Source organism: Fringilla coelebs, assembly GCF_963513975.1.
Source record: "Fringilla coelebs genome assembly, chromosome: 13".
Classification (NCBI taxonomy): Eukaryota; Metazoa; Chordata; class Aves; order Passeriformes; family Fringillidae; genus Fringilla; species Fringilla coelebs.
Window position 1 is genome coordinate 12,043,321 of NC_140039.1, and position 72,089 is coordinate 12,115,409.

Sequence of the window (72,089 nt, forward strand, 5' to 3'; positions counted from 1 at the left end):
CATCAGTGTTTGGCTGTGCTGAGCTACTCTCCAGGTGCTGTCCTTGGGGTTGGTCTGTCTTGTTTGGACATCCTTTCACCTCACCCATCCCTCTGATGCTCTTTGAAGACAGCCACCACCTCTGGCTATGGCCCAGGCATCAGAGCAGCAGAGCAGGGCTGGCTGTAGACATCAAAAGGAATGGCTCCTTCATCCTCTCCCGGGCACCTGCAGAGCCTTTCTGGATCCATGGCTGCTCCCTGGGTGACATTCCAAGCAGTCCTTACTGAGCAAATGTAGTGTGTGCACATAACCAGTATTACACACACAGGCAAGTACACACCTCACAAATCCTCTCCCTGCAGGAGTTTTGTGGAGTGAAAAGTTTCAGTGAACTTCAGGAGGAATTTCTATTGAACACTGAGTTTCTCCAGCAGGTATTTCAAGGAAAATTGATGGGAGTTTTGCCTTTATAGCCACTGGCCTTTCTTGGAGGTGCCTGTGAGTTTATTACTAATTTAAATGTTGGTCTCCCAGCTTGCAAGAGAGTTAAATATTGAACAACTCTCCCATGCTTTCCAATGCTCCACCTATGGCTTCAGGTCATCAAAGATTTACCTTCATAAGGGACTGTAATTACACATTTTTCAGGTATTTACAACAGATTTAAAATTATTTCAAGGCTTGATCCAAGATAGGCATAAACACAATGGGCTTTGAATTAATGCCCTTCTGATGGAGGTGCAGAAATTGGCTGCTCCTGTTCTTTGTAAGCAGAAGGAGCAATTAGGAATGCTTCGGTTGCACTACATCTTCCCTTACTGCTGGCTGCCTGCTTGTAGCCATTACCCAGAGGAAAGCAAAGAGGGAAACAGCTAAATAAAAACCTTCTTTAACTTTATTTTTTATCTTGATTCATCATAGCCTTTATAAATTTCCCAAGTGCTTTTTATTAAAATAAGAAGGCTAATGAAAGATGTCTGAGTGGGTCAATTAACCCGAGCCTGAGCAGGTCATTAGAAACAATGGAAGATTATACAGGCAGTCACACCTGACAAGCATGGACACTGGCCAAACAAATCAGATAAGGAGATTGATGATTTTAAAACAAATATAATTTGCCTGATTTGTTTTCTTCTCCCTCTCTAATAGCAAAATTGCTTTGAAGACAAATAGCGGACCCTGTTCATGATCTTACATTTACAATAGTCATTGTCTTATAATCCTTAGGCTGCACTGTGTGCTATCAGTGTGTGCTCAAATAGCATGAGACAACTACATTAGTCTGGGCTGATATTTTGGGGGAAACTCTGCTCACGTCGAGTGCAGTTAGAGGTATCAATTGTGCCTTGCACCTCTGAGCTATTAATTTGACTGGCTATGTTCCTCTTCTAATTTAGACCACCAGGCTGCCTGCTCTAGGCTGCAAGGTCTTCCCTATGGGTCCTCACAGTACCCAGAGACTCAGCAGGATTACAGACTCCTTTCTCTACACCTGTCCTTTTTGATCTCTTTAACCACAGGAGGAAGCTGCTCTGTATTAGAGTTCAGTTTGCAGCTGCCAGCAAATCCCACAGCAATTAAGCCCACTGCAAAGCTTGCTGAGTCCCTCTCCAAGTGCCAGATGGGTCCCTTCTACCCACTTCCTGCCCTATTACCATGAAGGCACTCGAGCACTAAAAAAGGACTCCCTAATAGAAGTGCTGGCTCTACAGGGGTTTCTCTCCTTGGAGAGAGGAACCTGTGGCAGATGCCAGTGCTGGCATGGAAGGTGCAGGTGGAAGAAGGTGAGGAGGACAGCGGGGTGGTGCAGAGTTTTTCTTGGGCTATTCTGAAGACAGGTGTGCTCACCTATACCCCTGTGAGCCTGTGGGCACCCCAGGCCTGTCCAGAGCCCTTCTCAAATCACCCTGGTTTATATCAGCATGCCCTGGGGCACATTCAGATCTGCTGCCAGCAACGGGGCTCTGCAAACAGGATGCTGGCAGGAGGCAAGATGCTCTCAGCCTTTGTAAAGGCTGCTCCTTCAGAGGGCAACAGACAGCCCACAGGAGCCCTTGGAGAACAGAGTAGAACAGATATGACAACGGAAAAATTTGGGGATGCGAGTCTGAAACAACAGTTTCTTTTTTTAATCTACCTCTCATGGCTTACCAAGGGAAAGCAAAGAGCCTATCAAGGACATACAGCCAGCCACTCTCTCTCTCTTTCACTGTCAAATTTGTTGCCTCATTTGGGGTTTAGAAACAAATGATTTTTTTTTTCCCCTTCTAAATGAATTAAGCTATCTGGGGACGGATGATGGATTCAGGAGATGCAGGGTAGGTTACGAGCATGCTCTGTTGCTTCCCTGTGGGACACCTGTACTCATGAATCTGCAGACATTGACCCAATTACTGAGCTAGCACCTGGATGCAAACTCCCTGTGACCACGTCTCCAACTTGCTGTAGTCACTGTATTTTGTTCAGGGGCTTTTGCATTTCAGTGCCTTTTTATGCTAAGCTGGCATTTGTAAGTGAACTCCATTTTCTGAGCAATTCACTTCATCCTTTGAGATGTCCTTGTTTTTCTTTTAGTCATTTGAAGCAGGTCCCCTCCTCTCCCTCCTCCTCTTCCCCACATCTCCCAGGATGACCTGCTAATTTAAATGAAAAGAGATTGCAGCAACATTCCCTTTGTCACTGTAAACTCGGGAAGGCTTTGTCCCTTCACTGAGGACAAAAATTCAGGGCAAAAAGCTTTATTTACTCTTTCTGTCCTTCTCCCTCACCATAGGCTTCTCCCTCGGTGCCATGATGTTTTCTCCAGCCTAGGTTTAAATTTCCTTTCTCCTGCTTTCTGTGGAGAAGCATCTCCAGTCTCACAGAATTGTTACATAGTATTTTCAGATAGTCAGGCTAAATTTTCTTCTGAGTTGGTGTCCATAGTCTTAAATCAGACTTCTCATTCATTTTCTCTGTGAAATTATACTCACTGTTTAAATTTGATGAAGCTTTTTCACATTTGACCCACTTGACGAGATAAACGTGGAGCACAGGGTAACAATCATTTATGGTAGGAGCAAAAGGATTTAGCCCAAGCTCTACAAAGGTATTTATGGTGCTATCTTCTATTTAGATGGCTAATTTGCTATAGATTTTTACTTCTTAATTAGAAATTGAGAGTGCTAATAGCTTTCTGCCTCTAATCTTGTAAGTCTGTCCTAGCCACTAGGTACATTTTCAGAAATACAAGCTTGTGGCACGGGAAAAGGACAATACACAGTCAGGAACTCTTCAGGTTTCTGAGTAATTTCTGGGTAAAATTTGCATTGGAGGTATTCTCAAGAGGGGGTGACTTTAATGAAAGTAGCTGGGATTACCTTTTTGGAGCAGCCTAAGTCCTGAATTCCACTGGCTGCGCTGGAAGCTAAGGTTTTCAGAGCCTGAGCCTTCCTGTCTTTTTGAGAAAACCCTCTTGACTCAAACATGGTCCCAGCAGATTTGATGGAGACTCAGTAGCTGCAGGTGAGCACTAACAAACAGTTGTGCTTCTCTGCAGCCTGGAAGGAAAGAGAAGGAAAATACACAGACTGTGGGCTCTCTTTCTCTGCATGAGAGATCCCCAGATCAGTAATCACATTAGGAAGGACAAAAATTCCTCTAGGAATTGAAACACTTTCAGTATAGGACACAAGGGCAAAAGGTCTTTATTGGAGAAGAAAATACCTCATGCACTTGGGCTGCTGGTTTTATGTGATGTCTAGAAAAGACGACAGTAAAATTGGCACCTCCTTGCTCAAGAGGTCCCCCGTGAACATTCAAGACATATCTTGTTTGCAAACACAAATGGATTTTTACTCCTGTTTTCCCTGAGGAGATTGCAGAGCCATGGCAGAGTGAGCTGTGTTCTCTTCTGGCTCGTGCATCATCATCAAATCTGTCGGCTAATTTCCATTTGAAGAATCGTTATTGCCAGTGAGGAGGCAAGAGCCAGACTGAATTCTCCTCCGATCAAGGCAGAGTTGGATGAGCTGGCATTTAGAAAGATCATCATTCTGAGTGCTGAGCAGAGACCCGTGGAAGTGGAAAAAATATTGGATCCATTGGAGGTCACCAGTAGAAAGCTGCCTTCCTGACTGCTGCTGGGCTTTAATCTCTTGTGGGGAGGGACTGCTTCATGTTTCTTTTTTTAGTATGTGTGCTGGTTTGCTTCCATCTTGTCAGCCAAAAACATGGAAGCTCTCAAATCTCATTAGTATGTGGCACCTGAGAGTCAATTTGTATAATTTCTTCAGCTCTTCTAAAAGAAGCAGCAAAACAGGAGAAAAAGAGGACTTTCTCCTTTAGGTCTGCCTCTGAATCTTTGGAAGAGGTTTTATTTCCAAGGGCTGCCAGGCAGCCTTTCTACCTGAGGAACACCACCAATGAATTCCTGGAAAGTGGAGTAGGATAAGAAATCAGAAGCTATTTGTCCTGTGAGAACAGACCCAAAATTTGCCTTCAAAATTTTCCTTGACCCAAAGGAAAGCAACATTCTCACCCATACTTACCTGGATGATGATGATGATGATGCTGATGAAGATTTTTAAAATTTTGTTCCTCAGTCTTGTCTTGCCTTCCTGTGCAGTGCAGGATTTCTCTTAATCTTCCTTGTTTTCATCCTATTAATTTCTTTTTCTCTACTGACCTTACATCCTCCAAAGAGGAAGAGAATAATGAAGCAAGGTCAGCTCAACAAAAGCTTTTGAAACACTTTCTTTCAAGGAGAGCAACAGAAGTAATTTTTAAGGCTATTATAGAGATAGGATTTTTTACAACATGGTCTGTTCTATTCCCATTTTCCACTTTTTATTCTTAAGTTTGTAGTGAGAGCAAAGCTGATACCAAATGTTAATGCCTGAGATGGGGAATTGATCTCATACTGGCCACTCAGAGGGACCTTTCATGCATCTTTAAAATGGCTTGGAGCTCAGATTTCAGGGGCTTAAAGAGACATTCTGCTACCTGAAGTTACTCCCTCCCTGCTTTGGGTCACATTATACCAGTTTCTGAATGTCTGAGGGTCTAATGCCGGTTGCCTTGACAGAGTTCAGATATTCCCTTGTTGTGCAGGTCCTGCCTGCATGCACCTGCAGGACCTGCCACTCTGCTCTGCATGGGAGGTGCACCACATTGACAACTTCTCCATGGGTGGAGGATCTGTTTTTGGCTGGCCTTGCTCACCCTTGGCTCTGTTGTGAAGCTCAGGAATAGGTAGATCATGCCTGAACCCACCCTCTTGGCTGTAGAGGAGACCCAGGGCTCAACCCTGTGGCAAAATGAGCGCCAGAGCTGCGAGAAAAGACTCCTCTGCAAGCGTTTCTTCTAAGATCAAGCACAGTTTATCTGTTCAGGATTAGAATCCTTCTCTCCCAGGAGGGCTATGCCCTTCCTCAGCACTGAAAGGGCAACCCCCTATCATCTAACAGGCCATTTTCATCACTGTGTGTGCATTTGACAGATCTGGTTGAATTACCAAGCCCTTTCTTTGTGAGAAAGAGTATAACAATCACAGATAATGGGAATTGTGCACACTTAAATCCCTGCTTATGCTAAAGGATTGCCCCAGGAAGGGAAAACGTCTGACCCACTTTCATTACAGCCCTTTGAAAGATGCTGCTGTGCCTCCTGCAGCCAGGAACTCTGCAGTGCCAATAATGGGCAGTTTGTGCACAGTACGTGTGAGTAAACAGAGCGACATCTCATCTGCTGTGTGTGTGCTCCAGCACAGCCTTGCCCTGCTCTCCGAGCTTTTGGCCACTGGTGCTGCTGCCAAAAAACGTCACTGGCCTGTGGGGCACCGACCTGCCTGCCTGGGAACCTCCCCAGACACAGCCAGGCTCCAGATGAAGGAGCTCTCAGCTCCTGTGCACCCACTTGCATCTCAAGAACCGCATCAGAACAGTAGCTCTGAAGGTTTTATTTAGCAGTAACTCCAATTTCCTCCTGCGAAAGGAGTGGGGTGAAAAAACCCAAAGATGCCCCTTGCAGGCATTGAGTGCTGCTTAGCAGCATGCAGAAGAGATGCAACTCTTCTGACTGCACTCAGCTTGAGCTGGTTGCCACTGGTTCTGAATCTAGTCCTTGTATTTTGGTTATTTCTAGTAGTTGCAAGGAGGTAGCCAAATCTGCATGGAGGCTATTTAGCTGTGTGAGCAGAGGAAATACCACAGTGCTCGTGGAAAATGGGCCAATTCCGTGGTATTTTGTCTTTGAGCAGAGCAAGATGGCTCAGGGGAAGGTGTTAGTCAATTAAAGATAACCTAATTAAAAACATAACACAAAATCCAACCCAGCATTTGCTCCTGCCTGCTCTTCCCCCAGAAAAAGGAGGCACTGTAAGAAGCAAGGATGCTTTTCCTGCTGTCACAGTGGATAGGGACAGAGGGGGACACTTAAATGAGTATTTCCTCAGTCCCCATCGCTACCAGAGTCCTTTCTGTTCATTTTGGAGTATGAAAAGCCCAGGTTAAAAAGAAATCTCCTCCTCTGCAACCTGCTTGCCACTGGTAATATCCCCCAGATTCCCTCTGCTCCTCGCCGAGGCTTTTAGTACCTCTTGTTACCAGATGGCAGCAGGCTGGCATTTGTCTAGTTAAAATGGATGCTGGAAGCAGCATGGAAAAGCACATTGTTTGAGACTGTCATTATTTGCATTTCTGGCTTGGCAGGTACCCAGCTGGACCAATCCAGAACCTTGCACTGAGGTACCCACAGGGAGGGACCAGTCTTCGAATAAGAGATGAAGAGGAGGTGGCTGATTTTCCAGAACCCCTCTAGATCATGGCAAAATGCACTCTGCTTCCCTCTTCCAGGCTGACCTGGTTCCCAAGACCCCTGGAATGGGAGAGCATCCCCCAAAGGGAACAGCTGGGGGTGGTGCTGGGGAGGGGATGCTCCCTGAATGCCTGGGCTGGAGCTTGTGAGGCTGTCGGGTCTCAGGGCACTGACACTGTGAGGTGTCACTGAGCAGGAGAATGCCCTGGATGTAGGGGGGAGATGCAAAGCTAAAGCTGGGGTGGTGGTGGGGAATAAATGATAACTTAATATTTGAGAGGTAAGTGTTGGTAATTAGTCTGCAACACTTTGATCATTAATGCATGCAATCAAATTATCATCAAGAACGCTTTCCCAACAGCCACCCCTCCCTTTCCCCCGCTTCTCTCTCTCTTTATTTTAAGGGCTGGCACACGGCAAAAGTTGACAGCACCAGCCCCATCGTGCAGCCAGGATGTTTTCAAAGGAAGCTGCTGCTCCCTAGTGTTTGCAGGATTCAGAGCTGGAGCCAAAAACTCAGGAAAGAAAGGGCAAATTCCCAAAGAAAGGCTGGGCAATAAACTAATGGGCCCAGGCAGTTTTCTATCCTGAGCAGCGGTTCTTTGTTATCTGCTTGACTATTGATTGCAATCCCCATGGATACAGCTCAGGTTTTCCTGCTTTGAGTTCTTAAGTGAAATTAAAAGCATGTGGTTCATTACTCAGTGCTCTCCTCTCTTCCTCTGATCTTCTGGCTCCCATCCAGGCACTGCTGGCCAATTACACCGCCGGGAATAACCTGCCTTTTTTTTTCCCTTCACATTTCTACATACTCTGCATCTTCAGGAAATGGGGGAAGAGATCACACCAGGCACTCTGTGAACTCTACCTTTCAACAATGCTGTGAATAGGAATTGATCAGTGTTCCTGCTCTGCAGCCATGGCTGGAGATTAAAACCAGCTTTTTGTGACTCTTGCACGGGTATCTACCCATCTGTGTCCACTGCATGCATGTGTGAGCATGTGTGTGCCTGTGGGGCAGCTCTGCAGGGGCTCAGAGTTTGGCAGAAATGCTTGGAGGACATTTTTCTGGGTAAATTTCAGCAAAATTACCTTTTTCCCCTCTCTATTTTTATGGAAGTTCACCAGCTTTGGTACTGTAAGATGGGGAAAGAGGAAGAGCTGTTGAGAGGTGGTAAGGCTTTTAAAGGGAAATGTGTTTTCAGTCCAATATTGGGTGCTTTAGCTAAACCAGAAAGTGCCAATGCCCAGTAAATTGAGCAGTGGCTGGTACCCCAAACTTCTCCTTGGGTTGCCACGGGGAAGTGTGAGAAGCAAGAGGTCAGTAGCACAATGCACTTTCCCAAAGTCAGAGGAAATCTTCCTCTGGACTGTGACACCTAAAACATCCCAGGTCAAGCTGAATCTCTCCAGCACTGTTGGTGATACAATCTCCTTTGACAGCCATGTCTTAAAGGAAGGGCAAATGAATGCATTAAGATCTCCCTGGATATTTTATCCAGCCATCTATCAGGATCTCCTGAATAGTATTTTGTCTGCAGAGTTTAACATCAAAGACATGGAAAGTCAATGGGTGGACTTCCTTTTTATTCCCAGAATTAGAGGTCAAATCATGCTTGATAACAATATAAATTTATACATACACTGTTGATAGGCATAATAATAGCTGATAGGTGACATGAAAGGCTGGTGAAGGGTGCACTGAAATTCAGGCCACTTATCTGGGCTTTCAGCATGGCCTGAAGCAGGACCTACATTTAAGATTTTTGGCAAGCCCAAAATACTTCTTTTCATTACGTAATTGGCCTGTAACTCTAATGATGATTGTGGAGCTGCTCCAGATTTATACTGATGTAACTGACAGCAGATTTTTGGCTCTGAGTCTGTAAGAAAAAGCTTGCCATAAATTCAGTATTCAGACTGTCCTTTGTAGTTTCTCCCTTTTCTCAGGGAGGAAGCAAGTGATTCTCACTTTTCAAATTTAGCTCCTTTCTGTAATATTTTACTATGGGTACTGGGGGGTTGGTGTCGTTCAGCTGACCTATTTAAGGTAGGTGAGGATGAGTGGAGACCGCATTCATCCCCCACATAACAATGGAGATGTTCCACATGCCCTGCTCCCAGAATAGCTCCCCCCAAAAATTACTACTCTCAGCTTGTTTTATGGGCTATGCTACAGAGGCTAAAATTGACTCAAGTTTGAAGAATGTCTATTTAAGTATCTTTAAATTGTGAATGTTTAAAAGAGGGGATTTTTGAGCGCCAGCCTGGGGATTTTTTATTTTAACATTACATTTAATGGTGTCTTTGGCATTTAATGTGAGGGGGTGTACATGGTATATCTGTGTGTGTATGTTTATATCTAGAGAGTGATAACTCATGTGGAATGAAAATCCATTTAGCAGAAAAATGAGATCTCTTGAGTGTTTGTGTTTTCTGCTGCAACTAGAAAACACTAGTACTATAAAAAAATAAAACACAGAATGATCTAAACCAATAAGATATGATTTTATGCCAAGATGTGAGAATGGATCTATATCTTTATCAGGTTCCTCTCACTCGAGAGATTAAAATCACATGGAAGCTTGTTAGAAATTCACTCTGTACAGTATATCTTTCAGAAATACATTGTAATGATGTCTGACAGCTTCAAAAGTGAATTACAGACTCAGGGGTAGCTTCTACCTCCTGCCATGTACAAATCCCACAGCCCAGCCAGGTCCACCCACATGTGTGCACAGGCATGCACAGGGCATCCCAGCAGGATGCCTCTGGTTTTCTGGGCAAACATAAGATACCGGATCAGGGGCACTCAAGCTTTTCCCTAATCCAGAGCAGATTGGTGGGAGGCTGTGGTAGCTCAGCCTAGTATTGGGCTGTTTTCACTGAACCCTAGACCAGCCTGGGTTGGAAGGAACCTTACAGATTACCCAGTTCCAACCCCCTGCTCAGGGCAGGGACATCTTCCTCTAGACCAGGTTGCTCAGAGCTCCATCCAGCCTGGCCTGGTTTTTCATCTTTTAAACTGAGGCTTGAAAATGCACTGAAGTGACTGCTGAAGGGGAGCCCTACAGAGGGGCTGAGGTCCTGTGCAGACCTGTTCTTGTCCAAGTGGTGTCTGTGCTGCTGGCTGCTTGTCCCATGGACAAATGCACATTAGCTCATCCTCCTCTGGATGCCTGCACTCAGCAGGGAGGAAAAAACCCAGAGCACCTTCAGCTGGTAACATTTATTCCTCCTGTAGTCCATGCCAGGAAAGCTGCCACCTCTGTTTCCTGATTTTCCTTCTCCTTTTTTTCCTTCTCACTCACTGTGTCTTGGGTGGATGTGTTTGCTATTATAAAGTCTATTGAAACATAAACATATACTTTTAAAATAGCATTTCACTGTGACAATGCTCCTGGAGAGAGCTGAGAATATTATGGTGGAGATAATGTACTCCAGACAATAAGAGAAGACAGGAGCAGGAAGCTTATCTGCTAGAACCCCTATTGCCTGTTTCAACAATAATCCCCTTCAAAATGATGTTTTTCTGTGTACGCTTAAAATGCATGATATTCAGCCTGTTCGTGTGGCTTTTAATAGCCTGGATAATTTTCCATACAATTAATTCCCTGAATATATTGTCTTTTGCTGCTGCCATTTTTAACATGGGTTGTTCCTCTCTGGGTGCAGGATAACCCCTCTTGGAGCAGCACTCCACATCCAGGCTCCCAGGAGCTCAGGGGGGATGCTTGAGATGGGTGGGTGGCTCTGCACAGCCTGATGCAGCCACAGTTCCTTTTCTGAAGACAGATTTTAAGGTTTTATTTCTCTTGCTCGCTTTGATTTCTGTGGTAGTGGAATCACGAGGATTTTGTCTCTGAAAGCAATGCTAAGCCCAGACATGGAGAGGAAGGACTAAGTGACAACTGATGAGCAGCTGGGAACGGTGGGGGGGATGTCCTGCATTGCAGGGCTGTGCTGGGATGCTCTGGGAGCTGTGCAGAACCAGAGCTGCTGCCATGAGCCAGGAGAATGCTCCCCAGGGCAGAAGGGTGTGGGAGCCTCACTTGCTCCATCTCCCAAAGAGCTCCAGTGCAGGAGCTTGCCAGGCTGGAAATAAAGGAAGATATGGACAGATGATTTCCATGGCTGAATTTTAGTGCCTCAAAATGACCTCTAAAACAAGGACCATGCTTACTCCCATTGATAGGTGCAGGGAAAGGGGATTATTTCCCACTTGCATGGACATCCATAGTCATGGAAAAACACTTTTGCTCACTTCCCTATGGGCCACTGGGCCACTGTGTGAGCAGGAGCTCAGTGTTACAGGACAGGAAGGGCTGGCAAGGCAGATCTTCACCCGGGTGTAAATCAGCTTTATCTCTTCCAGGGAGAACAATGCCAGCTCAGTTTACACCCGCTGAGGATCTAATTGGCATTTGGCTCTGGCTGCAAAATTAGGATTGCTTCATCATTGTGCTTCTGATCCTGTATCATGGGAATCAATGAGGAATTTGATTACAGGCCCCTATTTGAATTCTCAGCCCCGCTTGGGGACGTTAATCATCAAAGTTGGGACTGAGAGGTACAGAGAATTGGCTGGGAAATTCAGATCACTTTTCAAAAGGAAAATGGAAGCCAAATCTATGTGGTCTGAAAGAGTTTAATAACAGCTGAAATTTAACTTGGAAAAGAAAATCATCCCAAGGGTTGATGGTGTTTTGTCACTGACTTGTGTTCAAGCTCTCCTCTTTTCAGCTACAATAGGGGTACAGTGAACATAACTGGCCCCTGGAAGAGAATAGAGATGCTGGTGTGATTATTCAGCTTCTAGCATGTTGTGGCTTTAGATACAGTGGAATCTCATCTGCCCCTGCCTGAGAAAATGCAGATACATCACATCACGAGCTGATCCCACTTTTCCAACATCTTTCCTCCCAACCTGCCCTGGTCAACCTGCAGAAGGAAATAAACTATATCAACCATTAACTTCAGCCAGGCTTGGGCTGGGCATGATCCTTCACCCAGTGGTGCTGCTGGGCATGGAAGGCACTGCCTGCCTTCCTCTGCAGCTGGGGCTGGCCTGCTCTCAGTGTCCTCATCCTGCAGGGGTGGGGAGTCTGGGACAGGCATTGCACCCCACGGCCCTCTCCCTGCTGGCATTTGTGTCTCAACCCCCCCATTAGGCTCAGATGAATTACTAAAAGCTCACTTTGCATTGCAGGACCATGACACAGATGAGCAATGACGTTGGGTCATGACCCATTGATGACAGAAGTGAATCAACGCACCACAGACGGACAAAAGAGAGATTATTAACTCAGTGCTTAATGCAGAGTGCCAAAAATCAGGATTTCCCTCTGGTTCTATACTGATTGCTGTGTGACCTCAGGAAAATCTCATCATGCCTCAGAGCCACAGTTTCCTCACCTGCAATACAGTGATAAGGCCCATCACAACTTTTCACTGCTGATAAAAAACTGATCTCACAGGGCTTGGAGCACCCTCCCTCAGACCCAACGGGGATAAGCAAGGTCATATGGTCTATGCATGCAAAATCCCCAAGAGTGGCTGGTTTTATTTGTTTTCTTCATTTTAATGAACAACTCTTCCACCTATTTCCAAGCTCATGAGGTACCTTCTACTGGTATGAAAACATAAAATGCATTTCTCTGTGCCAGCAGCAGATTCATAAGCAGACTAGCAAATAAGGTATGTGCTGCTAAGGACTGTCTCATGGATATACACGAGTTACATCCTTTTCCATCATTTTGCTGATTAATAGGCATAATATCGTGTCTGATCACTGCAGTAAGTATACTGTGAAAGATAACCACTGAAGACATCTAATTGTTTTTCCTTTGGGTGTTTTGGGGGGTAATGCTTTAAAATAATGGCCCTAATCATTATTAATTCCTTTAGTGTTCGCTGGAATAGCATCAATCACAACTAACTCCTTTGCTATTAATGTGGATGTCACAGATACTTCTGTAGGGTTTCTTTCTGCTAGGATTCAGTGTTCATTAGTTGCAGCAGGTTTTTTTCCCCCATTATTCCTGAAGGGTTTGAGAAATCTCTTGCTGGGGGTGGGGAGGTGGGGGGGAGAGCCAGCAAGCTGTATGCTCAGCTCATCTGGCGTGAAAAAGGGCAGGTCTGCTTTTAAACGCAATGACCCTTGATTTCACTCTCTGCCACAGACCTGACTCCTCTTACTCACCCACTCTGCATACCCTGCTCCAGCCATCAAAGTTAAAGACAGATTCCCACACTCTCAGAAGCTGTCAGGAGACCCCCAGTTTTCCTTCACACACTCTCCAACCTGGCGTAGAGAAGGGAGTAAAAAAACTGAAGTTTTAATTTGCTATGCTGACAAGCCTAGGATTTTAAGATTAAGCTGTGTGTCTAATGATGCTAATTAAGGAAATCTCTGAAGAACTAGCTGTGATCATAATAAATAACAATAAGGTCCTCAATTTTCCTCTGAAAAAGTCCTCGTGAAAGGAATGAAATAAATTTCTGGGGCAGTTGCAGCTATTGCAGGATTTACAGCAATGGAGATGCTCTGTTGATTCTCCAGCTCCTACCGTTCACCTTGCCATTGTGGATTTGCTTTTCTGTTAAAATTTTATTGGTTTTTTTCTGGATGGCACCAGCTGCAGGCTAGACTTTGGCCTGCCTTCTCCTCCTAGGAGTCTGGTTGAGGGGGATGTGTCAGGAATAAAGCATGTCCTTGCTGGTGCTTTCCAGCAACCCAGAGCACTGCCTGCTGAGGGCATAGAGCTCCCCACAGCATTTTTGAGTTATCTGGTGAGCAGTGTTGTGGAACACAGTGGCATTTCAGAGACCTCCAGGCACCCCACCTTGCCAAGAGCTCCCAATATCACTTCCACCCACCACTTCCAGACATCTCTGAGCCCATGGGCTGTCCATGATGTCTGTGTGTAGGCACCTGAATAGCTCTTGAGCCTGGCAGTGCCCTTGCCAGGTCTCCTCCAAAGCTGCTGACCACAAACTTACTCTTTAACTGCCCTAAACCAGAGGTGACATCACTTTAGTGACATTTGTCAAGTAAAGGGCTGGTCTCTGTCTGGGAGCTTTGGGAGAGTTTTGGTGAAGTAGCTGTAGCATTTCTGCTAACCACAACTTTTTCTTCACATGGCTTGAAAGGCAGTTTCAAAGCCAAGAAACTTGAGCTGCAATCAGTCCTTTGGCCACATGTGTGTTTTCTCATTAGTGGGCCGATCTGCAGCAAAATGCTGAGGATTTCACATGCCTGTTGATATTGCTCTCTGATGAATTCAGGAAAATGCTAGTGAGCCTCTTGTACCATCTTTCAATTCCAATCAACTCAGAATTCTGTGTTCTTCACTAAAATAAAGCACCTCCCCATGGCCATATCCTTGTGAGCAGCCCTACAAAGATAAAAGATGTGCTTGTGTGTGCACGTGTCCTTGATCCCAACTCTTCCTTCACGCCTTAGAGCAAGGCTTAATGAGTGGTGCAAAGCCAAAGGCAGAGGAAGGAACTGGCTTAGCATTCCCCAAGCATCCTTTCTAAATTCATTGCCTTTAGTTTGCTTGTGTTGTTGCAAAACTCAATGAGTTTGTCATAGCTCACAGTAACATCTCCTTCCAGCAGCAGAGATAACCCTGCTGTTGTAATAGCTGCTAAGAGAGACTTCCAGCTGGGACACACTTCCACTCAGCTCCTCCTGGCTCATCTGGAATAAGCTGCTTTGTGGTTCATCCAAAAGATCCTCATTTCAGCACTGCCTTGGGAAAGGAGTTCTCCCAGCTCTCCTGCAAATGGAGGGCTCCCAGGGATGAAGAGCACAGCAATGTCTCCTAAATCCAGGGAAGATAGCAGGCACAAGCCTGATATAAAATTTCCTGTGTTTATCTTAGGAATAAGAGGCAAGATCTTGGAAAGGAGAAATGAATAGTGATGGCAGGGGAAGTTTACACTGGATATTAGGAAAAAAGGTTGTCAAACATTGGAAAAGCCTGCCAAGGAAGTGGCGGAGTCACCATCTCTGATTTAAAAGCTGTGAAGATGTGGCACCAAAGGACATGGGCAAGTGTTGGACTGGGCAGTGTTGGGTTAATGGTTGGACTCAACGACCTTAAATGGTCTTTTTCAATCTAAATGATTCTATGAGAACATAAAACTGGGGACATGTATTTCTCCCAGTCCTTCCTTGCTTCTGCAATACACAGCCCAGGGATCTTTAGCAACTCAGTCTATGCCCCAGTTACACTCTTGCCACCCACTGGGGATTACAGCCCAGGATTTTACTTCTCCTGACACGTGTGAGTGCTGCACTGCCTCTTCACCACACCCCATTCCTTCCCAGGTGGTCCCCTGTGACCTTCTGATACCTGCTGTGGCTGGGACCCTGGGAATCAGCCCTGGGGCAGGGCAGGCTTGTCCTGGGGGAAGGCTGCCCGCAGGGAGGTGCTTTAGTCCTGCTGACCTGGTGCTGCTGATCCTGACTGCCTTCACAGTTCGAGTGGGGTGGAATATCAAACCCTGGTGGGGATGCTGGCACTGCTGAGCTGACCCTCCCTGGTGCTTTCTTTAACCCATTTGCGCTTCTCGTAGGCAGACAAGGTGACACCAGGCTTTGTGATGCCTTCCCCAACCTTTCTGTAGTTAAACTTCTAGAAAATGCATGTCTTTAGTTAAGCCATTATAGGCTGCCTGTCACTGTGGGCTGCAAATGTTGATTTGGGATTGGAGCTGCTTAGAACCTCTATGCCAACATTGTTTCCTATTGAAAAATGCTGGTCAGTCAAAATGAAAATTTCTTGGTTTCCTTGAAATTCCAGCATCTTCTTCCTGGCAAAATCTGAACTGTAGTGAAAGAAAAACTTTTGTTTGGGAAATTTTTAAGTGTTGAAAGTTTTGGTCCTTGCAACTCATGTGGAAAATTTTATTTCTATTTTTTCTGTAAATTTCTTATCTGCATGCCTTCTACATTCCCATACAAAAATGCATGAAGAAAAACTAGAATAATAACCTATGCCAATAGACCCTGTTTCCACAGATGTGCTGCTGGAAATATTCTGCCATTCTTTTTTGCATCCCATCAGTAAAATCCCAGGAGTGGTGGCTGCTTAGCACTAATAGAAATACGTCTTTATTTTTTTGGCACAATGTTTCCTCTTAATATTGTAATATAAAATTTAAATTTAAAAAAAATTGGCTGGGCACTCTGCTTGGTGGACAGCTAGGAAATCAGATGTTTTCCGGTTCTGCATTGGATTAAAACCAATTTTTTAACATCTTCCTTTTCATTATGATGTAAATGTTCTATCTACAGTGTTTCCTAATCTCTGCAGCAGGGATCTAGGGGAGTTCATGGACTATTTCTAATGGATCTGCAAGACAAAACTGAGAAAAACAGGTTTGTTATGCAGACAGTTAGATGAACTGTTCAGGGCTTCCCTCCCCTGCCAGAATACACTTGAGGTAGGGAATGTTTTAAAATTGCTCTTTCACACACTGCATTGGGAAAATATGCCCCATCACCTGCTGCAATTATAATCTTCAAATTCCAACAAAAGTGTTGATAAAACTGTTCTTGTTTCATTTATACAAACTTCCCTGTGCTCTGGGCATGTCACTTACCTTTTCCTATGCCTCACTTTCCTTTCTGGAAAACCAGGATTTTCTGTTGATTCTCAGGAAGATTTTGGAAGAGGCAGTTCATATTTACAAAGTGCACTGAACGGGAAAATGACTTGCTAGGGGAAATTTCTCGTTGCAGTAATTAATCTGATTCATCCAGGGCAAAGAAGGGTGTTAGTGCACAATGTGGAGCCTGAGGAGCGGATTGTGGATGCTGCCAGCCTGTCTGCATCCCCAGAGCCTCCCCACTCCCTGGGCCAGGGGCTGGCTCAGGCACAGCCACAGGGCACCTGCAGATGGGGTTTGATGCAGATGGGTGCCCTGGGCTGCTCTGGGTGCCAGGCTGGATGGCACCACAGGCACTGGAGCTGGGAAGAATTCCCCAGCAGCCTTTTATGCCTTTCTGGGCTGTACTTTTAGCAGCAGGGAAAGGGCCAAGGAATCCTCCTGGTTACTGAGCTGGAGTTAATAGCATAGTTAGTATTGTCTGCTCTCCCATCTCCTCAGCTGCCAAGGGCCATACAAATCACATGTGTTGGAAGGATTGAGCTGGTGAAAAAAGAGTAGAGAAGCCTCTGCAGCCACCAAGCTTTTCTTTAAGCTGAAAGACCTGATGTTTCCCCCAGTGCTGGACCCTGAGGTTGGATGGCAGGTGTTACAAAGGCTTTAGGCTGCCAGGAAGGCATCAGAGAAGATGCCCGAGACACCCCTGCCTGGCACATCAGCTCAGGTCAGAGCTGAGTCTGAAGAGCCTGAGTTTGGATGCAGAGACCAGACCCCAGGCTCTGATCTGGCTCACAAGCCAGTGACTGCCTGCTTCTATCTCTTGCCTGGCATTTGCATGCATTAAATTAAATAATTTTTTATTTCCAAGGACAGTGATTAATCCACCAAGCCCTTCTGCTCTTGCTGGAAATGTATTAGCTGCTTAGCCCAGAAGAGGAGTAAAAGAATCTGTGCTTTAATGCCAAACAATGAGGTTTAAATACATCCCATCTCCTTTAACATCTCTTGCTAATTAGTGACAAAGGCCCTCCTGCTCAAGTACAGCAAATATTTAACACCCACCTCCATTAGCCTGAAATTTATTTACCACCTAGTCCTCCAGCAGACATGGGAGCCATTGCCACAGTCAGCAAGCCTCCCCTGGGATTTCCAACCCCTCAGACACGAGAGGGCTCCCGGACAGCCCTGGCCAGGGAAAACACTCTCCTCAAACCCTGCTTCAGTTTTGCTTCGGGTGCAAGACAGCAAATGTCTGCCAGTGGGAACCACCATTGCAAAACACTCATGGGATTAATGGGGGTGAAGCATCCTGAGGGATATCTGATGGAAAAAGAAGAATTAAATGCCTAGAAGACAAGACAAACTGTGCCACTGTCCTGGGGAGCCCCAAGCAACCCTATGGGGAAGATGTTCTGCAAAATCTCCCTCCCACCTTCTCCCATTCCTGCCCTCACCCCTGATGGCTGTTCTGAGCCATCACAAAATCACACACTGCTTTGTCCACTCATGGGTTGAAGTGGCAGAGCTGAATTTTTTCCCTCCTGGGGCACTGGTGCAGGGGTGGGAAGGAGGAATGGCTCTCCCCTGGCACCAAAGCCTGTAAGGCACGTCCAGCCATCCTCATGATGCATGGTGAGAATCATCCTCTCCAGGCAGGCCAGAGATGGAGCCATTAACAGAACAGATGATGGGGCAGCCTGTGAGCACAGTGCTCTGCTCCTCTCCCAGCATTTATCTGGAACATGGCAGACACAGATTCCTGCTGATAAAGCACTTTAATACCAGCAATGAAAACACTGTGGTTTATTTCAAAATAATTAGTTCCTGGATTTGACAGACCTGTGGCCCAAACACTCCTTCTGTTCGCTCAGTGCCTGCTGCCTGGATGAGCAGAACACAGCAGGACCCTCAGCCATGAAGCAGAGGGGGTGTTGGATCATCCTTGCACTGGGGAGGGTTTTTGGGCCCCTCATCCTGTATTCTCAGCAGCTCCAGAGTGAGTGCATCAGCGATCTGGGGGAAATCTTTGCTTGGTGCTGAGCCCATTGCACAATCACAGTTCTCTTTCTGGCATTCCTCCCCGTGTCACAGTGCAGCTGACTTGGGATAAGGAAGAAAAGGCCAGGCAGTCTGCAGAGTCCCCATCACTGGGGATCTTCTGAAAGAGGGGTGACAAACCCCCAGAACCAGGGCTGTAGGCTGAGTCAGCCTGCACCAGCCCACGCTTCCTGGGCTGCAGCAGCAGTGACAGTGCCATCACACTGTGTGCACACTGAACTCTGTCCTTTCCAGGCAGAACCAGGCCAAAGCCTTGTTCATCCCCAGACTTTCAATCCAATTGCTCTTCCACACAAATCATTTTCTATCCAATAATGTGTGAATTTCCAGTCCACACCTCCCTGTGTCCTGGGGTAAACTTGGGCTTCAGAGCTTCCCAGTTTGGCTGTCCAAATCAGAGAAGGGCCTGAGCTTTTTATGTGGAAGAGCTGTCCCTGCATGATGGTCTGGGTGAAATTGTTGGTTTTTTTATCTGTTGCACCTTGCAACAAGAGCTAGGACAGAGGTCCTAGGAGCAAGCCCGTTGGGATATCTGCCTGTCATTTCAAGGTGTTTAAATTTGGATTGCTTAAATCACCAAAGTACCACAATTCCTGCCCAAGGGCGCACAGAAGCTAAGTCTTTTCACTGAAGCAGCATTCAATTCCCTTCCTCCTACAAATGAGCTTGAGCTGTCCTGATAATTAGTACTTTATCTTGGATAGCACAAAAAGGAAAGAAAGGGTGGGGGGAGGAAGTCCTCAGCCTTCACTGCTGGGCAGCCTCACAGTTCCTTCTTATTAGCTGTGATAATGATAGGAGAGAATAAAAGGCCCAGAGCTGCTTCAGTCACCTCATTTCATCTGGTCTGAGATTCGAGTCACTCGAGTGTCAAGAGAGCTTTTTAATTTCCAATATCACTGCTGCCAGAAATTAAAAATAAACTGGGAGCAAAACCATCAGATTAGCCAATCACACTGGAATTGCCTTTATTGTTATTGTTACTGTTGTTATTATTATTTGATCAGCTTTGGGAGAATTAAAGCTATTCAGCAAATCAAAATATGTCTTGGATTTGAATGGGCTGAGAGGAAAGATTCTATAGTCTGTATTAGTGATGGCCTAATAGCCAGAAACATCAAGGCCTGCCCTGCTGGAATCAAGTTAAAATTAATGCTACCAGTTCAGAAAAATTGCTTGTGTCTATATAACTTTCATTGTGGCATCTTAAAATATTTAATTAGCTAAAGAAACTGTGTGAGAAACCCCAGATGTGGTTGAGTCAGTATCTTGACTGTACTGAAAAAAAACCCAGGGAAATAAGATGAAGGCACCAGGACCCATGGGCTTGGAGGAGTCACTCCAGGTTTTACTCATGCACCTTGTCTCACGTGGCTGTCCACTTGCCCCTGAGCCTGGTCAGGACTGATGGAGACATTTTGGCTGCACTTACAGATGAGACCTTTGACATCAGCTCAGGGGCAAAAGACAAAGCCACAGCAGAAAAAGGATATGCTGAAAAAAACGCTTCAGAACTGCTCTTCCCATCTCATTCCCTCTACTGCCATGAGAAAAACCTTTTAAGAATGGCAAGGCACAAGCAGGGATGGGGGTTGCCCTCCTTACACAAATACACATAGCCATGCTCACAGTCCTGGTAGCCTCTGAGACAAGAGCCCTCACCCAGACTGAAATAATTCCTTACAGTCTGGGCTGCAGCTGTGGACTGGGAAAGGCAGGGCTGAATGCTACGGCAAAGGGGAGGAAAGGGGTGCTACCCAAATCCAATATCCAATATCCCAGCCTCTGTAGGCACTTACAGCCATTCTGCTGGGCTAATGTGCTACAAATGTCAATGCAGAAATGCACTTTTGCAGTAGAAAAGGGTCTGCTGTCTGTGAAGAGCATCCTAAGAAAATAGCAGCAATACTGCTGAGGTTTTGTGGTACAGAGAGGAGCATAGGCTTGCCCTCCTTGCAGTGGATGAAGTATTAAAAACTTTGGGTCTTTTGACAGGAAAATCCTGGTTGCTATTCCTGGCTCCTCATTGCTGGCCTCCACCTCCCCAGTCATCAATAATTTTGTTACTTAAACTGGATTTTCCACATTATATTTTTGGCTCCATTCTGATAGGGAATGTCAATTTGACATGTTCTTCATCTACTTCCCTTTACTCTCCTGGCAGTATTTATTTCTCATACCTTGGTAGCACGAGTGCTTGGAGGAAGGAAAAGCAGATTACATCAGAGTGAAGTTTCATCAGATCTCTTCAAATAAGGTGGGATAGATGTTGCAGTGGTGGCTTTAAATTTCAGGTCCCCCAACATGTGAAGGTTCAGGAAGGCTTCAGCATTACCCCCTTCTCCCACATGGCTGCAGCCACTCTACATGTCACCCACCCTGGGCATTCTGAGTGGTGTGTGACCACACACTGGACTGCCTGAAATACATTTTGTCATTTCCTCTCACATGAGGAAAAAGCACTTTCTTCCTTAGATCTTAATTCCTTTTACTGAAGAGAAATTTAAAATTACACATTTGGTTATTAAATATTTGATTTTGAATTCAAAGTCACCCTTGCTGATCTCCTGGCTTTTGTAATTAGTCAGGAAACAGCAAAAGACACACAGGATTCCTCTGTTCTTCCTTCTAGTTGCAAATTATAAACTATTTGCAAGCAAAGTATTATTGACAAAATTGTGAGTCATCGTGTATTATAAATAGATTTAATGATCTCAGTAGACGATCACAAACAAGAAGAAAAATTCATTGTATAAATGATTACTTATTAATTATTTGCTCTCTTCCAGTGCTTGCTGTTGCCTCATGGGAATTTTGAGGATCAGTTAATTAAGGTTCAGATAGGATCTTGAATAATGTTTCAGGGATCTAAGATACCAGGATGCCTCTGTGAATTTTTCTTATTTAAGTGGACTTTGTTAGATCTTAACAGTCTATTTCATAACTCACCACTAACTTTGGATTTATAATTATTTGCTATGCAAATCTCCAAATATTTAATGTCACCTTCATTTCACATGCTAATCAGCTGTCTGCTTCACTCTGATTTGTGTGTATAATTTTGACTTTAATGAAGATTTGATTGTTTACATGAATAAACATTTGAGAGAATAAATTTAGTGTCCAGTCTCACATGTAGCATATTTTAAAGACAGAAGAGACTATTTGTATAAAATATGTGTAAACCAGACCATTTTACGCCTTCCCAGAAGTTTTTGCAGCGACAGGAATGAATTTTTCCCACCACACAGGTGAGTGCTATTGAGTTCAATAACATCTTGTTGAGTAAGAGTGTATCTTTTAGAGCACATCCAGCCTCTATGAAAAGACTCCAGGTGATGATAAATGCATCCCTTTCCTTGACAAAGTGTGCTAATGGTTGTTCTCCACTGGTGCAAAGTGAAGGTATAGTTCCTATTGAAAGTGGTTTTCAGTATCATTATTAGTTAGCTTTTCATAGCAAAAAGAAAAAAAAAAAGAAAAGGAAAAAAAAAGAAAAGGAAAATCAAAAGAATGCTCCTTTTAGCTCTCCATGACATTCACAGCTCCCACAGCAGACGGTCTAGTGAGTAAATATAAAGTAACAGACTTTCTAACCACACTATTTACTTGGTTCTTTGCAATGGCTCTGAATGAGCCATTAAGGACTGTTGTGTAAATATAGGATTATGGGCTCTTTAAACACATGCTATTCACTTGCTCTGCCATTATGGGGATCTCTCACTCCCCGGCTCCTACTGACAGACTCCTTGTTAATCCTTGCAGAGGAAAGACAGCAGTGGGCTCTGCTCCTCACTTTCCAATCCCAAAGAGTGGAGCCCAAAGAGGGCCCAGGGCAGAGTGCTGCCTCAGCATTCCTGGTCCTCCAGGCATTAAAATGCTCCTGGCACGAGGGTTACATCTTGGCATGCCACTAAGGAGACTTCACCAAGCTTAAGGAGGCTCTTCCTGCGTCTCTCCAGCCTATTCTGAGGTTACTAATGGACTTTTCTATGGGTCTGTGTAAGGGCAGGGTCATTGTTTCTGATCACCCTGATACAGTAATTGTCCGGTTTAAGAAGGATCCTTGTTGAGTTCACACACCAAAATTCATTACAGACTCCAAAACAGCTCACACCACCTTTGAGCAAACTCAAGGCTGATGGTAAAAGACCAAACAGCTTTGGTTAGACCTTACCAGTGCAGAGGCCAAAGTTATAATCAGCCCACACTGAATTTTCTAGCATGCTATATTTCTTTAGTCAGTTATATCAAGCTGTGTCAAAAAAAAAAAAAAGCTATTAAAGAGAAAATCTTGGAAACACATATGAACTCTGTAATCTGCTGTTATTATTCATTCTCAAAAATACTGTATTTTAGCAAGGTGTGCTTCCATTTGGCCTAGACCTATTGGGTGTTACATCCTCCCAGCAGCAGTGGGAGACCACAGAGGTGACAAACCACATGGTAATGAAGAACCACTACAAGCATCAATGAGCACTGGGAGAGCTTCAGTCATCAGGAACAGGAAACACCATGTACCCCCAAACAGTATCAGGCATTCTGGTGTCTGACACAACATTTGGCTTGCCAGTCAGTCCCTTCCCAGGGTGGGAGGAGGTGCAGACCAAGGCAGGAGGTGGCTGAGGAGTCTTCTGATCTGCTTCCTACCCCTTCAGGTAATTCCCTAGGTCAAGCCAAGTTACACACAGTCTAAGAAAGTGATGTAAAGACAGCTTCCACCACCTGGGGCCACGCCACTGACTCCCTTAGGCCTTGTGTGGCCACAGCTCTCTGGCCACTGAGGCACAACTTTCCCAGGCATTGTCCTAGGGAAGGCTGTGAGAAGCCTCCCTATCAGAGAAAAGAATGATAAACAGCTCTTATCTTCACTTGCTGCACCTGTTGTTGTGAACAGGTCGAATGTGTTATGGAGATTTGTTTACCAAAGAGTGGTTCCTTAATTGGCCAAGGATGATGGTGTTTGGCCAACTGGGTCCACCTGCATTGTGACTGTCTGTGAGGGTGATGGGTTTCTTAATAAGTCTGGTACAATAAAGTGACTGATCAGCCTCCTGAGAGCCATGAGAACCATGAGTCAATGCTAATTATGACCTGGCTGGGGGTCTGTGGCAGCACCTTGTGCAGTCCAAGGCAGAGCAGAGGATGCTCCACCACTGCAGCTCAGAACAAGTGCAAAGTGTCTGAAGGATGTGCACAGCATCAGGGTTTATCCCTAAGATCCCAGAAAACAGCGAGTTCCCGTGTGCTGCTTGCACTGGGAGCTGCAGGCTGCCTGATATCATGTTAAAACATCTGTAGTACATCACTTCCATATCTTCCCTCTGTTCCTGGAGCAGTGCTGAGTTGCCTGAGCATAGGGCAAGATGCAACCCAAACAATCTAGTTTTTCTTCCTTTCACTGCTTCAAGTCTCATTTCAACAGGGATCCTAAGGCTTCTGCTTCACAGGAGCCTCTCACATCTTAATAAAAATCAGGTACTGAGCTTCCAAAAAGACATACTAAGTCTGAGCCTGGGGCTGGCTCCAAATTCTACTGAACTCGAATGAAATATTAACAGTGATTTGGATTAGACTCTTTATGGTTTGACAGGCAAGAGAGAGAGGGGCTGATTGCTCCTTGCACTCCTATGGATGTAAATCATCTGAAAGGAAAAGAGAGGATAAAGCTGTGATTTTCCTACTTACCACATGGGTCTTTTGACCTGGTAAGTCACAGCATCACCTGCTCCCTGGGACAGTTGGGGATGCTGTGCCTCACTTGGGGATGTCTCCTGATCAGCCAAAATGGGGATGGAAGCACAGGCCTCAGGGATTTTTATCTGCAATATGCTGAAGGACTGTGAGCTAACTAGTAACCCTTGGTACTACACCTGATTTTACCTGTGTCTAGAGAGGCCAATTTCTTTTATGGCTCTAATTTACCAAGTCTACAAATGTCAAGCCACAAAAGGTCCTAATACTACAGACAGCTTTGCTTAAAAGGTAGCAATTAATAATCTCACTTCTTTTCCAATTTTCTATTTAAGTTTTAATGTCCTTTATTGTGAGTCCTTGGCAGACATTTTAAAGCTTTTGTCTTACAAGTCTTGAGCTGCTTAGTGGTTTGAGATCTCTGTGGCATGAAAATATTTAAAACCACAAACTCAGAAATGACACATACCTTGTTAGTTAGTGGCTGCATAATTCATGTCATCTGCACTTTCTTTATGGCAAGCATGTGTGGAGGGTGGAGTACTTGAGCTAATGCCTCCAGCCAGCAGAACCTGGCAATATGTGTCTTTAGTTGCTTTTGACAATCTATCCAGGACTGATGATGCTGCTGCTTGTTATGTCCATGGTCTTTTCTAGACCTCTATATACAGTTGAGTCTTTCTTTGGGGAGAAACAGACATAAAATTATAATTATGAAATTTGAATTCAGATTAGGTGACACAAAATTGTGTCTTTCATGATACCTGCCAGGAGACTTCTAACAGCAAAACATGCTCAGGGTGAAACTTCTCCATCACAGCCTAAAGTGAGTGAGGCCACAGATGTTTTGGACAGCTGCCAGTCCGCTGTACCCTCAGCAGAATTCCCCATGGGACACGAGCACTGCAGGTGCCCTCAGTGCCAGATGCCTTTTGGAGCTTTATGAAGAGCTTGTTGTGAAGACACTGAGCTCTCCCACTCATGCACTGGTTTGCTTAAAACTATTTCCTGCTGCCTTTGAAAGCCTGTTTGCTAGTGCTCCCCAGAAGGACTCGGAGGGATCTTAAATCAGGATGGATATTTCAGCTTGTTGACACCTGGGGAGGGGTAGGGGTAGGGTAGTGGTTAGGATAGAGTTTAGGGGTAGTGGTTGGGGTTAGGTTTAGGCTTAGGCCTAGGGTTGTCCTCTAGACAGACAAAGGAACACTGTGGCTGGAAAAGACATGCCAAATCCGTTTTGACAAGGCCCCAGAATGGCTGCTCCTTCTAAGCTGGAAAACCCATACTCAATGTTCTGGTTAGGGTGAGGCTTTGGCTTAGGCTTAATCTTAGGGTTAGGCCAACAGTTGGGCTGTAGGTAGCCAGCTCTGGGACACTGGGGCTGGAAAAGCCAGGGCTGTTCCCACAAGCGTGGCTGCTCCTGCATCTCTGTGAGCTGGCCACGGCCACGGGGTGCACTCCAGGGGGATTCTTTCCAATCAGGACAAGAACTGCGCTCTTTGGTCTCACCACAGCAATCAACAGTATCTGCACAGCCAGGCTGAAGTTCCATCACAGAACTCAATCAAGCTCTTGAAAACAGCTCATCATTTTGCAAGGGATGAACAGCTGGAGTTGGCGTTGGGGAGTGCTGTTGTTTTGGCTTGCAGATACAATAATTCCCTAGCATTAAAATACCTAAATAAATAAATAAATAAATAAACAAATCTGCCACACACATGCTAGTCTCATGAATATATTTCCACTGGCTTCTTTCCCCTTTTTTTTTCTTCCCACATCATTTTTGTGGGTGTTTTGAATTTGGATGATAATTTTGGAACTTAAAATATTTTTAGTGTTTTCATTTAAAAAGCAAAAAGGGAAAGAAATGGTGATTTCTTTTTCTCCATTGTGTTCTAAATAGTTTCTGACCTAAGAAACGCTACAGAAACAAAAAAATTCCACATGAAAGCTTTGATCTATGGGAAAAGAAAACTGACTGATACTTAAAGAAGCAGCAAAATAAGGAAAGCTTTTACTCTAAACACTTTACCCATCAGAAAATAACATCTTCTGTCATTCTGACTGCTGTGTTTGGAGACTTAGGAGCAGAGCTGTCTTTATGAATAGGAAAAGCAAGAACCTACCTTTTTAATGAAGAAGTTAGAGGGTGCAAAATAGCCAGTTTAAAGTACCATATACTTTATTTGAAGACACTAAATCTTAGAGTAATTTTGAACTTTACCAGGAAGAAAAGAAATTGAAAAGAATGCATAACAAAATTAACTGATCATCTCAGGATATAGTTCCACAGGCCCTCTCTGGAGGATCCTCTCACCCATGGAAAAGTCAGTGCACCACAACACAGAGACAGGGACCCACCTGCCAAAGGTGGATCTTGCCTTGCACACAGAGTTTCTCCAATCAGATGGGGTGTCCTGAGCTGAGGGCCCCAGTCACTCAGGTGTGGTACGAGGTACCTGGGCCACCAAACAACCCCCTTCCCTCCAGGCTGCTTGCTGAGAAGGTGGGTGTGAGCCCATCATCCCACCTGATCCAATCCCTGCTGATGCTGAGGGAGGGGATAGAGGGCACAGAATTACCCTCCCCCAAACACTGCCCCACACTATTTGTTGTTCAGGGAGCTTCTGAGCCCAAAGTGGCATCTCTGCACTTAACAGCCCTCAGGGCATTTTCCTCCTGTGGATTTCCCCAGATGATGTTTTGCATCCATATAAACTTTCAGCATCCTCAGTGACCGTGGTCTGCAGCTCAGCTCCACATGAACAATTTCACAGTTTTTATGCCAAATATGCAACTTGATAGCCTTGGACTGACAAGAACTACTGACCCCTACTCACCTCCTTCAGGTCCCTGGGGACTTGGTCAGTCAAATCTGGGATCCTTTGCTTCTAGAGAAACTGAATTTTCACACAAAATGTCAAACCAGGAATCTGTCCTAGGTGATTAAGGGGCAAACTGAGGCATTTCAGGAAGTCTTTGTAGGGCTGCTGGGGTTGAGTCTCTTTTGTGTCCTGTTGTAGCAAACCCTTCTGCAGCTCTCCCACCCACAGAATGCAGGTCCTGCCCAGAGGAGCACACAGGGCAGTTTGGGTTGGACAGGGCAGAGTGCCCTAGAGCAGACCAAGACTGAGGAGTGACGGACCCTTGACTCGGGTGGGCAACAGCAGACCTGAGAAGGAGATGGGGCTGTTCCTCACTCATGGAAAGGGATGGGCAGCTCTCCACATTGAGGGACAGCACAGCCCAGAGCAAAGGGCTTCACTCTGGGGCTCCAGGATGCCTGAGGTCTCATGCCTGCAGTAAACCTGTCCAGCTGGATTGTATTGGCTTTCATATTGCTTCCCTGGGTGAAGAAAAAAGGGAGGGTAATTCTGATTCACCTTCACAAAGTGCTGGGAAAGCTATAGATGAAAAGTGCAGAGGAAAAGTTAAAGAATATTAATGATTATGAAGCCACAACGTTCTCCAAATAGAAGATGCTAAAAAGTACAAAGGGCTATTATATTTTTATTAAAAATGTTATAGCCAGCTACTCTCCTCCCTTTCATTGAGTACACCCAACTTCCTTCCTCACTGATGGAAATTGAATTACTTGCAGTGTTTTGTACTGAAATCTTTTATTATATTAAAAAAGAAAAAGATACCAATAATATAGATCCGATAATTAAATTGCCACCAGAAGGTGATAAGTCATGAATGAAACAAACAAAGAGAATAAAAGGGAAGAGGAATACAAAGAAATTTATTATATGACCAGCATATGGAATATTAAAGCGAATAAAGAAAACATAACCCTGACAATAAAGTCAGAGTAATGACTTTGACAGTTTATGTTCAAGGCACCATCTGAGCAAAGAATGTTTTTTTTTCAAATTGCTGAAGTAACTCTTGCCCTCCTGATCTTCAGGACAGGATTTTCCTCTGATCTGCATTTTCAGAAGTTCCCACTTCACCATGGCATGCTACTGGTCCAGCAGGTTTGTACCAAAAAGTTCCAGGGATTTTGCTCGTGTGACTTTTCCTTCATCCCATTTTTCTTTGGCCTTCATGGGAGAAGAGCAGAGGAGGAAGGGCTAAGGGCTGGTGGGATGCCCCCAGCTGTACTCAGGAGCTTTCAGGCCCTGCTGCAGGTGGTAAAGGGAAAGCTAGGAAGGGAGAGTGCTTGTCTGCCTGAGGGCCATATCTATGTAATTGCATACCTTGCTATTGTTCCTTCTGGAAAAGGAGGGTGGGTCCATTGGGCTCATATTTCAGAGTCAGCTCCTTTCCTCTGGGCTTATAGGAGAGACAGCTGGCTTTGGGGTGCTTTGTTTGTCTTTCACAGGTTTGCTGGGATAGGGAAAGCAGGGCCTGTTCCATTGCATGTGTTACAGCAACTTCAGGGTAGTGCTAAACTCCCTGGCTGAAAATGGGATGGGGTTTTGCCCTGCAAGCTGATACCACAGGATATGATGGTTTTGCTCTGTCTTCCTGCTTCCTCTCTGGGAGCAATCCCTTTGTGCCTTGAGACACAGCAGCCAATATTGCAAAGCTAATTTTCCAGCTCTCAGTCCTTTGCAGATGTTCCCATTAAGTTTGGATCCTTAGCTGACTGCTTTAGGGCATATTTCTTACTACTTTAGGCTTCTTAATCTTACTACTTTAGGCTTCTTAACCACAGCAGAAATCAGGCAGGAAGAGGGAGCTGGTATTAAGGATTATTCAGATAACCACAAGCTGCATAAAGCCCCATTCATTGAGATGTTTTCATCGACAGGTTTTCATCTGGGAGCTTATGGAAGTGGCTGGAAGTAACCATTCAAACGCCTCCTGTTTCTCAGATAAGCTCTGTAACTCACCCAGGTTTATAAACCACATCAGCAGTGATGTGCAAAGTCTAGACTTCAAGTTTTCAGGATCCTTCAGGATATTGTGCCTTTGTCTGATGCACGAATGTGAGGGGTGGGTCCCTTTCAGCTGAGAGAGTGCAAGGCTTAGGAGCCAAGTCAGAGCCTGATGGAAAGCTGCAGGCTGGGAAGCCCAGGTGGAGCAGCAGTGTAGACCAGCCCCCTCTCCACGCCAGCTGGGATAATGCCCAGTCTGGTGTTTGGCCCCAGGGTGAACGTGCCATCAGTGGCACACCAGAGTGTCCCATGCCCTGCACTTGGCTCTCTGAAGTGAAGGAGCAGCTGCCCCTGGTGTGGGACCTGCCAGCTGTGCTGGGAACATTCTGCAGCAAGTTTTCCTTGAGATTTGAGGATAAAAGCCAGCAGGAGACTTATCTGTGGCAGAAGCCACAGGAGAGCCTGCAGTGGCAGGTCCTGTTGTCTGAACCCATTAGCAGGGCTGGTGTTTGGTTATGGGGAACTGATGTAGGTTTTTCTGATGTGACAGACAGTAAGTGCTGCAAGTGGCTGTTTGCTGAGGCAGAACGTAAAAATAACAATCCTTTCCAAGTGTTTCTCCTTCCACTTCCATTTCCACTTGTGCTAAGATGTTATTTTGCCAGCACAAGGCACAGAGCATTCAGACCAGGTGATTTTAGGACCACAGTTCCTCTTGGCCTTCATCCTGACCTGAACAATGCAGAAAGCTGTGAAATTCTGGATGGCAAAAGAGACAATAGCAAGGCAGAAAGAGGAAAGAAACCTTCCCTAAAGAGCCCTGTGAGAGATTTGGTCCTTTGAAAATCATCCAGTGTGAGGGAGCTGTACCTGGGAGAGGAGGTGAATCTATTTGTGCTTCATACACTGTGCCAAATATCCCAAAACTTGGACACAGGAGGAGGTGAAATTGTTTATATGTATGTAACAATTGCAAGCCTCAAAACACCATTTGTTTTCCTCATTATTTAGACCTCTGAGGGGAACAGAGGTCCTGGCACAGGTTTTGTAGCACACCATGGGCTGTGTCTCTCTCAAGCTGGGCCTAGAATTTGAGCAGGGAGCTGGAGATGGGATGAGTTTGTGCCACCTAGCAGGGGGGGTGACACAGCTGCTGGGTGACTGCTGCCTTCAGGTGCCCATGTTCTCCTTCCATGTGCTGCCTGAGGCGCACCATTCAGCCCAGGCTACCCCGGTGACCTTGAGAAATCAAGGAGAAATCCTGAAAAATCACGGCTGTGCGCCATCCGAGGATGGGAGAGCTAAGCCACGAGTCCCCAACAAGTGGGTGCCAGCTGAGGCTCCATCTGCCAGGAGTGCAGCACAGGAGGAGCCCCAGAGAGGGAATTGGAGCTGGTGCTGCCCAGGGCTGGGCAGAGGGCACGGTGCCTCTGCAGCGCTCGCGGCAGCGGGGGCACCCGCTCGGCTAGGTTATAATAAATGCTGCTTTTGATTAAACTCAGAGCAATTTCCCTTTAAGAGAATTCCCTTTAAAAAGAATAATAACCCCTTTTTTTGAGACCTGAGTGTCAGCAGAAGGAGCTGGTCTTGTTTTCACGTTTTAGCTGTGAAACAGTATCGGGCAGTACCATCTGATTCCTTTTCTTACAATTCTTTTGTGCCTTTCCTTTTGTAAGCAAAAATGAGCACATTCAGGCATGAGAGAAAGAAGTGAAATCAGATTGTATTGCATTTCTTTGGCATATATGGTGCGATGCAAGACTTTTTTATTTTTCTTAACTCCTGAAATTTGAGATAGCCTGAGAAAAATACCAGCATGGACAAAAATGAGGAATCAGCTTTCCATCTAAATGCCATTTTAAAAGATCCCATAAATGTAAGTAGCCTTTTTGTGCAGTTAATATTTTTCTTTTATTATTCCTCAGCTCTGTTTTCAGGTCTCTCTTCTATGCACTTTCAGACAAGCCCATGTCTTAGGAAAGTGATGTTTTGTTAATGGAGACCATCAGCAGTTTTAACAGCAGGAACAAAACTGAGCATTTCCTTCTCCAAAACAGCTTCACTAATATACTTCAGACTAAAGCAAAACTGAAAAGATATTCTTTCAGTAAATTGTAAATTCATCCCAAAAAGCAAAACTTCAAGGGAGCTAAAGCTGCTCAGGTTACACTGAGAAAATTATTTCAGTTGAATAAAAAGGTCAGGGCAAAGCTGTAGGCAAGCGTGACACACTGCATTTTGACAGCTTTAAAGGGAAACAAATATTTGGAAATGTTGCCGTGTTTCATTTTGAAGATATTTTTGAGAGAAACTTTACTGTTTCAAAATGGCATTTTTCATTTTGAAATGAATCAAATTGAAAGAGAGTTTTAAAGAAATCGGGGCTAAACATTCTGAATTATTTGTTTCAGTGCAAATGTGGAATTTCAAGTTACCCCTCACTTTTGCTTTTTTTCAGGGATTTGCATCCTTCCTCCTGCAAATGCTCTGGTTTAATTTTACTCATGCATATTTTTCTCTCATGAAATTTTAGGTTTTGCAACACAACAGAAAAGCTCCTTTTTATCCCTCCACCTGCCAAAGCCTCAGTTATCCAGCCCTCACACATGCACACCACTTCCAGCAGATGCTGAAGCCTGGCCAAAATCATTCTCTGCTTCTCCATTCCCCAGCACTCCAGAGAGCTTTGCCAGCATGGCACAATGCCAACCTGTGCTCCACTGTTTTCCCATTTCCCAGTCCCTTGGGAAGCTGTTCCAGGAACCTCCTTCCTGACCTGCAGCCCATTCCCCCTCTCCCAGTGACCAGTCCTGGCACACCACCTGCAGCACCACTCCCCTGTGCACATGTTGCTCCCCAAGCTCAGTCCCATGCCCTCCTCACCACACCAAAAAGTGAATATTTAATTGTGATTGGGATTATTTGAACTGTGTGTTGTGCTCAGACAACCTCACTGCTGCCATGGTAGAACTGTGACATGTTTGGGTTTTGGTTTTGTGGCATGGGGTTAAGACCAGACCCTGATGAAGACAAAGTCCATTTGAATTTCAGCTTTAAAAGGGATCTCTGGGCTTTGTCACAGGTGTGGGACTCACTGTGCCACTGGAGCTCTTCCTCTGCTCCAAAGGCACCACACTGCACCTCTCCACCCCAGCCCGAAGCACCATCACTGCCCCAGGGTGTGCCAGCTCTGGGCACGTCCCAGGAGGGGCAGCAGCTCAGCTGTCCCTGCTCAGAGCTGGCTCAGAGCTGGCCTGACAAACCCTGCCTGCCACAGCATCCTTAGCAGCACAAAGGGTGTGGATGAGTAAGTGAGATTAGTCATTCTAATCATAGGTTGGGAGCTGCTCTTAGGATCTGAGACAACACCAGCGTTTTATCCATCCTCAAGGTGAAGCAAAACTGGCCCTTTCAAAAGCATTTCTGTGCTGTAGCAGAGGTGGCTTTTCCTCCCTCTTTCCCCTGTTTATTCTGAGCAGATATCTGGTATTTCATCCTCTCATCAGTGAAAGTGTGGGGATTTCACAGAGAGCCTGAAGTAATTTTCAAGTTGTAGAAGTTTTGCAGGCAACTTTCTCCTTTCTTAGTAGAAAAACACTGTATTTTTCCAACATAAAAAGAAGTTGTCTCAGCCCGGGAGGCACCTCCTAAGAGCCACTTCTCCAGTTTTTCCCATCTCTGATTATACAGCCTTGACAGGAATCAGCCCAGCAGAGCTTTCCACAGCACAGCCTCACTCGAGGTGGCAAAGGGCAGTGCATTAACTTCAGCACTGGTGGAAGTTTAAGGGCAATGGTTTTAAGCAAGCACATTAACGAGTGAGGAGGGCTGCTCTGCCAGGCTCCAGGATAAAGGGTTGTTTCTGAAGGCACTGAAGTTAATAGCCACGCTGCAGTTTTCTGCTGTTACCTACCCTCCCTCACCTGCCTGCCCCAAAGCAGCTAAAAACTCCCAAGTTTGGGGTTTTCAGGAAAAATACGGAAATTACAACATTTTGTCAGATCACCCCAGCCAGGTCATGCCATTGCTCTGTGCCTCAGTTTCTCCAAGGGAAAAAAGGAATATAAGGAGACTAGCACACTCTGATGAAATGTTAAAAACAAGCTGTAGAACTATCCAAATGAAAAGTTAGCAAGAAAACATTAAAATTATTCTGAAACTCTATCAAGTTTCTAACTGCTCTTCCCCTTATGCTGATTATTGAGTGTGCTGTGCATATGAAATACCAGACTCTGTACACAGCCCCCCTTTCCCCAGCAGCTATTTGGGTGATTTTGGTGCTCTGAGAGTAACTGTCTGCTCCTCTGATCCAGTTTTTTCATTTGGTCTTTGACTCCCTCTCACCATGAGAGGACATCTCCCCCGCCCTCAGCTGTGACACAACTCACAACATTCAGGAGCAGATGCTGCGAGATGCTACCCAAGATGAACGAAATTTCACAGCAATGAACAAATCTGAGAGACTTTTGCAGCACAAGGCAAACCCCAGAAATATTTGGGGACTGCAATGAATCAAAGCTGCCCTTCTTGTCCTGCTCCCCCTGTGAGTCAAGCCCAGCTTTGCTAGGCTGGCTCTGATCCTGGGGCATTTCTGCTTGACTCCCACCACTGAAAGCTTGGATGTGAGTTAACACAGATGAGCTTAATGGACACTTGCAAAAGCTGCCATGTGCTTTCACAGCCTCCTTCAGCAAGGCGAGTTTGGTCTGGCTTTGCAGAAGTGGAGAAGAAAGAACATGGAAGGAAAAACCTCTCTCACAGCTGTCCCATGCTCCTTAACAATAAAAGGCTAAAGAGAAATCTCTCCTTTTTATTACCAGTGAGAGCAAGGCTTGGTGTGGGAGAGAGCAGAGCTGTTCCCACTCCCTCCCAAGCACTTATTGCTCATGCAGGGCTCAGTGGCCAAAATATCAAGGGGGCTGGCAAGGGCTGCTGGAGCCACCTTCTGTGCAGGGCTCAGCAGCAGCAGCAGAGCTGGAAGGAAGGGCAGCTTGTGCCAGCCAACGAGGCAGAATGTGCCAAGCACCCTGACACTGCCCTCCCTGGGCACCCCAACAGTGCCACCCTGCACACCCCAGCATGGGGTAGGGGGTGAGAGCTCTTCACTGCTGGCAAAGAGGGGCTGATGCCTGCTGCTGATCCCAAAATGCTACTTAGTGATTTTCCTGGGGAGCCTGGAGGAGGAGATTATGCAAACAATGGTTTAATTGTGTGTTATGTAGATTCATTGGCCATCCTGGAGGACAGCTAATGAAAAATGTGTTCAGACAGACCGGCTGCACGTATGCAGCAAAACTGGAATAAAGGAGTAAATGATATTGACATGACCAGGAATTCTAGACCTTTTTGGACTCAAAAGATTTTTCCTTACTTTAGCCCTGCTGTAAGGCCAGGTACATGTCCAAATACAGCTGATCAGCCAGTGAGGCAAGCACCAAATAATCTCTGGAGAGAAAATGTCTGCTTACAAACCCAGGGTGCAATTGTGCATCTGCTGGTAGAGGGATTTGCACATCTCTGGTGCCATAGTTGTGTTTCAGCGAGGCACAGCTCCTGAGAACACAGGCAAAGGAAGGAGGTGTCTTGTGCCACCACCCACAAGCCCAGTACTCAAACTCCAGGAGCCCCAGGATAGTGAGGCTCTGCTCTAAATTCTGTGTTGGCAGTGTACCACACATATTGGCACCTGTAATTCTGTAGATGTCCATTTCATGTGGATGTCTGTCTCTTGTGCTTTTTAGAGGGCAGAATGAAATGAATGCCGTGAATTGGGGTGGAAATCTGCCAGCTTTGGTCTAATCAATGTCTGTGACTGCATCTGCAAGTGGTACAGGCACAGGGCGTTCTTTCACCCATCCTGAAGTGCAGCAACCCCAGGTCTGGGCTGGAAAAAGGTTTTTCCATGCAATACAGTCCTGCACAAAAGTTAAGAACATGAAATGAAGGTCAGACCAATTTATGAACACATTCTGTTGTAAGTATAGCGATGGTAGATGCTGAAGTGATGAGCTGATACATGGCAGGAACTGAATTAATTTAAACAGCCAAAGGAGGTCAGAAGGACCAGACTTCACCCAAACTTTATTTCAAAATATAAACTTGAATCAAATATTCTCCCAGTTATTTTCCACATTCACAAATTTTCATTCCCTGTGTCTTTACTCCAAGTGCTCTCTGAAGCACAAAGAAAAAAGCAGTGAAAGCCAGTGAACACGACTGCCAGGAGCTGTGCCTTTCCAGCTTCCAGATGAAATCTTTTGAAAAACCTCAGCAGAACGGTCCCCAGAAAATCCTTTGCAAATGCTACTCGACTCCAAGCCCACTGGGATAGGCTGGAGGAGTTTAGTAAATGCCACAGGGATATACAGCTCAGGAGGAACCAAACTCCCAGGCTGTGGACATCCCCTCAGAACTGCACTGCTTTGATTAAATCCTTCCAAGCAAGATAACAACATGAATAGAGCTTCCTAATTTCATTTCCCAGCACCATGGAGCAGTTATATTTCCATACACAGGTGCAGGACCTTTGCTCACTGGCTTTAATAATCAGTCGAGATAAAGGCAGAGCTTATCCTGCGTGTCACTGAAAATTGAGGAGTTAAATTCAAAGAGACACCAAATCCCTCTTACTGGTGTTTCTGCAGTGGCACAGAGAGCAGGCTGGTGGGCTCTGAGAATGATTGATGGTGTTGCTGACCAAATGGAGAATGGTGATTTATGGACAAGCCATGGTCCAAGCCATGCATGCTATTCTGGAGAAAAATAAATGGATTCAGTTTCAGACCTCTTGGAAGGTGCTGGCCAAAGGCTTTCATTAAGTTAGCCTCTTGGATGTGGGCTGTCAAAATATTTTAACATCTGCCTGTGACCTCCAAGCATTTTCCTTTCCCTTCACTGCCTGTTTCAGCCCCAGACCTCCCTTGCAGTCAAAACTGACAGCATTAGCCATTAGAATCACTCTTTGAATTAATTACCCAGAAATACGCTTTCAAATCTTCCACTCCATGTAACAGCAAATTAAAGGGCAGCCTGGGTGGGGTTTTACACATCCTGCCCGGGCTGTCCCTTTCCAGCTAATGTGGCCATTAACACCCTGACTGCAGTGCCGGCCTCTGCTCTCACTTCCCTGACCCATGCTTGCTTTGAAAAAAAAAAAAAAAAAAAAAAAAGGTAGAAAAAAAGGCAAAAAGGGGCCTTTATTTACAAAAATTTTAAAGAAAATTCAACACATTGATGGAAAAACTAGAGGGATAGTTCAGGAGACAAAGGTCCCCGAGGAGGCAGTGCTTGGCCTTGTGTCTGGGGTGAGACCCTGGGATATTCCTCTAGTGCCTTGGCAGCTCGCTTTCCTGATTCTCCATTCCCACTGCCCTGCAGCTCTGCTGTTACCAGCAGTAGGCATGTCAGGATGGTGCTCAGGCCGGCAAGGGGGATTGCATGGCCAGTGAGAGTGATCCCATAGCAGCCTGAGGAATCTCCTCCTCCTCCTCCTCCTTTTCTGTGAGCCCTCCAAGGGGACTCGCAGAGCACAGGGACAGCTCCTGCCATAGGTACCCCCATGCTGATGACTGATGCTTGTTGCTCAAAGTCTGAGTGTCTCTGGAGCAATAAACACACCAAGCTCTGAACTTCTTCAGATCATTCCTGTCCCTTCAGCAAGCAATTTTTTCTCAGATTATGTCTGGAGGTACTGATGAGATGATCCCCCAAAAATACACACAAGTAGGTGTATGTGTACGCTATTTACCTACCTTTTTTCCGTTCTAAGTCTCAAAGAACAAGCCTGGAAAATAGCTTTCATCACTTATTCTGAAGCTTTAGGAAGTATTTTTCAGGTATTTAATTTTTTTAAGACGAGTGTTTAAAATTCAGACTCAGTTGAATGCCCAATTTGTATAGAGAATTACCACAGAATTACCACAGTTTAATCCCTACCCATTTCTACCCACAAAATTGGCAAATATCCCTTCTGTGGTAAATAACCTGATGTGCTTTTCCTCTCGGGGAGCTGCTGAGATCGGTTGCACTCTGCTGATGGTTCAGACTCACACAGCCCCTTGCCTGAGAGCAGCAATTTGCTTTTTCTCAGTGGGTAACCCTCCCCACCACGCCCTGCCTGACAGCCCCTGTTCCACAGGGACCCAGGGAAGGCAGCAGCCTGTCTGCCTCTCAGCAAGGGCTCCAGAGAGCTGCCCCCAGGGCTGGGAGGGACAGACAGGTACCTGCCGGGATGGGGTGGCCTCAGGGAGCTGGAGGAAGCCTGTGGGAATGGCATCAGTGCAAGAGGAATAAATAAAGGCATCGTTTCTGCCAGTCCCAAGAGGTGATGTGATTGCTAGAAATGGTTAAAATGATTTTTCACCCACTTTCTTCTTCTCCGCACTCCCTTCACCCTTGATTTTTGTCTTTCCCAGGCAGCCTTGCAAACACTCTGCAAACACTCCCTTATGCAGAGCTGATGGAAGGGAGCAGGACCCCCTCAAGCAGGAAAAGAGAAATCAAAGGGCTTGGAGAGAAGGGAAAATAAATAAATAAAAGGGCTTGTTTATCTTTTTATTAATAGCAGAGTAGTGTTCCCAAGGGGATAGGCCAACTGTAACTCTAATCCAGCCCTGCAAAGCTGCATCTCTGACTGGTTGCTGTTTCTTTTTTTTTCTCTTTTCTCTTTTCCAGGGTTAATTACTGGCAAAGAAAAGTAAGACATTTAATTCTCACCTCCTCAGATCTCCCCCTCCCTCCCCAGTGAAGCACCCAGAACCTGAGTGCTTGCCCTCAGACCACAGAGCCCAGGCTGAGCTGTCCCAGCTGCTGCCACACCCATGTGGTGACACTCCCAGGCTGGACAGGGACGAGGACAGGGACAAATCCTCCACACTGCACAGTGAGCTGGTTACTGACAACAGGGGGTGGTTTTAATTCCTGTTTTTGTGAAGAAACATTCAGCTGGGTCAGTGACACTGCTCTGCCCTTACCCAGGGAAAATGAGCATGAACTACACACTGCCTGGCAGCAGGATGGCCTCCTGACATGTCTTGAAAGGGAAGCAGGAGGAGGTAGCTGTGATGGGCAGATAGGCTTTGAAACACATCCCAGGCAAGGAAATATTAGAGCTACAGATATTCATGTGAGAAGTGGCCCTGTGCTGCTGTGTCTGCAGTAGCAGGCAGAAAGCTGGCCAGTTTAATGACACCATCCTGATCCAGGGATGTCCACCAAGGACTTGCCCGCTATTCCCAGAGCCCTGCTGCAGCAGAGCCCTCCATGCTGAAGTTTCTGAAATATATTTTGTGCTTAGGCTCTGGCCTGGAAACTGGAGACTTTTATTTTAGGATATGTGAGAGAGGATTTTCAAAGGCATATCTCATCAAAAGTCAAAGGGAATGAAGAACCTGACCTCCTTGTGTGCAGCTTGGCCTCTCTCCCCAAGCTGCTCTGGCTTCCCTTTCAGGACAGCAAAGCCTTATCCACCCTGCTTGGCAATTAATCCAGTTTGTAACCATCAGGGGTTTTCTTGAGAAAAGCAATCCCAGTGGTCACCTGTGATGTCCAAGGCCACCTTTAACTGTGGCACAGCTTGAAGCTGCAGCAAGGTTGGTGTGGGAGAGACAAGGTCAGCACTGAGATGTGTCACAGCAGTTCTGTTAATAAAATGAATATCAGTAATTTTGCCAGAGTCTTGCAGGCTCCACCAGCCCACCTTTCTGCAGGTGACCAGCCTCATCACCAAACCCTGTGGCTTCCTGGGCCTGTTATCAGCATCTGACCTTCTGCACAACAGCAGATGGCAAGGGATGCTGTATGAGTATCCACAAATACACAGTGTGGAGAGCAATTTCCCAGAAATCATGGTGAAGGGAGAGGAAAGCTCTGGTCTGAAGTGGTTTTCTGAAAGCTTCTAATGGGGGGAAGGAGAAAAACAAGAAATGATAAGTGTTTGGGTGGGGGAAGAGGAAGGGAAAGCTGCCTCTTAGGGCCTGGGATATGGCACATCTCTGCAACTGCTGAGAGGGATGTAGCCATCTCTGCAAATCAAGATGAGCTGGCTGGCCAATGAAGCATGCCCGGCATTTTATTTCTCATATTGTTTGGAGATAGGGATTCAGCTGAGTGCATTCAGCAAATAAAGATCAAATAACCTGCTGTGAATAATGTTTTAAACCTGGGTTCCTATCAGGATCTAGTTATAAGCCCATATACTCTGTTGGATAAAAAATAAGTTACACATGGCTGGAGGCAGTATTACTTTCTAAGGAAGATGAAATCTGTTTTGAAATAGAAAATGTTTAGTGATTCCCCCTCCTCTTTTTTATTTTTTTGGAAGGGCTAAACCACATAAAGCTGCCTGATGGAGAGGGTGGAGGAGAGTCCACCAATATTTCACCCAGTGCCCCTGGGTCCAGAGCTAAGGATTTATGCTGAAAGAGGGGGTGATTCCCAGGAGGGGAGGTGAGGGGGAGCCCTCCCTGCCAGCAGGCTTGGCTATTCTGGATTCCAGCTAACCTCTGCTGCACTAAGCTCCTTAGCTGTGCAGAGAGACGAGCCCCTGACGAGCTGATCCTTTCCCTGCCTGGTGACAATCATCACCTTGGCTGCCAGCCACGGGGGAGCCAGCATTGCTGCTGCTCCTCTCTGGGCTGTGAGCACAGGGACCAGCCCCGGGCTCTGCAGCGGCACTGGGGGTTCTGCTGAGCTGCCTGGGCCAGCTCTGGGCGCTGGGCTTTGCTCTGAAGGGCACAGAGTGCTGCACAGACTGTCCTGGGGATTGCAGTCAAGTGCTGCGGGAGAAAGGGACCTTTCAAAGCAGCGTGGCAGGGCAGCCCTTTCTCTTTCCAAGGAGAGTCAGCAATGCCCCATCACTGCCTGTGGAGAGGCACACTGGAAATGCAGAAAATGGCTACTGAAAGTTTTCATGGTTATTTCAGGACTGCTCTGACTGTGGCATATCGCTTGACCCTGTTGTTTTACTTTTCCTTTTTTGTCCTTCACCTTTTGTCTCATGAGTCAAAGCTTCTGGTTTTTAATGAGTCTCAAAGAGTTGAAAAAAAATCTACATAAACCCTTAGTATTCCCTCTTCAGTAGTCCTTCAGCCAGACAGATGGTTGAAAATTTTCCCTCTAATCTGTTTTTTTTTTTGAAAAAAAGACATGTTTATTGTGTGAAGTATCTGCTTCACAGCAAAAACTTCAATTATTCCTCAGAAAAACAAATATTAAAAAATGAAAACATTTTGACGGAAACCCTAAATACTTCAGCCAAAAAAAAAAAAAATAAAATCCGATCCACAATGTGTGTGTTTTTGTCTCTATTAAAATACTTTGATTTGGAAATGCTGCCACACAGGGGATTTTGTCAGAGCAATTCTCATTCCCCACATGGAGTGAATGCCCTAAATCTGCTGCCTCCTTGGTGGTGGGCATGGCAGAGGTCCTGGGGCACTGCCTCCCCTCTTCAGGGAGGAAATCCTCTGGGAAGGAGCCCGAGCAGGAGGTCTCACCTACAGAGACAGGGAGAGCCTGGAGTGCTTCAAATCTGCCTAGGATGAGATACCACAGGGACATTATTAATATGAAATATCTCTGCTTGGGAATATGATATTTCAGGGTTTGTATTTCCTTTAAAATACTGAATTTAGAAAAAAGCCGTGCTTTTTGTACTTTTGTTAATTACTGTCCTGGGGAGTTGCACATTGCTCGACCAGCTTAGTCACCCTGAGGAGTGCTTAAATCTTTATCAAGCCTCAGGTGCCTTCCCAGTGCAAGCCTGGAGATTCACACATGGGCAACCAGGATGTGTTTCCTTTTTTCCATGAATGGTGAGGGATGCCTGCCCTCTGACCCTGCCATCCTGCTCTGCAGCTGCTGAGTACTGACTCCTGGAGCATGAGGCTGCATGCTGAGGAGATGGGGAGGATATTCCTGCTCACATTTGCTTATGCATTAAGATCAAACTGCTCTGCAGAGCATAAATGGGAAGATGGAGAATTTTCAAGTCTCCTGGCAAGAACATGGGGAGGAAAATGAGACACATTTCTTCCCTCCCTCTGGACTGAGCAGTGGGAAGGAGAGAAGGGCTGCAGGTACACCCAGCCCCAGTAAGCCAGGCTTGTTCTGCCTACTCTCTGGGCTGAGCAGCTCACACTGCAGCAGCATGGCATGGAGCCCCAGCAGCTGAACAAACCCAGGAGCTCTGGCCCAGAGCCGTCCTGGTGTGGTCACCCCATTTGTGGTCAGCTCAGCACCTCGTCAGTGCCTGCTTGCATCTCCTTAGTGCACCCAAGGCAGTCATCTTTCATGCCTCTCCCCTCTCCTCTCAGCCCACCAGGGTTTCATCTGCATATTTACAAGACAAACTGACTTTCCTGATTTACCACGACCCAATAAATTTCACGATGAATTAAGGGAAGGTGTCTTGAAAATTTAAGAAGCCTCCAAGTATTTCTCCTGATGCAGCTCAGGCCTAAAATGTGCCTGTTGGGATAAATGGAAATAAATCCCCTGCTTCTTTCAGCCTGCAACTTAAAAAGCAACCCCCAATTTTCCAGCAATAGAGAGAGCTATGAGGCCCAGAGAAGTATCACACCCTTGATTACAGCTTTGCTGAGAAACATTGTTCTGATGTGTCTGGAGATGAGATAATAGGCAGTGTTTTAGTTTAAAATAAGAGGCATTTCATGAACAAAGATCCCAGTGTGCAGAGACAGGGGAGTATTGAAACTGTCTGTTGGTGCTCTCTAGATTTGCCTGTCTGGATTGTACAGCAATTAGGTTTTCCCAGAAGTCCCACTTTTGGAGAAGCTGCACCACCAGCTCCTTGCAGCGGATCCAGAGAGTCAGTAGTGCCAGCTGAGAGAAACTTAAGTACATGGAGAAAGAAGAGCCTTTGTCAATCTGATCCTTGTGTTACTGGATAGAGGAGATTTTTCTTGCTTTCTCCACCTGCTACTGTGTTGTGCAGTTAGACATTGTAAATAATAATTTTTATTTGCATTTTATCTTCCCTGAATTTGAGCTTAGTCTGTTTTCAGCATGGGTGGTTTGATATTTAGGCACATTTTACTGCAGTAATATAGTTGTTCTTAAAAGTATGGCAGTGGAATATCTTTAAATACCCAACTTTCTTGTGAATTACTGCAGATCACCCACAGTCTTGCAGGAAACATGAGTTTAATGGTATAGTCTGAAATCTGGTGTTGCAGAGGTCCAGTAAGATGTGTTTCCAAGTGACCACTTAATGAAAGGGAAGGCTTTGTGTCATGGAGGGAATGTCTGATTGTACTGAGCTTCCACCTAAACCCAGGAGAAGAGAACAGATTAAGAAGCCACTGTCAGTCTCAGAGGGCAGAAGTTGTCTCTGTAGGTGAATCAGCAGCCTTGGAGACAGCAAGAAGCAGACCCAGTGGAAGTTTTGTATCACCAGCCTCAGCCAGAGCTGCTCCATCACCATTTGTCTTGTGTTGTTTTGTTGCATGGGGATCACTGAAACAGACCTTGAAGCCTGCTAGCAACCAAATACATTTGAACAGTCCAGATTTAATAATGAATATCTTCTGCTTTTCATTAGGGATGTGCAGCTTCCAGGCTTCCTGATATGAATCCAGAGGAGCTGGCAATAAAGAGAAACCAACAGCCCATGCATAATGGAGCTGGGTTTGTGCTGACACAGCTCTCTCTTTTGTCTGAAACCTTTGTGAGTGGGTACAGAACCCCCAGGGGACTGATTGTGTGGGATGGCAGGTTCTGTGCAAGGTTCAGGCCACTTCCCCTTGCATTTCCCATCTGACCAGTGTCAGCATTTGCAGTTCCAGTTCTTGGTGTTCCCCTCAGGGATCCACTCCTGTGTGTCTTCATCCACCTGAATTGCTCAGCACACAATTTGCTCTCCTCTGACACAAACCTCTCCCCCTCTGGTTTGGACTCTGAACTCCTTTCACATTGTTCCAGTGGACAGAGTGGCCAAGCTGATTTTTAACCTCACATCTGAGCTTTCCCCTGGGCTCTTCCATGGCATTTCTCCTGCCTCTGCTCTGCTGGTACCTTGCTGTCTTTCAGAGTTGAGGCAAATATGGTCACTGAGGATTTGGCATGAGGGGCCACATCTTGAGTTACTGACCTAGGCAGAGGTTAAAAAATACTCATTAACACTGCATTCTGAAACAATCCACTTAAACTGACAAGTCTCCCAAGTGCGTGTTTTCCAAGGAATAAAGAAAGCATGTGCTTTGTTTTGAACATGGAGTTTCATGCTCAGTACAGATGACCATGGTTTAACACCTCACACACAACTCAATCACTGTGATATTGTAGTGTCTTTTCTGTCTGTTTCCCCATAGACTTTACTTGCCAAAGACTTTTGTTGCTCCTCCCAGCTCAGCTACAGGCACATCATTGCCTGCTCTGGACAGACATCACAGTCTAAAGGTCACAAGCTGAGGCCTTTGCCCAGCTCTGCTGCTTACAGGATTGAATGACCATTACCCTCCCATGGGCCATGCCTTCCTCCCTCTCCACAAGAGAGTTCAGATCTTCTTTCCCAAGAGCTGGGGGAGTGACAAAAGGGCACAGCACCCATGCCAGCCATGAGGAGCCCTGTTAGCCCGTGGCAGGCAACCAGACAGGCACAGTGAGCTTGTGCTTGGAAGGAGAGTCCTGAGACATCATGGAGAAAAACAAAGACACCTGTCTGGAAAAATGCTGAGCAACTCAGAACAGGAGCATCCTAAAAGGATTGTCTATCTTGGAGAGGAAAGAAAAATTATAACCCTCTGTTTCTTTATGCAAGGGGTTGGATTCATCTCAATTCTTCGAGGCAGATATTTCCATTTGAGCTGGGCACCCCAGGCTCCAATTATAGCCAAGGACAGACACAGGCAGTCAGCCTAATGTCTGTAATAGCATGAGATGAACTGCACTTCAAAAAGCCTATTATTCTTTCTAGCCTGTAAAATAAACCTATGATGAGTGGATTAGTTCTCCGAATAAGAATATGAAATTAATCCCATTTCTGATTTCTGGGTATCTCAGTGCAGAATTCTCCACCCTCCTACAGTTTGATACTGGATTGGTCACAAAAAGCCTCCCCAGTTTCCACCAACTGGATTCTTGAGTGCAGCTTCTGGAGTTTTTAACCAGAGCAGGCAGCGGGTGGTATAAAATACCTGTGGATTAAGGATATTTGAACATTTCCAGAACTGTCAATCTTGTTTTCTTGTCTTTCCTGCAACAAACAACAAGCTAAGTCAGGTAATGCTAAATCATACCTCAATTTTATAAACTCCTTTACATCTTGAGATACTGGTCATTATGGGTGACAGTAATTGAGACGGACTATTGGAGATTAATTTATTGCAGCCTAAGGTATTTATCAGACCAAATATACATTCCTTAGCTGCAGTGAAATGAAGTGTGAGCCACAGAGCCCCTATCTCTGTCCTTGGTCCATGTGGCAATCCAGTTCTGCAATAAAATAATGCTTTAGGGGACATTTTAAAGTTCAATGGACCTTCTGACCCCAGGAGTCTGCAGATCGAAGGCTGAAGTCTATCGTGCCAGACTAACAGACTAACATCATGCCTTTTTTCTTGACTGAGAGTAACCATAAACTGTACCAAATATCCCCAACACAGTCTCACTACTGCCTTGGCACCAGTTCTTCCCTTTTGTCATGAAAACACTGTTCTGATGACATTTTTCTATCACGGATGACTAATAAATGAGTCTTTCAACAGAAAGATTTACAAAGGACAGGGGTCCTCCTTTCCCTCCCCAGCTGTGCCATAAAAATTCTTACTTACATAGCCCCCAAGTGCATGATTTTTCAAACTGTTATGTTTCTTTCACATTTCTGTCTACTTCCAGTGGCATTTCCCTTTCTCTGTGTGTAGCTGAGCTCCTGATCTGCTCCTGCCCCTGTGCTGCCACACAGCTCCCACTCCCCAGCCTTCACCACCCCATCAGTCCTTCCCCACCAAAACCCAGCAGGACCCAGCCTGCAGCCACGGAGTTAATTGGAGGCAGTGACAATGCTGGAGTTAATTAATCCCACCAAGCCAACGGCAGGAACTTCCTGATTTCTCATTGCTGCTCTCAGCACGTCTGATGAGATTCTCCCACCAGGAAAGGACCTGGTCCCAGCCAGGGCTGGGGAATTCACCCACCCCAGTGCAGAGCTGACATTTGAGCCCTGCCTCCTCTCTGTTCTCTCACACAGCTCCAAAGATGAGGGGCAAAAGGGCTGCATTAAACCTCACCCTGTAACAAACCACGCACCCCTCTCACAGCTGAGCCCCTATGCCCTCAGTCTCACTGGCACTGTCAGGCCTCACAACACTTCTCATTCCCAAGGAATTCAGTCCTCCCACCTGAAAATCAGTAAGTGCACTGTCCCTGCTGGAAAGCCTAAAGCTGATGCTGTCTGCATCCTCAGCTGCCAGCAAACTGCAAAACTTTGGTGCATTTGGATTTTAGCCATTGTGCATCTGTAAGCCCTGAGGATAAACAGTCCTGCTGAGCTGCAGAGACTGGGAGGCTGCTCCTGTTAACCAACATCTCCTGAAGCTGACCTTGTAAATCTTGTAAACCACAAAGAAAGTGCTGTACTTAAAACTGGGAGCAATGGAGTCAGGGTGGGGAACATAGGGAAAGGAAAAGTGCAAGAAAATTGTCCCAGTGCTGCTCCCTCCATCTGCACCCCAGGTTTGGGCAATGGAAATCTAACCTTGCTCTGAATTACCCCTACCTCAGGTTCCTGAATCCAGTTTCATGCCATAAAAACTAGGCTTGTCCCCAGCTGTTTGTTCTAGATTTACGAAGTTTTCCTCACTGCACCTGCTTTCCAGCAGGTTTATTACCAGCAGCTGCTAACAAGCACTGCTGGCTTGGTGGCTCGCCACAATTCCTCTGTTTATTTGCTTGGGATTTCAGTAGGGCTGCCATGTTGTTGGCAGTGAAAAATCTTGGTTCAACGGGTTGGTGTGAGTTGCTGGCAAGGAAGAATAGAGCAACAATGCATAAATTGTCTTGGAAAACAGAAATACCTAGGTTGGAAAAAATGAAGTCTTTCAGTTTGCAACCCAGGCAGAGCATCACTGCAAGTCACTGAAATCCAAGAAGAGCGCTGGAGCTCACTCCTACAGCACTGTTAGTGAATTTAGGCTCTTTGGAAGGAGCCATTAACGTTTGTTTAGTTATTTTCAAGCAGAAGCTGGCAATCTTTAATCTGTGAAATTTCCCATAATTTATTGACACTTACACATCTTTCTTTTCTTCAGAAACGCTGCTGGTTTCAATTAGCGCAAATTAATCAATAGCAGGGGGGCCACGCTGAGTTGCAGTGAAAAGCAGGTGAGGAGTGCTGGCTGCATGTTAAACACAGAGACATGTAAAAGTGACAACTGGAGCTGCTGTGGAGCTGAGCAGTGGGGCAGGGAGCAGGGGGAGCTGCACAGCTCCAGGGCTGCAGCACAGCGTGTGCTGCGGGATGGAAACGTCTGCTTTTAATTATGGCTGCAAAACTTCAGTAAATGTGTTTGTGTGTGTGTGTGTGTGGGTTACAAGCCTCCCCTTGTGCATGCTCCACAGATGATGAGAGATGTTTCACCTCCTGCTTGCCACGGTGTGAGATCATTCAGGGTTTTTTATCTCACTGGAAAGCTTGGTTTTGCTGGCTTTGCCAGGCAGAGAGGGACTGTATCAGTTACACCTGCACGCAGTTAGTGGTGCATGAATCTGCCTGGGGTTCTGTAGGTGTCCCTGCTCTCAGCTTCCCCACACATCCCTGCTCCTGTGCCTGCTTCTGCAGGTACTGCCAGAACCTGGGCCCTTGGACCTCCTGGTGCCCCAGAGGGTTGTGGAGTTTTGGCCATTTTCAAAGAACAGCCCTGATGCTCACTGCTGTGTCTAAGGTGGTGGTCAGACCACCATCCTAGAGCTGTCAGTGCAGACAATCAGGGAGAGTGAGAGGAAAATCAGTGGAGAAAGCATTTTTCAATTTAAAAGACACTTGTTTGAATTAACACAGGTTTGTGTGCTTTGAGTTGGATAGTCAGAGACAACTCCTGATTTTCTCCTCTGGTCACAGAGCAATCTGACAGCTCTGAGCAGGGCCAGCCTATCACAGAATCCCAGAATGGTTTGAGTTGGAAGGGATCTTAAAGATCATTCAGTTCCAGCCCTCTTGCTGTGGGTAGGGACACCTTCCACTAGACCAGCTTGCTCAAAGCCCATCCAACCAGCCCCATTCCAGACATGGGGCATCCACATCTTTTCTGGGCTACCTGTTCCAGTGCCTCACCACCCCACAGTAAATAATTTCTGCTTATTATCCAATCTAAATCTACTCTCTTTCGGTTTGAAGGTTAAGTTACCCTTTTACTCCTTTTTTTTTTCCCTCTCTGTGTTATGTGCAGGCAGGTCTTTCCTCACTGCAGCTCTTCCAGCTGCTCTGTGCTGGTGTGTTTCTGAAGGTCCCTACCAAGCCATCACAGCATCTGCAGCCTCAGCACAGACACCCTTACACCTTGTGCACATGGTGCTCTCACTGGATATGACAAGTCACACTCCACCTGCTTTTCTTTCCCAGGTCTGCAGGATCAAACCATTGCAAACTCACACGTCCCTCTCTTTGTCTTTCTTCCTGCCATATCCCAGGCAGCAGCAGCAGCAATAATCATTCCAGGATCAAAACCGACTTTCTAATATCCAGCTTTGGTGATGATGATGTATGAAGCAGAGAGAAAAGAGACAGCTTGATTTTCATAGGCTAGGTGTTGACCCTGCTGGGCTTAGTGTAGCATGAAACTAGTTTTGACTAGTAAACTGAATAAATATACCAGGGAAGCTGTAGAGGGGCAATATATATGCAACACTAAGGTGCCATTTTTGTAAAATGACTTTGATTCATCAGAGGGCTAAGCTGATGCCCAGCGCATTAGAAATCCTGTGAACAGAAGCTCGGGGAAATATTTAAATTCATAATCTGTTTGCAGGAAACAGCTTCCTCTTCTACTTCTAAATGTGAAGCCATTTGGCAGAGCAGCTCAGGGCAAAGCCTGTGGGACATGGTGCTGCCAGGCAGCCCAAGGGATGTGGCAAGGAGGGGAACAAAGGCCTCCCTGCTGCCCTGCCAGGTCTGCAAGAGCCAAGAGAGTGCCCTGCACGACAGCGTGCAGAAGGAGCAAGAGCTGGTTTGTTAGCTGAAAAATTATGTGTCCTGTGAAATTCCATTCAGGTCAAAGCAGTAAAGTAAATGGTTGGGAGCTGGTTTCTTTGGAGTACAGGACTTGACAGAAGGGTGATTAAAAAAAATATTTCAGCTCACAGAAACCCTTCCCAGGCAGGGCCCCATGGTTCTGGCATGTCCTTCAAAGCTCAGTGCTCTGGCAAGTGCCCATCTTTCTGCATCTGCACCACAGCACCATCTGTGGCAGAGGACTAAAACGCTGACAAATTTAAATTTCAGGTGTGTCACAAAGCAAGAGCCATTTCTGGTTGAATCCAGAGAGATCTGAAACTGATCCTCAGCCTACCCAAACTCAGGGATGGCTGTGCCCATGACTGCAGTGTGAGTCCACCTCAAAGGACAAATCCTGTTCTTTGCTCCCATGGAAGGGTTGCCTAGAAGCATTCCTTACCTTACCAGGATTTTGATGGATGCAGTATGGAAGAAGTACAGACTCAGCAGACATCCTACTCAAAACACTTTTGAAGCTGTAGCTTCCCTGGCAGGACCAAGATGGCCAATCTTGGTGTGCTCCAAACTGGTCAGGTGTGATCCCAATTTGGCATAAGAGCTGCATGGTCATTTTGGCAGGATGCTGCTCTCCCCTTAGTGAGAACATTCCCTAAAGGATTCTAGCACATCTTAACGAATTATGGGACATTTCCCTTTAATTCCTGCAGCAGCAGGCAGTAATAACAGAAACACTGCATCTGTTGTCTTCATTTACACTTCACTGCCTGATTGTGATTTTTTGGATTGCCCTTGAATACATGGACTGGGAATTCTGCTGTCCACAACTACAGCCCCTGCATGGTGAGGGATCCTCTCACCAAGCTGGGTTAGTCAGGAGGTAAAGGAACCGCCTTGTTCTTGCACAACATGGCACGTGCCTGCTCATAATCAAAGAAAATCAGGGCTCTTACCATTGCTGTCCTATGGTAGGACAAAAATAGTTGGATTGAGGTCAGTGGATTTTGTGGGCAAGAGGACACTCTATATATTTTTCCTTCTGGGCAATAATGGCTTCTACTGAGGAAAGAGCAAATATAATAAAGAAAATCTTCTCATATTGAAATACATTTTTTCTATTAAATATAGAGGTCAAAGGAGAAAAAGTGAGAGAAGAAGAGATTCTGGCAAAGGTTTATTTAATATAAGCTACATTTTATTTTTTTTTTTAGTTACAGAGGATAAATTGAGCATTTTAATGTATTCCATAATGCTGTAGAAACATGACCTTGAAGTTAGCACAGAAATCTATTTCAGCTTTTATTTAGCAGCTGTGTAGCCTTTCAGAATATGAACTTTAATAGGAGTAGAGTTAACAACCAATTGTCTTCACTCAGGCATGATCATAATCTGATTCATGAACACATACTCTTCTCTATTGCTATTTGTTTAATTTTCCATCCTTTGAAATAAGTGCTCAATTCCCTATTCTGGCTCCTAGATCAAGACTTAGGGGCCCTGCATGTTTTATCTTCTTCTGTGAAGGAGAAGCACTTGGGAGAATAGAAGCACACTCCAATCACTCAGAGAGCTTTTGCTGCCCTGAGAAGATTTCCACAGCCCACAGTCCTTCCCAAACTGATCTATCTTGCACTTATTTTCAAGAAAATAAAATCAGAATTTTTTTCCTCTGGAATTCATTGAAATATGTCTCCAACATCAAAGAGAGGTTTTCCAAAAAAAAAATTGTTTTAAGTTGCAAAATTCACTAAAATGAATTTCTCTCTCTGTCTCCTTTTTTTTTTTTTTGTCTTGTTGTTGTTGTTGTTTTGTTGGGTTTTTTTTAGGACAAGAAGCAGGTATTTTGTAGACATATTTTGGTAGGAATAAAATACTCTGATGGGAGAAATCACACTGTGCAGAGTATGTTTTTGCCCAGCCCATGATACACCAGGTTAACAGCAATAATAGCAGCCACCTCTCATTAAAAACACACCTAAGAAAAACGAGGACTTTGTAGCAGTAGATGAGCAACCTGCAAAAATACGAAGAATGAAGAACCAGCAACGAGCAAGCCCTGTTCCAATCTACTTGCTGGCTTCTTGATGGATAGGCTGGAGGAAGAAAGCAGCCTCTCTTGATGACAGATTTCAGTGCTGGGCTCGTGCTCTGCCTGTCTGGAGGCAGGTGAGGCTGAGCGCAGAGCCCTCTCCCTGCTCAGGTGTTTGCTCAGCACCACCCTTATCCCATCTGAAAGCCCCATCCAGCCCCATCCTTTGAGGCTCACGAGGTCTGATCAAAGAGCCTGCCCCCTCTTTCACCTTCCAGTCACCTCTGGTGAAGGCAAGGAAAGGAGAGGAGGCAGAGGGGAGGAAGGAAGTCGTAGTGAGCGGTGTAAATGAACGGAGAAGGGAAAAGTTATCCACCCAAAACAACGCACGCAGAGCGAGTGTGCCTGACAAACTGTCACTGCCAGTGTCCTTCACTTCCCTCGCTGTCATTTGTAATTCATCAGAAGCAGAGAGAGGACTCAGAATCATAACAGGGTGGCATCTTCCATCACAAGAAACTCCGTTCTTCTAATTAACTTTCCCACTGACCCGGAGACGAACACTCTGTGTGTGTGTGTGCAGCGCAGAGAGAGCCGCAGAGGGGGATTGCACTCTGATGTCTCCACGTTTACAGCACTGCTGTTTGATTGGTTTGTGGGGAGAGGGGGGGATTAATTTGTGCCTCTAAAGCATGCATGGATAGTCTTTAAATTTGCTTGAAACAGAGGTTTCCTTTGCCTGTTGTGATCTGCCCTTGTCTGAAGGGAAACGTGCGTCCTGTGCAGCACCGCAAGCAGCATGGAGAGTCCACCCAGATGGTTCTGAAGGAGTTCTCTGAGTCCTTTTGTGTGAAAAGCAGATTTCTGGGCCTCACCCCTCTGTCATGGGTGTTGACTTTACACAACTGTGACTCACCCCTCATCCCTCTTACAGACAGGCACATGGAGGACCAAAGCTGTGCTCCGAGGAGGACTGCGCTAAATCAGACCAAAGATTCAGCTCATGCCATCATTTGTTTTAAACACTGGACAATCATAGATGTTTAGCAGTCACTCTTAAAAGCTGGGTGGAAAAACAGGTGTAAACCTCTCAATTTCCTGGCCAGTGGTTTGTGGCCCAGGGACTGCCACAGATCTGGGGAGAGGTGCTTTAATCTGCTCAGAGATTGAGTTGGGGATGGGTCACAGGAATCCAGGTGCACAAAAACAAGGTTTCAAAGAGCTTCAAGGTTTTCAAAATAAGATGGAAAGGCTTTGAAAAATATATGTTAAAATATAGTCAGTCAACCATTGCATAAAACTTGGTGTTGAAGAACTGATTTATTACCGATGCCATGAGATGAAATAATTTTTTAATGTTCCTTTTGTAATTGAGCAGTAAGATCCTAATGGACTATAGCCAGGCTGGACCTAAATGTTAGAACCAGCTACCCTGAAAGCAGTAACTGCCTGATGCAACAGCCTGGAAATCTTGGGGTGACTTGACATAAATTAACAAGTAGAGGTTTATAATGCATTAAATATGACAATTAATCTTACAGTCAGTGAAGCAGCTTCTCTGTGAGTTATTTTGATGTCAAATTACATTTTACTTTACTCTCTCTGAATCCCCTGGTCTCGCTTAAGATGCAATAAATTTTATATTCACAACACCAATCAGTAGAGTAAAAACTGTTAGAGAGGAAGGTAAAAATGGAGTTGCTTATTTAGAAAACAGCTGGCTACAACAACCTTATATAATCTATGTCTCTCAAAACCACTCATTACTTTAAGGAGGTGGGGTTGGTGGCCACACAGTTTGTGTGAAGCCCATCCAGGCTGCAGGCTGTTCCTTAGGGCTGCTCTGTGGAACCCACACACCTTAATGCCAGATAAAACTCAGCCAACAGTGCTGCCTCTGCCATGAAGCACGAAGCATTACCACAGTTATTATGTTCAATTAGTTTTCTGGCTAGTTTGAGCAATTACACTGAGGACTTTTTTTTTAAAATGAAATATGCTTACAATACATCCTCCCTTCCAATTCCTCATTGCATGGATAAGATTATTTCTTTATACCATGTATGAGGAGATCAGTGGCAAGCTAAGCACATTGCAGAGCCCACTGTGTGTCTGGTAGACACTTTAAGAAGTTTATGAGGGCAGCAACTTGTCATTTGACTGGTCGTTTGCAAAAGATATATGAAACATAGTCAGGAGAGCAGAGCAGGAAGTGTTGTTTATTGCTGGGAGTTTGATGGGTCCTTCCATGGAGAGAGGTGTCAGAAGCAGGATGACCTTGGGGCTCATCTGTCCTGCTGCAAACAGGCAGATGGGATTAAAACAGTTGTCAATATTTGTGCACATGCAGCCAGAAGTACAAGGAAAATCCAGTAGACCCCAATCAATGGGAGTTGGGTTCAACTATAAAAATGGGTTAAGTGGGTGGAGTGTGTAGATGAAGAAGGTGCTTACATAAATTTGACTTTGGGGATTGACTGTCGCATGATCAGCTGACTGGAAGAGCGCAGCAGAGCCCTCAGTCTCCTGGTATGGAAGGTCATGTCCTCCACCTCAAGCACTGGCCAATATTTCTGGAGGACCAGCATTCAGGCTCTAGAATCTAAATGCTCTTTTGGGTTTTCCAGGCTGTTTAATTCACTCAGCTAGAAATAATCCTGGTGTTCAGCAGGGCACGGCGGGATGTCTGCTGGGAGGTCATGGATTAATTTATTTAGTCTATAAATTAGGAAAAAATACTGGCCTCAAATGTAAGCAAGACAGATGCTGAGGAGAGGATTGCAAGCCAAAAACCATTAGCAGGAGCTTGCATACTCAGTGTGTGTGTATTAGCCCTGGGGTCAGCAGAGTGGGGGCCTGGAGCCTCCTGGCTGCTGACGTGAGATGAAAAGCTCTTCAGCAAACGGGCCCTGATTTCACCTGCACTCAGCTACCAAGGGGGCTGTTTCTGAATGGCCAGGTGTGGCCTCCTGCCCCAAGCTTTGCCAACTTGCACATGGCTGAATGAATCTGCTAAAATGATCAGCTGGGAAATAGCTAATATCGTTAAATAGCATTTAAGCTGTCATTTCGATGTGTAGAGTCAACACCCCTCGTGATGAATGGGTCAGCTCTCACCTCAGGGAGCAATCATTGCAGGTGTGTTGCTGCCTTGGAAAAACATCAGGGTCTTGCTTTGCCCTGGCTTATATTTAAGCCTACAGCACAGTTTATGTAAAGGCAAGATTGGGCCCTTAGGAACCATGTCTGTCACGAGGTGCATGAGAAAGAATAAAGGAAGAAGCCTGATGTCAGATTCTTGATTTTGCTGAAGTTTCAACACGGCACAGATTCCCAAAGCCCCAGCAAGGAGCGCTGAAATTTTCCTTAGCAAACTAATGATGTTTGAGGCTATTTTTCTTGTTGCAGACAACTGCACACCAACAGCAACAAAAAAGAGCCTAATGAACCTGCAGAAACGTATGGCCCTAATGAAGATGAAAGCCTCTCTTGCAGCCACCTTGCCTAGAAACACACACAAAAAAAAAGGAGAAATTAGAAAAAGAAAAGACAAGGTGCCAGCTGCTTGGAGAGATTTCAGATGCACAACTGGGTCTGTGAACAGGAAGAAAGGAAGGAAAGGAAGAAAAAGCTTTTTCCCTGGGGTTCTTCTACAGGATCATTCCTCATTGCAGCTGAGTTTGCATTAAATGGCGCAGCTGGTTGGAGGAGGAAGGCTTCTGGGTGGAGGCAATACAGAGATATATATTTTTAATGGGCTCATAAGTTTCTGGAGAGAGAAATGAAGAGCTGTTAAGCTTCTTGAGCTGAATAGTTCTTCTGATTCCAAGAGCCCTGAGTGTTGCATTGCCTCTGGTGATTGTCAGCTCTCTGCGATCTTCACTCCATTTGTTATTTTATTTGTGTGAGAACAAACAGCCTATCCCCTGATAAGATTTACAACTAATGCTGAGCAGGATTGTACAGAAAATACCAAAACTTGTACTGTAAGGCTTGTTGGTTTTTACTGAGATCTGTTCCAGGATAGAAGACATTAGTTTACCAGCTTTCTCCTCTGGAAGCTGCCTTCAAGGCTCAATTTTTAATTTTCTTTTTTTTTCCTGGTGAAAGAAGTGTGTCTTTTATCTCCAGCCCCTTGTGATCTCTTGGAGCAGCAGGAAGTGTCAGGCATGGGGCTCACTGACTGAGTTTTGTGGGTAGGCAAGGCTGGGCTGGCAGAAGATGCTGCCTGTCAGGTCTGAGCTGGGTTGGTGGAGCTGTGCTGCAGCCTCTGTCCACGTCCTCACCAGTGCCACAACACAGAGCTGGCATTTCCAAGGGCCAAGACTTTTACACTGCAGCAAAACAGTGATTTGAAGATACACAAAAACCAGCTGCCTCATGAATATTGTTTTCCAATGAAGGGGAATAAAACTCACCAGCAGCAAACTTAAGTTCTGCCTTCAGCCCTTCTGCTAAAAGTCTTTGGGTCACCCTGAATTTAAGAGCTGAGTTTGAGATGTTTTGTATGGGGTATGTTTTGGAATAAGAAGAGCTCTTAAAAGGGATGATAATTTCTGCTCTGACTGTTCCTTGCATTGCAGTGGTGCCTTTAGATTTAGTTTTCAGAGAGGGAGTACACGTGCCAAGTGCTGTCCAGACTCCAAGCAGCACAGCCCAGGAGGATAATGTACACCTCAGGAAAGAGCAGAAATGTCTGACTGGCAATAACAATGAAAACAATTTTTCCAGGGGAGTCTATCTGGAAAATGTACAAACAGGAGGAGGAAATGAAAAGGACAAAGCTCCAATGCTTAAAGATGTTTCAAAGGCACAATTTGAGCTGCAAAGGGGAAAACAAAAAAGGGGGAGAGAAAAAGAAAAATAAATCCCTGTCTCACAGGGCTGCTGCTACAGGGTCATTCTTCATTGCTGCTGCTGCTGATTCTGCATTAGAGGTGTAGCTGATTAAAGATTTGGTTTTGGAGAAGGTTAGGGGTGAGGTAATACATAGATATATATTTTTAATGGGCTTGTAAGTTATTAGAAGGTGAAATGAAGGGCTGTTCAGCTTCTGTGGATGAAAAGTTCCTAGAACCTTGAATGCTTCAGGCATTTCACTAATTGCCTTTGTGTCCTCAGTCTTCAGTCCTGTTATGATTTTCATTTGGGCACTGACCAACAGGAGTTGTCCTCTGTTAAGATTTGTGACAAGTGTTTGTTGTTTGTCCCCAGCACAGACTGCACCACTGCTGATGACATCAATAAAACATTCTCTGGTTGGACACAGGTCACTTTGACATGGAACTGGAGACGTGTAACCACTCCCCACCACCTCTGGTTTGATGATACAACAAATCCATTTGAGCTTCCAGCACAGGGCCAGGTGTGCTGTGGCTGCACGAGGCAAAGCACTGATCTGGTGGGTGCTTGCTGTGATAATTCAGATCTGCTCAAAACCTACTGATGGGCTGAGTGTGATCTGATCAGCTGGCTTTCTGCAGGACCTGGTGCTGCATCTGATCCTGCAGGCATCCTAAAGCCTGGAGAAACTGTACATTGCCCTCTCCAGCTGGTTACAGAGAAATCCAGCCCTGTTTCCAGACCAAACTCCGTCCCTGAGTCTAAACTTAGTCTTAGGACCAAGGACTTAAAGCATTGGCTTGTGAATTATCTGCACCTGGAGTCCATCACACCAGCATGTTCATTGCAATTCAAGCCTGTACAGCTACTTATCCTATTTGTGTCACATATTGTTGCTTGTTAAAGTCATATAGTTGGGGTAAAATACATCTTTTATAGCTGCATATTTCTTTTTTCTCCTAAGCAGTAAGATGTTTCTGGCTAGGAGGGCTCATGTGCCAAAAAGCCTTGGCTGCAGTTGTATTTTTTCCATTAAATATAAGAAAGAAAAAGAAGAAAAAAAAGATGACACAGGTTTCTTCTTCCCACCTCTCTGGCTCAAGTGCTTTACTGAGATTTAAAATAAACAAAAATTGCTACACAGCCACCTCTTGCCCTCTTCCCTGGGAACCAGCTCTGGAGATGTGGAGCGTGGATAGAAGAATCATTAGAGTGTGATAAATAAACCTATCATGGGGATAACAGAAGTCCTGGGCTACACCTATCAGGTAGATGGAAGGAGAAAGAGGTCACACCAGTGGGGTGAAAGGGCAGTGTAGCGTGCAGATAGTGTTTAAAAAGGAATTAGTTAAAGAAAACAAAACAAAACAGAAAAAAAACCCTGAGTGAAAATAATCCCAAGAGGTGGACAACAAGAGAGAGGGTAAGGAAAGACGTTTATTCGAAGCAAAATTGATGGGGCTAATTACAGTGAGTAAGGGCACAAGCAATGTAGGAGAAAGGAAAAAAAAAGGCAAAAACCAAAACCACAAAACCAAAATATTATTGGTGTTTTCAGAGAGGATCTTACCAGAACAGCTTCCTGATGTCTGGCCAGCTTTGGTCAAATCCTGCTTTACTCTTTATTTTGTTAATTGAGATTGGGAAGATATTTGACTGTAAACCAGAACTTTTTGGCTATTGTTTCCTTTTAAATTGAATCTTTTTTATGTTTCAGTGAACAATTGGGACAGGAACGCCTTGTTTTCGTTATTTTTCCTTTCTTTTAATATTAGTAATGTACAACAAAGAGAAGGGAGATGAGATAGGATTGCTATTCTTAGTGCCTAATGCAGATGTTTGTGAATGCTGGAATAAAGATATGTGGGCTCAGATTGTCTTTTCCTCATTTACACATTTCTCTTGATAGAAATTATAAATTCATCTTTGCCTCTGCCTGGAATCCTCTCTTTCATTTAATTTTTAATGCGTTGAGGGTTTTTTTGTGTTACTTTGTGTTTCAGAGCCTGCATCTCTCTGTTTCTGTTGACTCTGACATTGCCTTCCTTTTGTGGCTCAGGCTCATCACTGGGGCACTGCTCAATGGGTCTTTCAGGCTGCTCCTCCTGTGCCCACTCCTTCTCCTCCAGACACTGGGTGTGAGCTCATGGTGCTGTGGTTCACAGCATCACTGCATCAGGAGCAAACATCTGAAGCAAGCAGCCTTGTCCACGGGAGGATTGAGCTCGTGATGATTTGTAGAGTCTCAGGACGTCCTGCTGGTCCCTTCAAACGGGTCAGCAGCCCCACAAGCTTCTGCTGCAAGTGGTCACATTGCAAGGTCAGGGGGTGTGTCATGCCAGACTGGGACAAAATCCAAGCAAAAATTGATTAAATCAGTGTCTGAGGCACTAAGTGGGCTTTGGATTAGGTCCAGAAGAGGGCTGTGATGTGGGGCAATTCCTTTGGGCAAGAAGGGGTGGCTTCCTTCTCCCCACTACCTCATGCAAATTCATGGTGCATTGTGAATTTACTTTTATTTGCATCACTTTGGGTAAAGTGGAGAGCTGAGTTTTGGGAAAATGAAAGCTTTGCTTACCACAAGCTTTCAGAGACCATTTTCGCAGCATCTCAAAAGGGAGATGAGTTGGTCTTTAGGGCAGGCATATTTGTGAAGAGATACTCAGAGCCATTTCAGAGATTAGTGCCTGCTTGGAGAACCTGTTTTTCAATAGAGTAGAGAGGCATAAGGAATCCCCATGGACTTCTCTTGCCACGTACCTCTGAAATCCACCACACTTTGTATGAATATCACCACCTAGCACTGATTGCATGGTGCTCCCCCCAGGATGTGACCACTACCCTCTATTGCTACAAAGCCATGGGCAAAACGCTGAAGAAAATGTCCTTCAAAGCTTTGTTAATGAGTGGTTTTTGAGATTCACAGTATTTCGCTTTGTGGTTGCTGGGTCTCTGTGCTTAGAGGTTGTCATCATCTGCCCTAGATAGAACATGATTAATAAAGAACTGTTTTAATGTAATTTTTGCTGCTGACCTTAATTGCACAGGTCAGAAATGAAAGCAGCTCACCATATGCCAGACATTAAGGTCTTGAGCAATTCCCCAGCAAACGTTACACTCCCTGGATTGGATTGGAGCACAGCCAGTCTGCCCTCATTGAAACTTATAAATTGCCTTTATCTTGCTGGCAATGTAAAATTAAATTGGTATAAGGGATATTGCATTGTTGATGAAGATGTACAAGGCAGAGTTAACTCCAATACAGTGAACTTATCATGAGATATGAAAAATATCTTAATTGGCTCAGCACCTTCCTTGCATGGCCTTGAAGAAACCCAGTGTTCCTGAAAACTGCAGTAACATTAAAGAAAATAGTCTTTGCTCATTCTCTTTGTGTGTTTGAATTGTACAGCTTTTCCTCTACTGCTCATGAACAGTGGAGCACAAAACAGGATGTATGGTAGTTCGATGATGCTGTAGCAAGCTATGGTTGTATTTAAAAAGTGTGAGATATTTATGGCCTGCAATCCTTCCCCCACTGCAATGCTTCCCCCAGCTCTATTTCTGTCCAGTGTCCATAGAGAACTCATTTTATCAAGTTTTCTCATCTTTAGCTATAATGACAATTGCATGATGTAAATGTAGGAGCAGCAGGAAATCATTGGCTAGAGATGGAATCTGGTGAACATTAACCCTTCTGGGCTCCCTTAACATTCAACCTCAACATTTAGAAGTAAATGACAATGAAAATCGTTCTAGTAATTTTCTCTTTTCATGAACCCAGTCAAAGAAATTAAAATCAGCCAAGACCTTTTGGGTCAATGTGTCCTGCTTCCCTTGAGCCAGAGTCCTCATGGTCTGTTACTTGTCTTTGAGAGAAGATTGGGAAGTTATTGTATTACTCACTTGTTACAATCCCTGTAGAATTATAACCACATTAATGTAATTGTGCCAAATGGAGGCAGACATTTTCCAGAAAAGGGCAGTGAGCAAGGCAGGGTTTGTACTCTCAGGAGTTCATATTCCCAAACAGCACAGCTGCATAGAGACTGCTGAGCCCCAGAGCAGTGGGGCCTGACAGTTCAGCTGGGAGGGACCATGGAGCACGCTAGAAAAGCCATTAGAAATCCCAAGGGTGTTTCCCAGTGCTGTGATCGATGTGCAGTCCTGGAATTGTGTTCCACACACAGAGCAGACTGCATTGCCAGCAACTCCTTGCATGCCTGATCCCCAAACCTGTGTGTCCTGCTGTGAGCTGTGGGGCTCTCAGCCCTGGGGTCCTGGTGGAAAAGGGCACTGGCTTCTGGCAGCTACACCTGCAAAGGGGAAAACAGGTCGGATGAGTGAGTGAGAGACGGGACAGTGAAACTCCCTCAGTCAGCTGTCCTTGAGCCTGGGCAGTGTGAGCAACTGGCCAGGCCTTCTGGGTGCTCAGTGGCACAATCATTAAGGGATTTGTGCCCTCAGCTGCCTCCTCAGACACTTGTCCACTGTCCTTGACATGAGATCCAGGCTCTCATAAGTGGTAAGGGTGGCTGAATGTTTCTCCTGTGACCCTGGAGATGGTTTCAGCACTCAAAGACTGATGCTGCCTCCAGCACCGAACCTGGAATGAGGTCAGAGCACTTTGCACACTCCTCACTCACATTTACATCAGACAGTGTGGACCACATTCAGTTCTGGAGGGCTCCCACAGGAGCCTTTTTGTGACTCTGGGGCTATCTGAAAATTGGCAATCCTCAAAGTGCCAACAGGAAGATGTGGTGCAGGGTCAGGGGGAGGAGGGGGTACCCCATGACCCCTCCATCTGGACCCAGGAGGAATCAATACCTTGCAGCCCCTAGGTGTTAGGGTGACAAGCTCTAATAAATGCAGCAGATGGGGATCTGGTGGAGAGTCTTTAGTAGGCTGGCTGAGTGCCTGACAAACCACAGGGAGAAAATCACAGTATTAAAAGAAGCCCCATGCAGAAATGCACTGAAACGCTGCCAGCAAAACATCCGAGCAGCTCGCCAAAGGGCTTCCTGCGCAGCACAAGTCAAACCTGCTGCCTCCTGCAGCCCCTTCCTCCTTTTTCCCCAGCCCTGATGCCACGGAAGAGCCTTGGTGAGCTTGGTCTCACCAAGCATCCATCTCCCACCCTGCCTCTCCTCACGTTCTCCTAGACCCTGAGGGATGAACAAGCAGCATCCAGGTTGTACATGGGCCATGTCTGGAAGTTTTTAAAAAGATGGAGAGAGAGAGAAATATTTCAGCAGAACATATCTGTTAACTGGCTTCTTCACCTAATTAGCTGTGGAAAAGTCACCAGATGGACACAGATTTTAATGATGGCTTCATTCAGAGTCTTGGAGGAGTGGGTTGGATATAAGAGATAATTATCTTGACTTTTAGATGTAAAAGGATTCTATTTTATTCTGCTTTTTTTCCCCTCTAGTTCATTTTTAATGAAAGAGAGGAACAGTGAAATTCAAAACATCAAATAAAAAAAGGAAGGTTGACAATCCATCGTTTAATCTCTGCTTAGTGCCAGCCTGGAGTGACATTTCTAAGGATTGGTTTGATGGGAAGCTTGTTTGTTCATAAATTGCCACAAAATGGCATTCTGAGTTTAGCCAGGGACTTTCCCCTCCCCCTGGGTGCTGGGAGGAAAGTTAAAGCCATATGATTAAATGCTGCAGGGGATGGAAGTATGTTTTCATGACACAGAAAGGAATATGGATAGGAAATGTCACATTCACAACTATTCTCCTTCCTGCCCCTCAGCTCCTGCACCATGGACAATGAGAGATGTCAAGAAGAGATCATGAGAGCATATCCAGGGCTGTATGGCTGCACCAGAAGGGGATAAGGACCTCAGAGGGGCTCCTGGGACCCTCCTCTAGCACAGAGAGCAGAGCCTGTGCCTGCAGGGCAGGAGAGCTGCCCTGCTGCTGAGGGGGTGAGGGAGGTGCAGGGAAAGGGGGCAAAGAGCAGAGCTGGAAGAAACTGGCAGGTGGCAGAGGTCTGCTTCTCATGGTGCAGGGGAAAAAATTCATTTCTCTGCAGGCCTCCTCCAGTCTGCTTCCATCTGGCTGTGGGTAGGAAAAAGTCCATGGGCAACCCAGAGCACTGAGCAGCTGCAAGCATGAGGAGAGAGCTGTCAGGAGCTGGGATGACAGAAAAGTGAGGTTTACCAAACCATCCCAGTGAGAATGGGCTTCAAATGAAGGCTCTGCTTAGGTCTGGGGTATGCTCTGAGTGGCATCCACAGAGTGCCTCTGATCATATTGATCTGGGTGCAGCTGGGCTCTTACAGCTGGTGGCTGGAAGTGGATTTAGATTCAAACTTTCTTAGCAGCATGGACACTTGGGTCTGGAAAGGGTGGATGCTCATACACATCTCAGGGATCAGCCTTTTCTGTCCCCAATCTGATCTTGAGGGGAGCCTGTTTGTTTGCCAGCAAGTGCCTCCCATCTCCATCAGTGCTCCCCAAGCATCTGATGGAAAAGGAAGAACAAAAAATAGATTCAAAATATAGCAAATGCCACATTTCTTTTGAAACTAGTCTGATGGCTGAGAACTTGCAGTATATGGCTATCAAATTTGGCTGCTGTCATTCAAATTGAGTGCAGTGTCCAGGGACAAGCTTTGCTTTCCTGTATCATAGTGAAGGGCCTGATAGAGCATGCTGAGGGAAATGGAGTATATATAAAAGAATAGAAAAACAAAAGATGAAAAAGCCTCCAGTTTCTGAGAGCTTACACAGGCATCTGGATAAGTGGATCCTGTTATCCATGATTGAAATAACTGGGACCTCTGAAGTCCAGAAAATGAGGCAGCCCCTTGAGAACAACGCTGTTGGAGAGGCTTTAGCATTCACTCTGCCAGGGTAGCCCCTGAGACCAGTCCTTCACACAGTGCTCCAGCCCTTTCTCGCAGCTGCTGAGCAGAAGAAAATTTGCAGAAATAGAACTTGATGGGAAAATTCAAAGTAGGTCATTCAGAGCTCTTGCAATGCCTCCCTTTCCAATCACATTTTCAGCAAAGAAGGAAAGGATAAATGGGAAAACATTTATTGTTATTGTTACTATTATTGTTGTTGCCATTATTTTACCATCATTTCCCAAATTGTCGTCAGTCTTGTGCAGATTATGGCTCTATGAAATTTTCAGGTGTAAAGTGGAAACTCTTTTCCCAAGACTTTGCATTAACTTCAGCTGACAGTCTTCCCAGCCTGAGAGGAAAGGGTTTGGGACAAAGCCCTGTGTCCATAGGAAAAAGTGGCACAACTCCTCAGCACAACACTGCAAATCACAGGAGGGCTCCTGGACCAGCTGTGGCTGTAACTAGAACTATCCTGATAGGTAAATGTAGATATGGCCACATCCATAGACATTTCAATATAAAGATGTTGGATGGGTGCTAGCATGTATTACTGCTTTAGAGTGTACAAGAAAAGTGGGATAAGAATAAAAGCCTACCCAAATTAACCAAATTTAACCAAAATTATGTCAAGGTATAATTAGGAATAGCAGTAGAATCAGCCAGTCTGGAGCTAAGCAAGGAGCCTTGGGCTTGTAGAATTTGTCCAATAAGAAGTGTCACACTGAGCCCCATGAGCTGGCAGCCTTGGTGTGCCTTCCACAGAACCCCTGGCCCTTTCACCAGAGAACTCTTTCCTGGTGATTTACTTGTTTAACATGAGATCAGACATCATTTCCAAACCCCTTAAATTGTTTTTGGCTTAGCAATGTGGCTAGATTTTTCATTCTAGTTTTCCTAGGGGTTATATTAAAGTGTGAAGCTGCTTTCTGTGTTTCAGGTAGAAGAAAGTGTGGTATTCATCATTTTGAGCTGCTGGTATTGAACAGCTGCCTTTGCTTTTGGTGCACCCTGGAATTTCAGCTGGTTTCTGTATTTAATTAACTGATTAAATATAGGTAGAAAAGTCTCTGTGTTGCAAAGTCATTCAATATTTGGAGAGAATCTTAAAGAGAAAAAAAATTCCACTACAGAACATTCATGGCTTCAAGCTTCAGAAAAGGGAAATGCTGAGAGATTAGTGTGGGGTCTTTTTTGTTAAGCACTGGGGATTGTCTGGATGAATTCCTTCAACTATCAATACAGCCAGAGGAACTGGATGTGCTGAGACCTTCCCCAGCAGTGCCCAGGCTCTCACAGGGTCTGAGCACACATCAGAAATGCCATGGTCAGGCCAGGGTGACCAGACCATCACGAGGTTAAAGCTGTATCATTACTGATGTCACTTAGAGTGGGTGATGACCTGAGTACTTTCTTGTTTTAGCTGTGCTGTAATAATGCTCTTTTCTTTCTCCCATTCCCTATTTATTTACATGGAGTGAGGCCATCAGAGTGACAAGTTAAATTAATGAGGTGGTTCATCATTTCCTCTTTTTGTAATTTTAACTCAGCAGATTGTTGCCTTGCATCTGGATGCGTGTTGGTGTGTCTCACACTCCCCTGACACATCACCTTTCCAGGGCTATAATTTTTCATCTAAGATTATGGACAGGCATTTGGAAAGTGGCCTCAATCAGTGAGGCGAGGCGAATTTGGACCGTTTTTATGAACCAAGGGGTAGAGTGATGCATAAAATATATGTCAAATTAGAACCAGCACTTCACTGTAAGAAAGACACCAATTAATGGGTTCTGTGGGATTGGTTTAATACAGCAGAAGATTTACCAGCCTTTAAAAGCTTAATACCAGCACTGTTTTTTGGGTGAAATAATTTGTCAATGGCTTGGACCTTCCTGACTTCCCTGGTCCTTTGCAAACAGCACAGAGACTGACAGGGCTATGGTGCTCCTTGCTGAAAGTGTTTCTCAGTCTTTGGATAGGGCTTGAGTGAACAACAGGATACATTTCATATAGGGAATGTGAAGAAATAAAATCAGCACAGATAAGAACCTCTCTCTGCAGCTGTGACTGCCTCTCACCAGCACCAGTGGTGTGATAAATGCCAGGTTATTTGTCTGGCTTTGTCAAGTGCCCCTCCTCCTCTTCCTTTATTCAGAAATCTTTTCTTCCAAGTTACCTGCCCTTGGTCTTCATAGCTTAAGATGAGACATGACCATCAGTCTTGGTGCAGAGCTCCCACAGGATCACAGAATGGTTTGGGTGGGAAGGGACCTTAAAGACCATCAAATTCCTTCCACTAGACCAGTTTGCTCAAAGCCCCCTCCAACCTGGCCTTGAACATTTTCATCTCATATGAGATATGGAAACTGAACTGATGGTCCAGAACTACTGGGTTTTCTTGTGGGAATCCTATAAAACCTGATAGGATTTGTGTTAGAAACCATCATAACTTCAGGTAGTTCCTTAAACTTGCCATGACTTTGACTTATCAATAGGGAAAGAGGTTATGCCGAGGTGGCACAGGATTTATTCAAATTTATACAGAGAATCTTTTTTCCTTGGATGTATTCAGTGCTGAGAATGACTTACAGTGAGCCCACGAATATGTCTTTAAAATCACCAAGACAATGAGCTTAAAAAATTATCATGTATTCTTTAATCCTCATAAACAAAGGCATTTGCCATGCAAGATTATTTTAAGAGCATTCTTAAATTACTCCTTATTCCTTAACCACATTGTGTTTGTGAAAAGGCATGACCATGTGGTTTCTCAGATAATATTATTCCAACATAAGAATGCAAAGAATTTTTTTTTAAAAAGCAAACAAGCAAATGGAATGTAAATAAAGGAGAAACGCAAAATATTTGGACTTCTGAAGTTCCTCCAGGGTTGTTTTATGTATTTTAGAATGGTTTGCATTTCTCTTGCAAAATTTCCCTTGCATACAAAGAAAAGAGAGAATTTTCAAGGATCTGAGGCTACATAAGAGTTTGAACAAAGAAAATCATGGTCATGAAAACACTGTTTGCGTTTTGCTGTGCCGTGCAACTTGAGAAGAGCCTTTCTTGGATCTTTCCTTCAAGTGAGAGCCCTTGTTACCATATCACTTCTACACCAGCTGTCACAGAAAAGATCAAATGCTAATTCAGACCACAGCAAAAGGTTATTCAAGTAAATTTCTGAGGTCACTAAAAGTACAAATTTACAACACTTGATCAAGAGATAATGCAGGATGTTTGCTTAGCCAATGAACTTTATTTACAGCAGATTCTGAAAAACTTACCCAGGCTTGACTAGCAAGATGTTTAGGTGCAAGGAAAGAAGAGCTTAAGGTGTCTCTGAATCTGCTCTTTTACCCAGGAGAGGCATTTGGGGAAGATGAATCTTAGTGAATTTCATACCTATGTTTGTGTAAGCCCCACTGATGGATAGGAGAATGATGTCTCCTCTCAAAAGGACTTGAGAGCTGTGTATCATGTTCAACATTGTGTTCCTCAAAGAACTGTAGAAAATCAGAGTTATAATCTAATGAATTTGAGAAGATGTCTCCTGAAGGGGTGAATTACCATGCAGAATGTGTTCTTTTATTGTAAAGCTGTAATCTTGTTTTACTTTTCTACTAATGATGTACAGTGAGCAGTGACTGGGGGAGCCCCAAGAAACACAATGACTGTTGTTTGTTATAGCAATATTTAATATATTTCATTAATACAGAATACAATACAATATATTAAATACACTATTTAATATATTTCATTCATACAGAATTTCCACTGAGGACAGTGGAAATTCTGTTGTAGGGCAGGATAAGATATCTATGCTATGCATCAATATGCACCAATTATGTCTTCTTGCTTTTTCAAAATCAGCCTTGACCCCAACAGTTGGCTGTTCTCAGTAACCAAAGAGACTCTGAAATGTTCTCTCAAAGGTTTGCTCTTGAGGGGCCAAAATATAGCTTACTACAGCAGAAAAGAGTTTGACTTTTGGAGGAGCTGGTGGCAAGAAGCCTTTCCGTGAGGCTGATGGGGCAGTGGGCAGGTTTGATGCTGAAAGATAAGGACAAGGACAAGGACAAGGACAAGGACAAGGACAAGGACAAGGACAAGGACAAGGACAAGGACAAGGACAAGGATGCCTTTGAGAGCTGCCTGGTGGCTGGGTACCACCCTCTGGTCCTTCCATTTGACTTCACCTCCTGATGAGTGGATTGCTCTCAGGGAAGAGACCCAAAATCACTCTGCTATGCTCTGCAGGAATGAGGATGCTCATGCATGGCCGCTGCACTGTTCTTTGTGCTTTCTCCTAAAGCCCTGCTCAGTCTGAAACTCCCAAGACCAATCCTATTTGCTGGTCACTCGAGGAGAGAAGTGAAATAGGGAATGGACAAGCAGCAAGGGATGGGGCCAGCTTGGCCAGGCCATCAACCCCACAGGTCAGCTCCTTCTTCCAGCTCTGCTCCAGCAGTTCTGCCATAGAGGAGGTCTTGCTGTAACAGATCTCCTGTGGCTGTGGCACTGTCACTGCCCACACTTCCCACCCTCTCCATCTGCCCACCTGTTCTTTCCCTTCCCCATGGACAGCAGAGTTTGGATTAAGAATTGCTGGGCTGGGAGGGTGTTCTGCTTGTGGGAGGAGGATTCTGGATGGGTTGAGAGCAGCCTGTTCATTCCCTCTGAAGGAATGGCAGGACTGTTGGAAAAGTGGTGCCACTGGTGGTTGTGCCCACAACGATACAGTGGAAGAAAGAAAAAGCACTGGCACCTAGCAAGAAGTGGTGGTGCTGGAGTGAGCAGCAAGTGCTCTTAATAATGACAGCCACCTGTTCCATTAGCCATAGCTTCAAACAGAAAGGATGTGGTCTGCAAATCACCATGCAAAGCAGGCTGGCAAGGACCAGAGAGGGGCAGGGAGTTGCCAAAGGCTCTGATAGCAGCTGAAGCAACAGATGTGTTGCACCAAAGAGTGCCAGGAAGGGAACAAATGGCCATGGCTGCACTTTCCCTTGAGCAGACCAGAACAGTGACGCTGCCACTTGGCAATATTTCGGCCAGGTCTTTATATGGGAAGTTGACCTTGGTTTGCAAGGCTGTTCCTTTTAGTGCTCTCCAGTTGGCACTTGCTGTATTAGCCACCTAAAGACATGTCAGCATGAAACCCAGACATAAAAATTTATCCCAGCCTAATTCATGGAAGGGACAGGAACTTATGGTGCACTAGCATGCTACTTGCATAAATTGCATCTCATTGCTTTTTATAGCTTACATATACACCATAAATTCTGGAAGAAGAGAGAGAGAGAGGGACCTAAATAAGATTGAATACATGCAGAAAGAGAAGTTCCTTTTCCTTCTAGCTTCCAGAAAAGCAGTAGCTTCCCTTTGTCTGGAGGTGTGAGCTGTAAGGATGAGCAGTGGATGAATTTCAAAAATCTCAAAGCCTTGGCTTGACTCAGCTATGGCACCCTCGGCTGAGTTGGCCAAGCACACAGGCAGAAGCCAGGCTGGCTCAATACTGAACACCCCTGGAGCTCAGCTCTCAGTGAATGTGAACTGAGTGCTGAAGGAATGTAGGATGAGACTTGACTGAACCTCTGCCAAGATCCATCAAAGGCAGAGATTTGAAGAAGGATAGCCCTTTGAGATTAAGAAGAGCTAGCCTGTGTTTCTGGCTCGGTCTCATACTCCTGGGGTGACCCTGGGCAAGGCGTTTAATCATGCAAAAAGGAATACCAGCTGTATCCTCCCTTTACAGGGCTGCAGGGGGGTTGAAAGGACAGATTAATTAAAGTTTAGGAGAGACTCAAACAGAACAATGACAAGTCCTACATAAATAGCTTGTTGCTAGAGCTAATGGGAAATGCAAGCTGCAACCCCATGTGAATTTCTGACATTGCAACATTTGGTTTGAGCAGGTTGATGTGAAATAGACAACTTAGGCAAAATAATAAGGTCACCAATTTCTATTAGGAAGTACCAGCATGTCTCATTTTGGCTTATTTCAGGTACTTTCTGGCTTTTGAACTCCTTTTCCCAACACAAGTTATCATACCAGGGCTCTCAGGATGCCTTGTGGCACTGTAGTCAGAGGAGAAATTCTGTCTCATCCTGACAGAGGTAATTTGGCTCTGTATCTCTGTAATAATATGCAAATCTCCCTAACACCATCTTTCTCAAATCACTACAGAAGTTCAGGCAAGAATCTGCTGCTTGTGAGATCAATCTAAAATTCAGATTTGATTCAGCAGATCATAATATTTCAGTTGATGTCCACCACCCTATCTCCTACAGGTTTTTCACTCTGAGTTTCCCATCTCAGAAAAATCAATGTTTATTTAAGGATGGATTTTTTTGGAAACCATATGTTGCTGCTACAAGAACACATTGATATCTTTTTTTTTGTTGGCTATATGTGGTATATAGTGACTACTCCCATTTTCCAGTTCAAGCTAAAGTCCTTTGTGCTGCTCTATGAGTATATTAGAGCAGAAAATCATAGAATTCCTTATGAACTTAAGCTGATTTATAATACACATAAAAGGTGAAATAGGAGGGGGTTTCTGCTTTTCACCATAAAGCAGGCAAAAACTGTTAATTCAGCCAAATATTTCACTGTCTCTGTAAATAAATCCAAATCCCTCAATATAAAATGAAATAGATAGGTTGTTAATCTATTAGAAATAAAATAATTGTCTTTTTTTTTTTTTTTGTATCCCTGACAGAAGTCTGAGGTTAGATAGATGCATGTGAATAGTATTGTAGGAACTATTTTGCTCATCTCTATGCAAATAGGTTGGGTAAAATGTGGTTAAAAAAAATGTGCAAAGAAAAATAAAAGAGATTTGTAGGAAGATCAGGAAAGCAATGTTTCACATGGGAAAAAGAAGGGTTTTGTTCTACCTTTGACAGTGACTTACAAATTACTCTTTACTTTGCCATGATAAAATTACTCCATCTCCTATCCCCTCCCTAAAAAAATTCAAATCATTTTTTGAAGGTAAATTACTATCCCATAAAATAAACCAAAACCAACCCCTAATAAAATCACATTGTTAGAACTTTCTTGGAAAAAAAAAAAAGATTTTTGTTTGGACTGTCATCAAAATGCATAATTTCAGGGGAAATGTAACATGAGAAATCAAAGAAGTGGAAGTTTTGAGTAAAAGGAACTTTATGAAATTCTTCATGTGGTGTCACTGAGTCCCTGTGAGCTGCCCATTTCCTCATCTGAGGAACTCAGATGAGTTTCCTGTAACAAAGCAGTAGATTTTGGAGCAGCCTTGTTTATTAAGTTAACCTCTGCTGCATATCCTGGCAGAAAAGGTGTTCTTTGTGGGAGAAGTGTGCTGAATTTTGTATGTGCTACCTCCATCAGCCTTGAGAAGGGTTGGGCAGAGCTGGTAAAACTCCCAGAGCAAAAGCAAATCTGTTTTTATGATATTTCATGATGTTTGATGGTTCAATCTTGCCCACACAGGGACCAGTACCTGCATGTGTATTGAAGGCAGGTTCTCAAGGATCCTCTTTCCCTTGACTCCTCTCCAGGAGCACACCAGACATGTGAAGGTGCATTTCAGCACTCCTGAGTGGGTGCAGACTCCTGTGGTTTTGGGGAAGGATTTCCTGTGTGCTGCTGGGGACAGGAGCACAGCACCACACCCAGCTGATCCCTGCCAGACATGCTCTCACTTCAGTGAGGCTTTTACAACAAAAGGGGCAAACAAGCATCTTTTTGCTGGAGGCCATGGTGGAGTTTTCACCCTACAAAAGTTTTAGGCATTGCAATCTCTTCCTGCATGTGTCATTTTTTTCCCCACTAAAACTCTTAAGCCAGATTTCTGCTGTGAGGTCACTGGCTCCTACATTAGACTCCTTCTGAATCAAAATCTCCAAATCCTATTCTGGCTCCAGACAGCATCTCATTTTGTGGCTGAGGGTTGGGGGAAGCCTCCTTCTCCCCATGTGCAGGGACACAGGGACCCTTTCCTGGTTCTTGCCAAACTGCTCTCCTCCCAGGGCAAGACACAACAGCATTTTTTACAGGCTCCAAGTGATAAGGTGAGTCCATAGAAATCACAGTGGATTTTTGTTTTCTGAACCAAAAAAGCCAGAACCCAACAAACAGACCCTGGCAACAAACTCCCAGAGTGGTGGGAATAATATTTGGTGGCCCCCCACTCCCACCTGCATCTGCATATGTGGCAATCCTGCCACAGAGGCACAGCACCTTCCACCAGGTGAATTCCCACCACATATTCCCATGTGAATATCTGCCAGTGTTTTGTGAAGGATTAGGACTCCTGTGGCTGACAAGAGCTCCCAGTACAGCACCAAAGACAGACTTACAGCTTGGACAGACCACTGCTCTCAGTCTCTAGGCTCCACCTCCGTGGGGAGAAGTTCCTGTAATGTCCAAGCTGAACACAGCAGGCAGGTCTAAAAGATGTCTGAATTGACATGAAAAGATCCCCCTGATTTTCTGACCAAAACCACACTCTTGTTTTCCCTCCAGTGTGCCGCTGTTCTGAACATAATCATCATTTGAGAGAAAAGACAGAAAAATTTGGGGGAAAAGACAGAAGTGAGGAGAGAGCCTGTCCTTCCACTGTGCCTGTGCCAGAAGTGATTTTGGTGCTGCTGATTTTCACATCTGTGCCTCCACAGCTGATGCTCGACTCCTCCACTTCCACCCAGCTTCCCCCCTTCCCAGCTCAAACCCATCAGGAGAGGGTAGGGAAGGTGCTTGAAAATTCTCTTTGAAATCTTGCCTGTGAGGCATGGATTTATCAAAGCAAAGAAGTTGTGTGTGTGAGCACCTGCCCTGCCATCACATCAAAGGGAAGAACAAGAAGGAGTTTCAAAGGGGTGCCCTTGTTCCCCCTTCCCCATTTCCAGGCACACACACGTGTGCACACACAGGCACACACTTATTTCCCTGCCTGCAGAATCCATGGAGCTTCTGCTGGGGCTGCTTCTTAAACTCAGTGCTGATGGGGAAATTCACAATCCCTCAGCACAGACATTCACAATCCCTCAGCATTCAGGGATTAACCAGCTAAAGCACTGCATCCATCCCTGCCCTCAACCCACAGACAGACGCAGCTGAACCAGTGGCTCAGAAATGGCTCCTTAAAAGGTCAGGATTACCCACAAAAGCACATCAGCTCTCTTGCCAAAAGACAAGAGGGTGTTGTCTTCAGTACAGGTGACAGCTGATAAAACAGCCTTTCCCATGTGTTCAATAAAAGCAACGGGCTCAGATCCCCTCTCAACACCTTTATCCTGGCTGTCAGCTATGAGGTCTCCTGATACCAATAAGGCACAAGGCAGGACAAAGGTTGCCCTGTTTTCTGAGGGGTGAGGCAGTGGCATGGGCAGTGAAGTGACCTGAAGCCACAGGGATGGAACAAACACATGGCAGAGCGAGGAGCAGAGCCCCAGCCTGAGTTTCAGACTCAGAGATGTCTGGGCTAATTGATGGGCTCCAAGTCTCTCCATAGCTGGGATGAGGTGAACCCTGGGCTCAGTTCCACCACAGGTGATTTGGTGGTTTTGTTTCACAGGTGATGACTGGCCTATCTGCAGAAGTCTAGACAGAGCAAGGACGAAAAGCAGCAGCCAGCATGGCGAGCTGTCACTGCCAGGAAACAGTGGCCAGGACCTTCTTTGGCTTCGTGCTGTGGCCTCTTGCTGCTGCTTGCTCTGTTCTATGAGCTTTCCAAAAAGTTTTACACTTGGCTCATTAACTGGACATGGTAAAATGGGTCTGGGACTGCTTTAATGCAGAAAATTATGTTGTGTGTCAACCTGCACACAGAGCTCGGGATGAGAGTCTGGGGAAGCAATTTCATAGCAATGAGCATGTTTTCTTGAGGATGCAAAGGTTTCATTCTCTGCAGGGTTCATCATTGCATCTTATTCAGTTTCCACCATGCCCATTATCTTAAAAAGACACATATATCTGAGAATGCCCCTCTTGTCCTCAGCCCTCATTTTTCTTCTTCTTCCCAGGCATGGTCACCATCCCTTGAACTTCAAGCACTTCTCAGACTTTAGTTTCCTAACTAAGATTATTTATTGAAAGCCTCTTTCTTTTCTTTTCTTTTTTTTCTGTTCTTCCCTTTTGGCTCCATAGCTCATCAATTAACTGGAGAGGGTATTGATCAGTAATTGTGTCAGGTTTCCCAAAGG